Source organism: Falco rusticolus, chromosome Z (genome assembly GCF_015220075.1).
Source record: "Falco rusticolus isolate bFalRus1 chromosome Z, bFalRus1.pri, whole genome shotgun sequence".
In the NCBI taxonomy this organism is placed as follows: Eukaryota; Metazoa; Chordata; class Aves; order Falconiformes; family Falconidae; genus Falco; species Falco rusticolus.
The window spans coordinates 31,313,446-31,383,377 of record NC_051210.1 but is presented as its reverse complement, the minus strand read 5'-3'; the positions used below and the strand labels follow the sequence as shown (position 1 = coordinate 31,383,377).

Sequence of the window (69,932 nt, the reverse complement as noted above, 5' to 3'; positions counted from 1 at the left end):
AGGCACCTCTTTTGGTGTGTGTTTTGTGAAAAAGGAGTCATAGTAAAGGACTTCTAACAAGAAGTCCATTTGGGTAATCTAGACACATATAAGGAAATTCAGAAATTCTTCACAGCACAGTTACCATACTAAATTGTTTAATATCTCCAGGTTGTGGGCTATAGTTTTTGAAAATAAAAGTGGTTTTGTGTGTCTGTGTGGAAGAAGAAACCCAAGGACCACGTTACAGTTATCACCCTGCAGTCTGCTGTTGTCCACAGGATTCACAAAAACAAGGAGAACACCTCAGTATTGCTTGAACTGCACTATGTACAGTTGCATGCAATTTGTACAATTTTATTTTTATATTTGGGAATATGCACACAGTGTCTGATCTAGATAGGGAAAACAGTATCATGCATGCCAGACTGGTTAGTGCTCTAATAGGGGCATGGTTTTTCTTTTCAGGCTTGTTCGTTTGGTAGGTATGTGTGTGTCTTGAAAGCAGAGGTTTTACACTGCTTGGGTCGATGCAATGTGTCTGAACTGAGAGGTTTGCATTCCTTTAGTTGCATTAAAGCATTTAGCCAATGGAGAGAACCCTCAAATCTTGGGTAGTGGTTGAAGGAAAGAACTGAACGTTTACACTACAGAACTTTACCAGAATGTACATCTGCAATACAAATATTAAACAACTTAGATATTGGGGTGTTTAATTTTCAGTTGGGATTTGTTAGTGATGGGTTTTTTTGGTTGATTTGCATGTAGGTAGAGGGAATTCTGAATTATCTTGAAAAAGTTCTGTGATAAGGGACCACAAAAGAATCCTGGAAATGTTTTAAAAAATACCAGGGTATTAATTATCCTTGAAGTTGATATTTTTTTGTGTGTGTGAATGTTAATTTAGGCTATCATAGCTACAGATGTAAGTTGGAAATATCTTCATTTTAAGAAGTGAATGCCACTAGAAACATCAAGGGTATGGTAGATCTATATACTTCTTAGCTACAGGAATGATAATTGCCATTTTATTTTAACTTCCTGAGTACTTGAAGGACAGTGATTAGACAGATGATTCTTTGCGTGTCTGCATGTATGGGATGAGACAAAATAAAAGGGACCTTTTCACAACTGTCTTTTGCCCATGCAAGAGTCTTTCCATGGCTTTTAGCACCTAGGCATGTGCAGGAAGACAATAGAGCTAGCACCTGACATGTCAGTCATTGGGGCTGGAGATTGTCCTTGAGTGTCAGTGCTTTAAGTGACACATAAAAGTACATTCGTTGACTTTTCATTTGAAAATTTGCTTTTGAAAATCCAAAGACATTTTACAAATTAACTGGAAAGCTAAATTTTCCTTGTTGCTGTTTGTTAGAGATGGGCAAAAGGAGAAACAGGAAGTGAAACAAGGGTGGGAGGAGGAAAGCAAGACAGAAACTGGCATTTTTGGAAGAAACTGCTGTTGGTTTTGGCAAACTAGCTGTTCTTGAGCATCTTAGTTGAGCTTTTCCTTTTGTTGACATAGCTAATGTATGGTGATGGTTTAGTGGCTACCTCAGTTAAAAGTCATTAAGGTATTATTGAGTAAGCGTGGGATATTCATAAACTGTTAGGTACGTTTACAAAGCAAGATAGTAGTTTAGGATATTTAGGTAAGACAGGATTTCGCAGGTTTGCTGTAAGCATTGTTTTGGGTTTTTTTCCCCAAGATATCCAGCTGAGTAAATTTAACACCCCCATTCCTCCTGGAGTTTATCTTGTGGGTCTGCTTAGAGAAGAGTGTGAACTGGTGTTGGAGAACTGGAGTGTGTTCATAGAATTTGTTGCTCTAGTACCTCCTTCATATGTTTATTCTATGATTTTGTTTATACTTTTTTTTCCCATGACTCTCTAAATCCAGAGTGGATATAGAGGTACTTCAAGCTGCTTACAGATGTTTTCATTTAGCTCCCCAGTTCTACATGCTACTGTGAAATAATGCAGAAATACCCATTTGAGGGGTCTGCTCCTGAAGAAAAAACCGTGTGTACCTGAAATGATGTACAAACCACATCTGAGTAGCTGTATAAAGTTTACTTCTGTTCTGTTTCTTTCTTTGCTACATTACATGAGAGGCTTCTGCTTACTCTTGAAAATTGAGTAACATTGTATGTTTAAATTCAACACATGAAATGCTTGTGAGAATTAGAACCATCCTTCCTTTTCATCAATGTGCGTGCTTGCTTGTGGAGACTTCTTTTTTTGGTCCTGCAAGCCAGTGATGAACAGTATTATAACTTGCTCAGGCCTTTTTGTGAACAGCTGTAACGTAAAGATGCACCTGTCCTGCAGCGTCTGGCTGCTGCTCCTTTACACAAATCTCAACAAACCGTAAATTAGCTATCTTGGGTACTTAGCTTGAGCTTAACTTAAGTTGTGGAGCTCCCAAGAAGCTGGAGATTAATACATGAGCACATAGTATTTCTGAACTGTGCGCTGCCAAGTTGTTCTGGTAGCAGTGGTAAAGGTAAGTGCTACAGCTGAGCACTGGCTTCTGAATGTGAAGGAAACACATGATGCTGTGTGGAGAGTGAGTGTAAACATCACTGCAGTTTAGTCTTCTGGCATGGGGCAGCTGTGACACTGAGGGGGAAGGAAAAAGGAAAATTTCAGCAGCAAAGAAGAGGTACAGGGGGAAATACTATTCTTGAAAGATTCTTATGGCTTTACCAAAAACTCTGTGAATGATTGTTCCAGCAATATTAACAAAGGGAAAGCTAAAGTTATACTTAATAGCTCTTACAGAATAACTTGTAGCATCTTCATGCCTAATGATCGTCCTTATAACAAGTGCTGTGCAGAACAATCTGTGTTGTTTGTGTCCCACAACACTAATGTCTGTGAGGATGAGGCAGAATGGTGTGATCTGGGGATACAATTTTGCCATAGGTTTCATAGAACTGTAGCAGTGACCTCTGTGTTACAATAGATTTTTAAGACAAAAAAGATTTAAACCTACTTGTTACTTTTAACAATAATAAATTGCTATTAAAGTAAGATTATCTTGATTTATTTTATTGACTTTCTGGGTGTGAAATTACTTTCTCCTCCCTTTTCCCCCTTCCCTGGGCTAAAGTTGGCAGTAACTGTACTACAGTCTTGATCAACTTTTATCTTGGTGTCTGTGAATAGAATGTTCAGAGGTAACTCAGTGGGTTTCATCTTTATATATATCATTGCCGCTATAGGGATTACAACATTTTTTAAGATCTTAGTCCCAAAAATATATTGTGCATTAGCTGTCATTTCCCTCAGCAGTGCCTTCAGATCCACAGATACTGAGCTTTCAGGATGATAAACTGGTACAGATGATTAATCAGCACTTTCACATACCAATCCTCAAGCAAACAAAAGCAAAAAGCAGGTGAATGAGAATCCAGTTAGTGAAGTAAACTGAAAGAAACTGCATATAGTCCCTGTAGGTTTACAGGAATGGTGAAGGTTGGTGTAGGGTAGGGAAGAGCCAGATGTGACTGGCCTGTGCTGCAGACCTGTGCTTTTCCTGATTTGTGCAGTGAAAGGCCCTTGGGCATCGGGAAGATGTGACCCATGCTTGCTAAAAAGTGTCCAACAAGTCTTGGCTGCAAAGTCCAGGGCCAAGTCTTCTGAACTCAGAGGTAAACTTTGTAGCCTGCTTCGATACATGGTTCCCCTGTTTATGGAAAAACATGTAATTATTTGGTAAGACGCTATTAAATCAGGTTGAAAGTTTGATGGGTATGTGCTTGTCCTTTGATCTGATGCCTCTGCTTGCTGTGGGAAGCTCAGCTAAATACTGGAGAGTTCCTCAGCCAAGGCTACCAGAGTAGATGGCTCTCTTAGAGGAGCTGTGGTACAGTTACAGTTGTAGGTAGGTTTTCTGCTTCCAGCTGCCAACCAAACAGTCAACTGCCCATTAGTCACCAATACTGGAACCCTCATTATCCCTGTTCCTTTGAGATGCAACATCCTCCTAGGTTGCCACCTTCCCTCTCGTGAGCACTGGGGTTTTGACCTGGGAAAGAAGCTGCTAAATTTCATCCCATCTATGATTCCCACAGCCCCAGGACCTGCAGAAGTTTAGGGCAGGGATAGGGCTGCAAGTGCTGTTCCCATGTGGGCAGCACACCAATAGACAATGCGGTAATTAAAAGTGCTTTCTGTAAACTGAGGATTTTCTTGATTCAGGGAGTGAGCAGTTGATCCAAGTATTTATATAAATAATACTTTAAAATGAGGCAAGCAGGATGTTAGTTGAGTTTCCTATACTACGACTTGGGCTCAGTCTCTGTATGCCCCTGCTCTGTATCACATTGCCTCATGTAAGGTGTTTGTCACTTCAGCATCCACACACAAGTCTATCACAGATACATTTCACTTGTGCCTCGGTAACCTCAGATCTCAGCACGGGTACTTCTGCTGCAGCTTTCATGACAGGTGTAAGGGCTGCTCGTTGAGTGAATTAAATCAAAGGGAGTGGAGGGGAGCCAACAAAAAAGGTCCTCTTGAAGAAAATTCCTAGTTGTGCAATCTACTCTTACTGGTACTGTATGACCCTGTATAAGAACATTTAAATATCTTTTCCTCTCTTCATGTATGTTAATACTAGGTAAAAGACACAAGAATGATGAAAACTCTAGAACCAGGAGGGAAGGTTGGAAAGACTGTTATTTTGCCTATGAGGTAGACTGAGGAAGACATGAGTCTTTAAATGTATTAAAAGTGGATGCTGTTCTCTGCTCTAGGTATGACTGGAAGAAGTGGCAGTGAGCTTGAATTCCAGCAAATAAGGCTTATATTAGAAGAAACTTGCTGAAGTGAATTGGGAAAGGTTATTATCTGGGGCATTGGTGGAACCTCTGCTGGGAGACTTCTGAAGGCATGCTAATATCCGTTGAGACTGTGCAGGAAGGACAGCTGGTCCTGCTTGGGGAGGGTGCAGATGAATGAAAGGGTAGCTGCTTTCAAGGCAGCTGGAATGGGCCTTGACAGTTGTAGAACCAGAGAAGTCCTGATCTGACCAAGTCTGTCTTGCTGCTGGTGTTCCTGACACATGTCACCTGTGTGCATCATCTGGCAGACCTGACCAGCTTACCTTTCCTTTGCTAAATAGCAGTGCTTAAAATCCCTGGGGTAACGATACAGCTCCACCTTATTTCGGGACACCTTAATGATTATTTACAATAATATTCCATTTTATTACAAAACTCATTCATTGTCCCATATTTCCCAAGAAGAGGATTATTTTTCATGATTAACAGATGCTTAATTGGTGGGAGGGAAGGAGAGGGGAAAAGAGCATAATTGATAATACTGAGTCAGCTGCTCATTGCTGGCAGGTAACTGATGGGGAACCATGGGTTTATCAGGTATTACTAATAGCTTGGCTAGAATATGCACGGAAAACTGTTCAGCTTCACCCTAGCATATGTTGTGCTTCACAGTCGAGAATTGTTTTCTCCCCCCTCACCCTTTCTGCCTTCATTCTGGAAACATATTTCTTCTTTTACCAGGATGGGGAGAAAGCGGAACCTGAAAATAATCCATGCCACACTTTGTACAGGGCACCACCAGCACTACTGAATAAATCACCTTTTTTAGGGAGTGGCTTCCCATCATCCCGTGGGATGCGTCCTTACTCCCCAAAGTGGAAGGCCGTGCTTTGGTCTTTCTTGCTGCCTCCACCACCTGGGTGCCAGGGGCTGGTGTTGCCTGGTGCTGTGGCCTTTGTGGCTGGGCTCTAAGGAGGGTCACAGTATTCAATTTAATTAATTGAAATTAATTGAACTGAAAATAACTTATAATACACCTCATTAGTGAGCTGGTTTATGACAGTTTATGGTTTATGTTTTCATCCTATCTAGCATCTTCAGCATTCGACCAACCAACCCGAAGCTGCTTTAGTCTCCTTTCTCTTTTCCTTGCAGGTTTTTGCAGTTCTGTTCATTCCCCTCCCACTTTCTTGTTGTGGTGCATAGGGACCTTATTAGAGATCACCAAGCAAATTTTGATGAATCACTTGCTCGCATACCGCAACAGTTCACACCTTACCCCTGAATATCCCTTCCAGCCCACCCGTTAACTCCCTTGCATCTCATAGACCATGCATCAGGAAGGGAGGTAGAAATGTGTCTGGTTAAATGGTTGAATTCCTCAGGTCGCAAGCTGAAGAAGACAGTTCAGTATATGTGTGTGGTTCTGTGCACCCTGGGTCTGCTGCCTTTCCCCAAGAAGGATGAGGGACCAGCAACCTTTTGGCTTATGCCTGTAACTTCCCTCAGCAATGCCTCCTGGTTTGGTAACTGCAAGTGGAGAATGAAGACCAGAAGAATCATGGCATCAAAGCAGACCTCCAGTTAGGCAGGGCTGTATTTGTGCCTGGGAGGCTGGAGAAGAGCCCATGTATGGAGGAGCTATTGCATACAGTTTCAGTCGTGTCTGGAGAGACTGGTTTTCTCTGTCACTGAGGTTGTCAGGTGCAAGTCTTTTCTTGATGAAAAACGTGGCACTGCTTTGAAAATCATCTCTGTGGTGTTACCCTTTATTTTCATACAGGTATTTTGAGCCCCTGGGGTTCTTGTTCTCTCTCTTTTTTTTTTTTTTTACAGCTCCCACAAGCAAAGATTGTCTCAATATAAAAAGAAAAAGAGAGAACTCGCTAATCATATTGCAACTGCAAGGGACCTAGAGGGGGAAAAATAACCCCACACCACCATGTAAGACACGTGATTAAAACCACAAGGACTGGCAACGTAGTGTCAGCAAAGCTGCTTCTCTGGAAATCCCTCAACTTCCCGTCCTGGACTGCTAGGCAAACCCTTTCCTGGATTCAGATCTTCGCTGCGGATTCGTTTCACCTTGGTCAGAAGAAACAGGCCATCGATAGCAGTAATCTTAGACATTAGATCAGCAGCAGCAGTCGCCACACTAGCCCACTACACGCTGCTCTGCGGTGGGCTGCTGCCCCCACTGAATGCCTCGCTAACTCAGAATCGCACTGCAGATCCCACAGTAGATCTGGGGCAGAGGGGCACTGGGAACAGCTGAAACATCTCCTCACAAGCGAGGAGACTGGTGGTGTTGCATTGCCAGGAACAGGAACAGAAAGCAGGCAGATCTTCACCCTCTGGAGGAGAGAGGGGAACAGAGGGAGCCAGGGCAGCACCTGCCTGCTGGGAAATGCCTGAAGGAATGGCCCCCAGCGAGGTACACTGCCTTGCAAAGGGCGGTGGGATCAGATCCTGACAGGGGCCTCTGTTGATCCCACGAGGAACGGGAGGCAGCGTCCCAGTGCTGGCTGGCAGCCCGGCGGAGGGGAGCTACAGCAAGGCAAGCCTGCCCCGCCGCACCTCGGTGCTGCAGAGCAGCTTCACCCCACGCCAGAAGGGCAAGGCCATCCCTGGGGCCAGGGCTGAGCTGGAGGTGGCAGCTGGCCCAGCACCCTTGGTAGCCAGTCAGGTTGTTAGGAGGGTGGGTCTTGTCCCACTGGGCCCCTTGTTGTGGCTGCAGGGCCCTCCAGCTTTTTTGAGGGCCACTTGGCTTCTCGGGGTGTCTGTTGCTGCCTTTATTTTGGCAGCTGCAGGCAGAGTGACCTGAGCCCAGCGGGAATTAATTAGTTGCACACTCTTCACAAAGGAGCATAGCAGCAGCTTGCTTCTGTCCTTGCTTTGGCCAGGAGAGTGACTCCTGGGTAGTGTTGTTCCCAGTAAAGATGGTGGCAGGTGAGCAGAGGCTGCATGGCCCAAACTGTCCTGCTGTTATGGGGAGTTTCATGAATAGACCCAGGATGGATGGGCTCCTCAGCATAGTGAGCCTCATCTTGGTGTCTCGTCTGATTCCTCATAGGCATTTGCCATAGTTTCTTTTGCAATCTGCTCTTTCTGTGCATTTTCCTGAAGTATTTATGCTTTCTGGGAGGGACCGTCCCCTATGATCTGCGTTGCCTTTGCTTTTACTATAAACTTGGGATTTGCTCCTATATATAAGCAGTATTGGGGTACTGCCTGAAAGCCAACCACTTGTCCTTATAGCATGTGAAAAATCACAACAGGTAGACTCTAAATGGTTAAATTTTATTAAGTACTGAAATCTAGTGAAAATAACATAATCCGAATGGGAAAGGGGAATCAACTTGGGGATTAGTCATTACTGAGTAGGATTTACAGAGGAGTAAAACTAGCGTAAAAATGTAAACTAGCTTTGCATCCACCCACCATACCATGTTTGCTTGCTAAGAAACACCAAGAACCAGTAGGCACATCATCTGATTTACTGCAGCAAAGGTCTATGGGTCAAAATAACCTAGCAAAAGAACGACATCTCAGACAGCAGATGTACATGCCTGAGCTGGGAAAGACCTGCTTACAAATGCAGCACCCACTGGTCTATCGGGCACTGAGACGTCCTGCAACCTTTGCCCAGAGCTCTCTCTGCAGATCTTGGTATTGCCCATTTCACAGGGACTGTTGCAATCAAAAATATTCTCCACTTTCCACCCAAAGCTGTACTCGGTTCCTTCCTGTTGGCACAAGGCAGATCAGATACTTGCCTATGGACAGTGGCACAGCATTGATGAGGTTTACTTTCTCTCTCATACAGCCCTTTGCAGTAAGGATGCAGATTAAACCCCCTGTGTCACAACAGCATTCTAATGTCCTCTTCTAACAGCTGCCTCCCACCACGCCCCAGCCACCTCCCAACAGATGGCAGCAGCCTTGCACGTTGCCAGTGCACAAGGCTTGACGCTGTGCACAAGTATGACGCTTGCACCTGGCAATTTTGGGGATGTTTTCCATCCCTAGTCATTCAAAGGCCTTTTGTTTCCCAGGCAAATGTAGTCTGATAAAGACATTTCAGTACCTTGGCTGCTCTTGTCCTATCCTGTATCTCTTCCCATGGCCTTAATAACAGCCTCTTCCTTTCTTCTGACAGCATCAGCATTGCTAAGTCAAACCAAGCTGGCAGCTAGCTTACAGCCCCGGCTTTAGGAGCCACACGAGCATGGGAAAGTCCTCATTTACATTAACCCTCCTCCCCACCAAGTCTCATATTTCCTGAGAAAAAATTGATAGCGGAGATCCAGTGCCTACAGCCTTATATACCAAAAGAGGAACAAGAAGAAACCAACTGTTGAACTCATGTTTTGCTAAGTTTTCTATTTCTGAAGCATGCTTATGCTTTTGTAGGACTTGAATCCGATTAGCTTTTGAAGATAGGGTTTGTCAGCACTAACGCTTCTCTTCTTCCTCTCCCCTCCTACTACAGCCCTTAAGTCTGCTTCTTCTCCCTTTTGTCTTCCGTGCTTCAGAGCTGCCTTTTCCTCTCCCCCTTGCATGATTGGGAGAGTTTCTGCTTGTTTACTGCTGTCCTCCCTACCTTCATCTCTAGTGTGACACCTCTTCACAGAAGGCGATGGAAGGGTGAGGGAGGTCATTTTGCCAGAGACCTCAGCATTGGTGCTGTAAAAGTAAAAAACATAGTCTCCAGAATATGTGTGAAGTTTTAGATACATTTTCCCCCTAATTTTAAAAAAAATAATTATGCCAAGCCATCTGTTGCTAATGTAAAAAAAGATGTAAATAGATGATACATAGTGTCACATGAGTGCTCCATCTGCTGTGGGGAAAGTCACCATTCCCCAGCAACAACACTGGTTACTGAAGTGCAAGCCAAGGTTTGGAGCAGCCTTAGGCTTTCCGAAGGCTTAACCAGCTCCAAAGGCCACCCTGAAAGGAAAACAACTCAAACAGGAGTGGATAGGGTAGATCTCTGCATAGCAATCCTTTTTCTCTGTTTTTCTGACAAGTAGTAATAGTGGCTGCGTTGGGACAGGGTAAGTTGTACCTTTATGCTCTTACTTCAGATCCTTTGCAAACTCAGGGAACCTGCTCCCTTACTTATCCTGGCAGCCAGGAGTCTAGCAAGCTGTATCTCTTTACTTAATGGCTGTGCTCAGTAGGGTTAGAAAGGAAATAAAAGGTTGAGAATTATAAGGAAGGGAGTAAAGGTAGTTTATTAATTCTCTGGTGTCTCTATCATGAGCCCTCTGCCCAGTTCTGGTCAACCCATCTTAAGATGGGTGCAGTGACAGGACAGGACAGAGACTCTGAGGAGCTGGAAGTACAGAGCAGCTCTGTGCCAGGACACAGCAAAGTTACTAGGACTCTCAACCTGCAAAACAGAGAAGGTATAGTAGAGGTCTAAGAAACCAGGACTCAGATGGGAAATGTGAATAGGGGAACTACTATTCATTGCTTCTCCTGTCACCAGGTCTAGGTGACACCCCATGGAGTTAGTAGAGAATAACTCCTAAACACAGCAAAAGGACAAACTCCTTCACAAGCTGCACAGTTCTGCTGCCAAGGCTGATGATGCCAGGAATTTTTGCAGTTTCCAAAATCTTCTGAACAAAACTGTGGCACGAGTTCCACGAGAATTGTTAAAGGTAGAGGCCCCAGAGCAACCTCTCCCTCTAAAAGTTCCCAGATGCTCATTGGCAGTAGATGGACAATGATCTTTTATCCCACCTTACTCTTTTCGGAAGTGCCTGCTGCTGTCAGCCAGGGAGCTCACCCTGGTGCCACAGGCTCACCTGCTTTGGACCAGCAGCTTCCCAGAACCCAGTATCATGTTCTCAGCTTGCAACAGATTTGACACAACAAGGGAGTAGAGAGCAACACAGGTAAAAATCCTTTGCATTACTCTGTAGGAAGCAATGCTTGGTTGAGAAAACTGTCTCCTTGCCCACAGCACCAACAGCCCATCCTCCCCCAGGTGCTCGCTGGGAGGTGTGGGGTGGGTGCCTGCAAAGGGCTGGCTTTTCCCCTGGGAGCGGAGCCCCTGGCCTGCATGCAGCCCAGAGGTGGGGAGAAAGGCAACAACAACGCAGGGAGCAGAGCAGGTCACGGTGGCTGGACCTCACATGGGGCTCCGCACGCCATGGTCTCATACACCCAGCAGTTACTGCAGGAAGGAAACATCACCCATTCCAGGGAAGGAGGGTGAGCCATCCCCCAGGAACTCTAGTGAGCTTTCTCTTTCTGTTCAGGTGTTGGCATATGTCATCCAGCCCCTATTTATTTCCAGAAGGGCCAGGAGGCTTCCCAGCAGGGGTACAGCTGTACATCAACAGCTTTTCACCCCTGAGCATGAAGATGGTGTCTAAGTCAATGTGGATTTTCACAGCAAAAGGATGACTGGGAGAAAACTGAGGAGAAACTGAAATCTTTTTGAGAGAGGGGCAGTTTGAAACACAAGGAGCTCCCTGCTTGGCCTGGAGCCAGGGCTCCTTGCTCCAATGGTTCCTAGTGCTGGGGAGGACACAGTCACATCAAGACACCCACTTCTGGGGCCAAGACAGCTGTTACTGCCAATATGAGGCCTGCCCTGTGCTACCAAATCTGTCTGAGGCAGCAGGATACACACGTTTTGTAAAGAGTAAAATCAGGTACAAAAGAAGAAGGTGGTCACCCCCTTCATCCCAACATGAACATTGTTGATCCAGACAGAGCCTGAGTTTTGCTATTGCTCAGAAAAAGGCACCACAAAATACTATTTTCTGCCTTTTTTAATATTATCCCTTGAACATAAAGGGGGTCTGATTCTGCCTATCCCAATGGTTTTTGGGAAGAGGGGGGCAAGCGGGGTTGCAGCAAGGGCTAGTGCAACAAGGGTTTCTGCCCTTGCACCTTATCAGGTAGCAGAAAGGTTCCCAGCTGGGTGGATCATGAAACACACAATGCCACAAACCCAGCAGGACTGAAATGCAGTTGTTTGACCATGCAGTAAGCAAACAGTGAGTCTGGAGGCTCAAGACGGGTTCAGGAGCTGGTGCCAGCTGTGCTGCTCCTGCCCCGTTCTCTCAAGCCAGAGAGAGCAATGGGCAGCTCCTGCTGTAGATGTGAAGAGAGGTGGCACAGGAAAGTCTTTTTGCTCCCTCTCCCTGCCTAGAAAAGCGCTGGTTCTCAGAGGTACAAGCCAGCACATCAGAGGCAGGTGAGCCGCCTCTTGACGTGATGCTCATACTTGCGCTTGGAGGGCATTTAGGCACGTGTAGGCTGGCTGTGACTGGCCCACTCCTGTTTTTCACCTTTTACTGCTGCTTGAGAAGCCTGAATGGCTCTAGGTTTGCATTTATGTCCTTTGCATGGCTGAGCAAACAAGCAGTGCCTTGTCTCCACTGGACTTCTCCACCCTTTGCTGGCTGCCTTTCAGTTATCTGCCAAAGTGCATTGCAGGCAAATATTTGCTCTGTGGTCTCAGACGCTACCTCACTCCTGTTTGCCCAGGTTCTCACTTCAATGGCTTGAACATTGTGCTTACTCCACCCACACCCTGGGGTGTTCAAATAGATACCAAATCACAAAGGCATGGGCTTGGTGCACATTGCTCTTCTGTGTGCTTTCCTTCCCTGGCACTGGCAAACAGGGAGGAAGAAGAAATGACACAGAGACAGAGATGTCCAGGCTGTCAAACTCACCTGGAGTCCTTGCAACAACTGTGTTCTTGCTGGGGAGCATGCCCAGCACAGCAGTAGGAGGGAAAGAGAAAGAGAGCCTGCTTTCCACGGACCTTTCTGTAAATGCTGAGACCCTGATTCTCAGTTTGCTGGGACTCTGGTCTGCTGCAAGCCTAGACGAGTGGAGGCATGGGGTTGCACCTTTTTCACCTACCTGCAGGTCCCTTGTATGCAGAGCTATTGCTTGGGAGAGCTGTATTTAATCATGTGTGTAGTTTTAGTCCATTGGACTGTGCTTCCATGAAGAGATGCAAGCTAGGTGAAATTATTAGCTGTGGACCATGAGGAGTGCTGCACCTGAAACAGTCTGGAAGGTTGTCTGGGTCTCCTCATCTTGGCAAAATTGTCTGATTAATGCAGCTACAGGTCCATCCTTCCCGGGACTGTCTCAGCAAGGTGCACAGTTTGGCTGGGTACCCCGTACTCCTCCTGGAACAGCCCTGGTGTAGTGCTCAAGGAGCAAGAGGAAATTGAAGTTCCCTGTTCTCTCTTTTTTTTTTTTTTTTTTTTTTTTGTTCCCCTCTCCTGACCTCAAAAGGTCAGAAGTGCAGCCAGACCCTTCCCATTACATAACATCAGGACAAAGAACCCCAGACTGCTCTCCTTATGTGCCCTGATGGCAAAGATGGCCCTGATGCACCTGGGGAAGTTTAGGCAGGACTAACACAGATGCTAATGCAGATCCTAAGGACTGTCAGAGTGAAGCAGAAGCTTTGCAGAAGACCCCACATGGTTGTGATTTGGAAGGTACCAGGGAACAACAGCACATCAAAAGGTCAGGCTACAGCTGTTGTAACAGTTTCTGGCCAGATGGACACCGTCTGCTGCTGGATGCCTGCTCTGGGGAGGCAATGTGGCTACTGCAGTGGCATGAAGCAGTAAGAAGCAGTACAAAGGGGTAAATATCATGCACTAGCCCGGCTGCCAGCACGACAGTGCTTAGCTGTAACAGCCATGGATCTGTCCGAGAAGGAGGGACTCACCCTCCCACAGCTTCTTGCAAAGCTGGTGTGTGGTTTTTATAAAGCAACGCCAGCACACAGTTTGACATGTAGCAAATGCTTCTCTTCAAGCAATTTCTTTTTCTAGCCCAGCACATTCTCTTCACCTAAAGGCAACAGAGGACCCTAGAAAGTCTCTCCTGAGTTTGGCTGTCAAAAGGAAGAAGTGATGCTAACTTTGAAAGCAGAAGGGAAAGTAGGCGAGGGCAGGAGGCACCGATCCCAGCTGTGTGGCACAAGGCGGACACTCCCCTGGGCCATGCTTTGCAAATCTGTAATTTCCCAAAAGTGACAATGAGTCACATTTGCCCTGTGTCTCATTTAAAGAAACTGAAAGGATTAACTGGTAAGGCGTTGGGAAAGGCTTGTCATGAGTCATGCTGCCAGAGCCATAGCTACACAGGCACTGGAAAGCCCACACGGCTGTTCCCAAACAGAGGCCCCTGCCTTAAAATCTCCAGAATTGGCATCCGTAGGACTCCGGCACCTCCAGAAAGGCACGGTGTGATCCAAGGGGGATATTGGGGGTTGAAGATGTTCAGAGATTTAATGAGATGGCCAGCCATTTGCACAGCTGAGTTTTGGCTCTGGTCTGTCTTTTACCCACAGTGCGTGCTTTCAGGTGATCTGGTGACAGGCTTCAGAACAGTCCGTACGGAAGCATTTTGTCCACCACTCACTAAAAATAGCCCCACTGTGAAAGAGAAATTATAGGTGAGGACGGAGAGTTGCTAATCTCCTGAAACTGACCCAGCTGGCCAGCACCTGTAGTTAAATCTCCATCTCTCCCCAAAAGATTACAGTGAGGAGAGAAAGCGACTGGGATATATTCCCCCACAGTCAGCTCTACTTAATCTCCATCTGGAGAAGCTGGAGAGCCTTGCCCTGTGGCAAAACAGCAGAGGTAATCTGGCACCTCTGTTGTGCTTTCTTAATTACCTTCAAGCTGCTGATTTTCTAAAGTGTGTTTTGGGGAATAGTTACAAGTCTCCCCATGCTGGTGTTTTTACAAAGTATTTACATTAGTCTCAATTTTGTGTAATTTACCTCTGCCATTTTCCTTCATTTTCTCCTCCATTTAAGCATGCTGAACACAAACGCCAAAGAGAACTGAGATCCAAGAGCTCCTTGGAGCCGAGGGGCAAATCCACAAAGCCCACCCAGTTTTTAGGGCCATGTTCTTGCTGTGGCTTTGCCCGCATCCTGCCCAGCACAGGGCAGCAAGGGCGTGCTGACCCTGTGGGCACACCGCACGTGTCAGGCGCTGCCGGCCGGTTTGCGAGCTCACCGAGCTGAGATTTCCCTCTTCTGTACACCAACAAGTGAAACCGTGGAGGGGCACGCTCCTGCTGGTATGCACCCTCTCTACCCTTCTTTCTTCAGGAGGGTGTACTCAGTGAGCTGCAGAGCAGAGAATTGCCCCCACACACCTGGGCGAGGACGGCAAGGACAGAGGGAGGGGAGCCGGGGAGGCTCCCAGCTGCAGCCGGAGGGAGCAGATGGAGATGCAGCGTTAGGGTTAGGGAAAAGCAGTGAGTGGGAGGCACTGAAGGAGAGCTCAGGCATACAGAAAGGGAGGGAACGGGTTGGAGAGGAAGGCAGAGAGCTTCTCTTTGCACTGTGTATAAGCGTTAGGACTTGCAGAGCATGGGGAGGCCCAGCTGCCTGCTGAGGAAGAGGGTAATGCAGGGGCATGGCTATTCCACCATAAAGCACAGGCCACGGGTTGCTGGAAACCTCCTTCAGGGGCAAGATTTGCTTAAGGCCCCTCCCTGAGGCTGCTAAGCAGATGCAATAGTTGCAGCCAAGGACACATTTCGTATTCTTTTCCTCTGGGCCCACAGCTCAGAGCCATAGACGACGGAATTGTCCTCTGTCCTGCCTGCCAGTCACCAGCAGCAGCAAGCTCCCTAAGGAAACTGCAGAGAGACAGCTCTACCAGGTCCAAAGCAAAAAAAACTTGCTTGATTAAAGGAGAAGAAAAATAACCAACAAGCTGACCAAAGGATGGACATTTAATCCCAGACTTATTTAGCTGAGGTAGTGCAGTGTTCAGAGCTGCTGTGTTGTGGCTTATGAGACTCTGTGGATACAGGTGCACAGGAGCTGCCAGGTCCGAGCAGAACAGGAGTCCATTTAACACAACAGTATGGCTTAGAGGGCATCTGACTTGGGGTGCACCCAAAAATTAGTAAAAGCTGCAAGGGGATGGTCAGAAATTATGTGATCTGGCTGCCCTGCTGGTCTCCTCCTGCACTTCCTGGTCCGGGTTACTTTAGTCCTCAAGAATGAGCTTTGAGATACCCTCCAAAACCTAGTCATTAGGATGCACTACCCAAAGCAGTAAAATCATGGGACATGACACATAGCCAGAGAGCTGTGACTGGCCTTTGCAACTTGGCCTCTCAGAATCAGGCCTCCAGTCCTACCCAACCTGCACACCGAAGGCTGACAGTAGGGAACAGCCTCCATCCATCCAACCACCTCTCTGGACCGATGGGTTCAGTTTCAGAGCTGGCCATCGGTTACAGTCACTGGCTCCCCACCTCCCCTGCAGCAGGGTCTTTCTGGAACTGACATTTGAGAGCTGTAGCAAGAAAGACAAAGGCATGAATTTCAGATTTGACAGGATGGCTCAGATGATGAGACATCTGCCCAAATGTGCTGAAATGTTGTCCTTTACACTTCCTGACCTCATTTACAGTTGGTGGGGGGAAACCCAACGCAACTTGTGTGTCATAATCTTACACGTTGCTATGTCACACCAGAGAAAGGGAAAACTTCTAAAAATTACTTTAGTGCAGCCAGCTGCAGGTGAAACAGAAAGTAACCAGCCCACATCAGAACAAGTGAGAGAGGTTCACAGCTTTTGTATGTGATGTGCTATTTGACTTCTCGCAACTGATGCAATTGCCAGATCCACCTGAAGAGCATATGCCAGAACCTGAGTCACCCAGGCTGAAGGAAAAGAGATGGCAGGCTGCAAAAGCACCGTTGGGCCTTTGTTTCCCTTAGTCTAGAACATGGGCAGTGCCCAGGAATAAGTGATGACCCATTGAATTGTTTACCTTTGGACACCGCTTTTGGAAGCTGTGCAAGGGCCACGCCTGTTCCACTCTTGCAAGGACACCAGAGACGGAGGGGGAGGAGAAAGGGACCATCTCAGAAGCAAAAAAATGAACACAATCCTGCAGGTTATTCAAGAAATGCAAAGCACCCAGCTTTCAATCTACACCCTGTCGATAATAGAGCACAGTCAGTCTAAATTATCTCCTCACTGAGCACTTCTGAAGGCACCAGTATGAGACACTGAAGGCCAGAAGTACTGAATTGTTGAAGAGAGCAAGTACATTGGGGTTCCTACACCATACCTTCAAAGCACTATTCTATAGAACTAGGCTCTGAAGCTCAAATGGACACGCAAAATCACCAACAATACTTTCAAGCATCTGTCAAAGCATCTACCAAGGCTCTCAGCATCTTGTTGTTCTGCCTCCCATCTGTATTTAATTTGGAAAGCATCAAGATTATTGCAAGAGTGCTACAGACTGTCCCAGAAATTAAACTGTATTAGAATGGAGTGGAAATCTCCAAAGAGTGGTCTGGCTAGCATGTGTGAAACAGCCTGCAGCCATGTACAACATGGAAATTAAAAGCATTAAGTAACTCCCAGAGCGCTGAAGGAGGCATGGCTCACATTTAGAAGTCACAGTAATCCCACACCAAACTGATTATGCGGTCATAAACCCCTAAGTGCCAACGTACAACAGCTTGAACTACAGTGTGCTCACAGCTTCCTCGGTTTGCTTCCCCCCCTAGCTTCTGCATGCTTCTGAAATCTTAGTATTCATATATGAAACTAGAAGAAACCAGCCCTTCTACCATTTCTCAGTGTCAGATCTGGAACCCATGCATCTGTAGAGAACAAGCCAGGGTCCAGCCGTGTGCCGGGGTGTGAGCTGGCCCAGCCAATGCCACCGGCGCTGCCGCACTGCTCGGCTCTTTCTTGAACTTGGCATCCTCAGAGCATTCTTGGTGGGGCTTGGCACCCAGTCCTTCCCCTCATCACTTGATTTGGAAGGATGTATCCGGAAGGCAGGGCTGCCTTCCCAGAGCAGGGGAGCTTTCAACTGGGACTTCAGAAGTGTTTTTAGCACATGGCGATGTTTACTGAGTAGCTCTCCTTTGGGAGTATGTCAAGACGTAGCAACAGGCATAAGAACGATCACGGGAAAGAAAAAGAGTTGCCTTATTTAACAGTTTTGCTCCAGATGTGGCTTCAGAACAGTTTAAATGGCAGAAAGTTTTTACCATCCCTTGTTCTGCTGAAACAGAAGAGTCAAGACATGGGCAACTGGAGTCCTGTCCCACAGTGCTGACAACTCCAGCTTTTCTTAGTAATGGCCTGAAATCTGATGTCACCAGAGCTGGACTTGCTCTTCAACTCTTTTCTTTTTAAAAGTTTACTTTTTGAGTTGCATCTGCTTTAGCACATATGGAAATTAATCTGAAGAGCAGCATTTTTACTAGAAGAAATCTTTCCTTCCTTCCACTTCAAAATTTTGATACAACTGAAAGAAGCAGCATATTAAGCGTGATTTTAAAACCTTTTTTTAAGATTCCAGATCAACAAATTTTTCTTGGATTTTCCAACAAAATGACAACTATGCCTTAAGCTGACTTTTAGATTTCTTGCTGAAATAATGAAGAACACACCCAAAAATATGAATATAAAGCAATTTTAATTTTCCTCTAGATATTTATATCAAAGAAATAATACTCATGTCCAAGTACTGTACATACGATATCTTCCTTATAAACTCTTTTGTTTAAAACACATGTACAAAATTGCACATTGCAGTTTGCAAAAAATCATAAATACCTTTTGCATATAAACAATTCCAGCACAAGGATCAATGTTATACATTCCAAAATGTCTGTCTGATCACAAACAAAAACCCCACTGTGATCTCCATAAAGGTCCTAGTGTTACAACTCAATCATTAACAGATTTCTAGCTGATGTACTACACACAGTGATACAAAAATGAGCGCAAGGCAAGTCGCCTTTTAGTTGTAAGTACTTAAGACAGAGGCTTGGAATACAATTCGGCTGCCATTTAAACCCATGGTATCCATCCCACAGTATTTAGTGGTAGCAGCATTGAGCTAATTTTTTCCAAGATTGCCAATCGCAGTATGCCTTACTTCTAACTCTTGAACAAGTTGGCTACCACTGAACAGTAGGAATTGGAAAATTATTGTAAACACAGTTATCACCATTGTATATTCAGTAAGTTACAGTATTCTCCTAAACACATCACTAAATTAAGAAAATGTTTTACAATTAATTTAAGTGCAAGATGCCAACTAGTATCATCCACTTTGTCTCAGAAATAAGTATTTTAAATATAATACTACACAGTTTGTAAAAGTAACGTAAAAAAATTACAATGGACATAATCCTCAGTTGTATATTATTAAGCCCTGTAGCTTCTGTTTACATTTAAAAAAAAATCACCGCATCAGAAAAAAAGCTGTCAGGAGTGTCCTTGATAAACCTCTCCCGACCAAATCCAGCAAATGAGTAGCTACTGAATTTTGTTTCACTATTATTACCTCCATCTGTGTGCAATGTCCTTGCCAGCACACCTGTTGGAAGAGTTCCCCAAAATCATCAGCTTTAAAAAAAAGGGGGAAGTACTTCTGTATCCATACAAATCTGTTTTGTTGTTTCTTTGGGTTTGTTTGTTTGTTTTTTAATCTATTCAAATACTGCAATTTTTTAAAATTCTTCCTGCAGCAGAGATTTTGAAAGGGTTTCTCAGAGGCTTCCTCTGTGCCAGCTAATTTAATAAGGCAGAATAAGAAGGTACACAAAAACCCAACTTACAAGAACCCAGGAAAGGATGTAGGCAGACAACCACCCACCAACTAGTTGCATGTAAACTGCTGGAACAGCAAAGCCAAATCTGAACTGCTCTGTCTCCACCTTTTGTTCTGAACAGCTCTCCTGAATGAGGAAGTTCCAGTGCTATGCCCGAAGGCCTAGGGAGAATCTGTTTGGATTCGAGAGCCGTAGGAAGCAGTAGTTTGCTCACACTTCTGCTTTTGGACAAAAAGAGAGCCTGGGGATGCTGGCAGCTACCCAGCAGGGAGGGGCTGCTTCTCCTTTTCAGGAGATCCCTTTGGTCTGTTGATCAGCACCTGGCACGACTGTAATCCCAATGAGAGCCACAGGACTTTCACGATCCTAGCAGCAACCCCAGCCCATGATAATGCAAGGTATTTCAATGATGGTACTGCAGAGCATGAAGCATTTTCTGCATCATGGAAGTTCAGCAAGAACCAGGCACCAGAAACCACCAAACACTTTCAAAGTCGGGTCCTATTGTCCAAGAGCTCTCTCCTTTTTAGCTGATGGGAGTTAGCTGCTCTACTCAACCGATGAAAAGACGCACTGCTCAAAGAACGATGGATTTAATCTTTCCCAGTCTGCACCTATCCAGAGCTGCTCCCTTCTCGGGAGTCTGTTTTGGGTGATACGACAGTAGCCATCATGAACACCACACAGCAAGGACACATGTGTGGTCTCCTAAACCTCAGAAAGATTTTCAGTCTATGCAAAAACTGCAGGAAGAACAAGCCAGCCTTAGATGAGCCACTCCAAGAAAAAGAAACTACCCTGGAATAATGTCCTACAATTCCACAGGCTGAGAAACATGGAAAGCTGAAAGGCTACTTCACCGACGAGACCTACTCAGGAATACAGTCCCGGCTGCCCTTTCTGTCAGACCCTGCACAGGGAGTTGAGGATTACCTTCGGACATCCTAACTAGAGGCAATCTAGCAGATTGACTTGACTCTTAAGGTTCAGGAGGCTCAGGGCCTTTCACAGCAGAACAGGCCTGATACTGCCCTCTTAAGATCTCTACCCTTCTCTCCTTTTAACCTTAAGAAGCCAGTAGACGCGTTCCTAATTAGGAAGAGTGGGAGTGGTAAAGAACAGTGGCCAAATTTTGGTGGGTGAGAGGCCTATGCAGACTTGCTCATCATTTTCTATTTGCAAGCCAGGAATTGCACAACACTATATTGCAACACTTAACTCCCTTCCCTCCATCCCCTACAAAGCAGCTAAGCACAACCCAAGCAAAATCACCAGTGAAAGTAAATGTTTATATTGATGGTTCACATGTCAGAACTGTGCTAAGTGTCCCTGTAATTAACAAGTGGTGTTTTGCAACAAAGTGAAACAATTCTCCAAGATTTGCTTGTGTTGGGTCCTTTGCTCCAGGTTTGGGGTTGCGTTTGGTTTGGTTTGGGGTTTTTTTTGGGGGGTGGGGGGGGTGGGGAGAGGGAGGAAAAAATTAACAAAGCCTGAGTATCTAATCTGTTACATACGGAGGAATGCTCAAGGGGCTCGCAAGAACTTGTTTTGCTACATGTTGAGCAACACCACCACATGGGAAAGCCTTGAAATCAGAGCAAATGCTTGAAGACAGGGCGTAGCTGCCTCTTGGAGTTCATCCTTCACGGGCTGCATTTTATTAGAGAGCAGACCTTTGCATCATCAGTCAGCAGTCGGACCTGGACTTCACTTAATGACATTTCAGTATGGTGGTTGCCATGGCTTTAAATAAATATGGGTAAGTGTGAAATTACCAGTCATCAGGCCAAACAGGGAGGAGCACAGTTTCCAAAGAAAAGAAGTTTAGTAGACACTTGGGCAATAATAAGAAAACAAAATAAGCTAAAAAGCAATCTGAAGAGCAATCTTAATTCTTTGCCAGTTCATCATACAATAAATACTACCATTAAATACTGTATCTGAGATAAATTTTATTTCTTCCTTGGTTGTTTTTCTTACTGTTGCTGATTCCTCCAACTATAATCTCTAACTATAAGCACAGAGAAAGGAATAAAGAAGTAGGCTTTATTACACACTTTTGGCCTGCTTGGAAAGTGATATCATACCACAAAGATACCACAGACATACCAGTTTGTGCTGTGATTTCAGTTCCAGTATGCCCAGAAACACTTTCAAACATCGCAAGGATGTACACACCATATTAGTAACTTTTACTAATTTAAACACAAAATGGTTTGGACTGATAATGACACTTAGGTAGCATTTTAGGAATCCCTGTTCTGAAGATGTCATCCGTCAGACTGTAAACAGAATAGGTGTCCTAGGTACTTACGGCCATAGCTTATGTGACATATTATATATAAGACTATTTAACTTTGCAGTAGTCAGTATTTTCCCACTATTCCTGTCACTCTTCCACAAAGGATATTAAAAGAGAGAACAGTAAAAGCTGGAAAATACAAGAGCTCAACCTCTAGCTCTATTCTACCAAGAAGCACAAGTTTTATACTGGTATCTTCTACTGGTATCTTTCCCTAGCAGTCACTAGGGAAAAAGGAGGAGGGTATTCTAGATATGCTCTCTGGAGCAGTCCGTTTAGTCTATGCCACCACACTGCTTGTGTCCTGCATTACAAGAAAAAAGTGGAGATGTATGAAACAGAGGTGCAGGGAAGGTTCTCAAGCTCAGCATGTTACCTTTCAAAAGGTTCAGCATGAACCATGAGGCTATCTCCATAAGCCTTTTTTTTTTTTTTTTATAAGACTGTTCATGCTTAAAGGTCAATTTTCCATATCAGGCAGGAAGGCCACACACTCCTCTGGGCAGCGGGAAGCTTTCTGGAAAGGACAAGAAAATGGTCTCAAACACTTCCACAGAGTTCCAGCTACTGGTTATGATTTTTTGAATGTTCAGTCTGTGGTCTAAGAACAGGGATGCAGTGAGAAGCCAGACTTTTAACAGCTTCAGCTTTCTCCATCTATGACAGAAGTAATACCAAAATCTCACCAACTGCGACTAAACAGTTGCAAAAGATGTTTCAAGGTAGTTAGCAGAAAGGTTTTCAGATTTAAATAAATTTCAAGGGTAGGGTAAAATAGGACTTAATCTAGAAAAGTAACAAAACTCACAAGACCAAAACCAAAACCAACAAAGACTGCAACCAAAGATATTTTTTTTTCTGGGATGGGATTCAAGTTCTGTTACTGATCTCCTGTGACACAGCTCTCCAGTCTGTGTGGACCTTATTTAGGTGGCTTACAATTCCACTCACAACTAGTTCTTAACCAATAACTAATAATAGTAGTAAATATTATCAGCAGTGTGCTAAATATCACAATCTAGCATATTAGTGCACAGTGAACTGGTCTTATCTATCATCTCCGTGTGTTAGCAAGGCTTCACAGTCAAGTCAACCATCACTCCAAAGCATTCCTTAAAGAAATCATAACTCTTCCAGAAAAGCCATTTCACCAGCACACATACTCCTTAAAGTATTGCAGTCCTAGAAATTCAGAGCAAAGCTCATTTTACAACTAGCTGCGCTATGGATACAGACCTTTTGATAGCAGAAAAAAAGCAAACAGCAGGTAGATAATTATTTAGGGTGACTCCCTTGCAAACATTACTGATAATAACCTCCCCTTCACAGCAAATCACTACATATGAACTGCATCACTTTAGATTACATTAAGGCTACATGTGATTTTAAAATAAATGGTCTTTTTGCATGAATTTAGCGTTGCAGGATTTAACAGTCCTCCAATTTGACTGGGAATCTAAAAAAAATCACCTTGCAATCACACACAGAACTGCAGCTTAGTTTTCTTCTGTGAGAACTTGACCACAACAAAGAATAAGACGATGCCCCATTGTGTACTGCGGCAGCTAAGAAAATCACAGTTCCTCCATTTGGCCATGCCCTTCTTCATGCATGCTAGTGTCTGTGCACAACACCTTGACATGTCTTTGGGGGTATCTGTGTGCTTCAGAAGGCTAGATTTGCTGGCTTTTCCTGTATCAGTGGCTGGTACGGGTTGAGAGGGTACCACCTCAAGCAGAACTCCAGCCCAAGAAGCAACTGATGTCTCAGAAACATCAGCCCAAGAACTCAGACACTCTGCAGGCACAGGACCAAGACTCGGTGATTTTACATCAGTGACATGCTTTTGTCAAGACAGAAAGTTGCATTTCTTTGCAACATGGCGTTGGTGTGAAGATACAGATCCTAGACTGGTTTCCTTCCTCTCCCCACTACTGTTTCCTCAGCAGGACCCTGTGAAGACAGCTTAAGTGTGGCATTCTGGTTGACCTACACGTACTGGACTGTTTCAACACCCAAGCAGAGATGCGGTTTGTGATTATACTCATGCAGAAAGTAAACCTTCCGGTATGCAACAGCTTAGGAAAACTGCTTCCAGACTAAAGCAAGCAGCAAGGATCAATGCCTGTAGCAAGTCAACAGGATGATGTCTCAGCTGCCCCCTATACATAGATGTACATGTTTCTAAACTTTTAGCAACACATGGACAACAGCAGGTTCTCCACTGTGCAACTCACTGTTGCAATGTCTTTCAGAAACCTACATTTAGTTTGTCACACATGACCACTTTGTGGGGAAGTTGCTTCTGTCCCGACTTTTGAGTTACTACCAGCCATTATGAAGAAAAGTTTCACAACACAAACAGCTAGCTGAAAGCCACTTTACAGGCACATTAAAAAGAGAGAGATCTTTGAAAGACAGGAGAGGAATAAGAGAATTAGCAAGACTTCTTGTCCTCCATAACATACCATAAGGGCCTAAGTCTCCATAAATTCAGATGTAATTCATCACCTTCACAGTGAAGTTTCACCATGTACAAGATTAACAAGTCTGTAAGAATCTTTAGCTTCTGCAATTTGTCACAGCAACATTTATCATAGTGCATCAAGTACAGTAAACCCTGCTGCAGTCCCACAACAAGGGACTGTGGCATTAGAAAAATCAGTCAACATTTGCAGGATTATTATGCACTGTGAAAACTTCCTGTTCAAGGCTTTTTCTGCTGATACAGGTCTTGCCAAATGTTAAAAAATGTGAATCCCTGTCAGATTTTACTGTCCACCTCTGCTGAAAGATGCACGGACACTGCACACAATACTAATCAGATGAAGAGACCAAAGAGTGTCAGAATAGCCTAGGAACTCTTCAAGACTCATTCTTAGTTATGGGAAAATAGCAAACAAAATGCTTGGAAAATGGAAGTGGTTTTGTACAAATCAAGTATGTACACAGATATGTCATACTCCAATTTGCCTACTTACTATACATAGAAACTCAGAGAATCAAGTAAGGGAAGAGCAAAATTATCCAGCAGCAGTTACAGCTGCACATAAGAATAATGAAAATGTAACTCATTGCTTTTCTTTTTTAACTTACACTCCAGAAGAAGAAGGACACATAAAATGCATTGAAGAATGACTTGCGTTACAAGTAGACAGTTGGATGGGGTTTTTTTCTTGCATGTTAATTTCAGCTATAGAGACATTTTCTCTAAGAAGCTACTGGATTCAAATGGCCAAGACTCAAGTAATGGCAGCCAAGTCACTGTTTCCAGCACAACTTGTAATTCAGACATAGCATGCATCTGTACTTCAGACACCACCAAACAACACCATATAGTTGTTCATATAGTTTATATAGATGTTTATATAGATGATGTAAGTATCATCAAGCTATGTAACTGATTAGAAATTAGTTGCCAAATAAAAATTCCACTTTAACAGCTGCAGAATGCCTCAGGACTTAACTTTGGGAGATCACTCCTTTGTCAAAGGTGAACAGACACAGTCAATCAGATACTTACATGAAAAAAAAATGGATGCCTTATGACTCTTCCTTCAGTCATGACATAAACAGGAACCAAGGTAACGAAGAACTGTAGTAGGGCCACCCTTAGATCTCGAACAGTGCGTGATAGTCCACAGTGATTTATGACATGCAGCGAAGAGTCCAAATCCTTTGAGGTATCTACCTCTTGCAAGACCATCAAAGGCTTATAACAAAATGTCACCACCACCATCAGAATCACCCCGCTCAGCAATCAGGACCTATCACCCCCAAACACCTACATTTCTCAAAGTATGCAAAGTAGTTGCATTTTGGGAATTGCTCTCTAAGCCTGCCAAATGGGCTCGACCCGGAGTCACAGTGAAAGTTCTAAGAACCACTCAGCAACCACCTGGTCCTGTCTGGACACCCTGTGATATTGACAAATTTCACTACCCGTTCTGCACTGGGGAGCAAACCAGCCAACTTTTCTAGTAACGACATCATCTGAATCAGTCCTAGCTGAGTACCTTCCCTGACTCACAGCAAGCAGGGGCAGATCTGGTGGGAGCTCCTCCCTCTGCCCAAGGAAGGAGTGAACAAGACCTCCCTCACCACAAACCCTCCTCCTTCTACTCCTTAAGACAGAAAAGATCTGATAAAAATTCAAAGAAATGAAAGTAATTTATGAATCAAACTATTTTGCTGTAGCACCTAAATAGGAAGGCACTTCACATATAGATCAAGACATCAGTTCAAGCACATTCGGAATCCAATGATAAACTGCAAGTGAGATGTGCACAGAAGCAAGCATCCCTCAGCCAAAACAGACAAAGGAAGGGACTGCACAATCTCCAGAACAGAGACTACACCTAGGGCACAGAAACAAAAAGGGATGTTTATTTGTCATGGGTTCACACCTGGAATGCAAAACCAGATCAGAAGGGCATGAGGCTAGCCTGCAAATCAAGTCATGCAGTGAGAATCTTTGTAAGAACTAGCAAACAGTGTGCACAAGTACACCTGGCAAGCATGGCACAGTTTTGAAGGGCAAAGGAAAATTCTATGAAGTGCTGAGTCCACTGAACATAAAATGGTTTTTTATTTCTTTTGAATTTTTTTTTCAATGACACACAGCCAACTTGCCTGCAGTTACTGGAAAGGAGCTACGTTGATGCAAATTACATAAAGAGTCTGGAAAAATTTTACCTAGTGTCTATCTTTTAGCATCTTACAGTAACCAAAGTTCCAATACCTAGAAGAAACAGACATGAAAAATGCTGCAACAAACCGAAGAGGGGGGGTGGGGGTGGGGTGGGGGGAAGGCAGGACAAACCAAAGAAGCCAAGATTTGGGAACACTTCAGGGGTAAAGTCAGAGTACTGATACATGTTAGAAGACAGTAACAATCAAACCTGATGGCTGCTGCAGCAGGCAAGCAGTCCTGAGTCTTGTTATATTAGTTTAAACTATTAGGTGCTTAGGCTATTCACACTTCTTTCCACTGTAGGTGCGGCAACCTCTAGCAGAATCAACAGGTAAAAAAAACCCCAACCATAGACACACACTATTCTCAGATTTGGTCATGTCGGTGTTAGATCCTGTGTCTTAGCCTAAATACCAGATAAAAGAAGGCATTTATGAAGGTAATCTGTCACTCTACAGAAGACATTTCTTTCCGACAACTCTACTACAAGAATAGTAGTGTCTGGCAGAGAGCTGGAGCCGCCAGCCTCACTAGTAACCTCTCATCAGTCATCATGGTAACTGAGCTGGCCTGTCAGCACTTCTACCACGAACAGATGTCCACTAGAACATCAAGCAGAGAGAGGCTGGACACAAGGCTGCTCTTGCAGAAAGTTCAAATGGGAGAGAGGTAACGTGTGGTGGTTTCCAGCTTTAACACCATCATGCTGAAAAGGGCAAGCTTGTTATAACCCTGCTGGGTTATAGCCCATTATAGCCCTGCCCTTAGCTGGGAAGGGGAATTGCAGTGATCTCTTGTGCCTTACAGATCCCCCCCACTTCTCCTTGGACGTTGTTAACTTATTCTAACCAGAAATGGTAAAATAAGTAAAGAACAAGTACTGCATTTATCACTGTCTTGTGTTCTACTGCAAGATCTTTACCTAGCCCTGTACTCATTTGCAAGTACAAGAACTGAAACAGCAGCATTCACGCATACGATTTTTACTAATTTTTCCAAGACACCCCCACCTCACTACACATACAGCAAAGCTAAGCATCTCACATCAACGTATCTACCAGGCAGCATTACCTCTCTCACTAGGGGAAGCAGGGCTGGGGGGGAAGTCTTTAGCAGTTCCTCCAGTCTTGCAGCATCTTTGCAGATAGGTGATGCCTGCCACATAGTAAAAGCCAGCTATTTTTCACCCAGTTATTATGTAACAGGCAGTGCTACAGATTGCATGCAGTCTGGTTCAGAATGCCTTTAAGAAGTCTTTACACCTGTGTTAAGGTCAAAATAATTTTTTATCTGTTCATTAGTATTTCCAACAGCAGAAAGTACTGTTACAGGCAATCATTTTAACCACTGAAAAAGGCTCTGGTGACATGATTAAACAGTTATACAATGATTAATATGGCTTCTACCTAATTTGCATATGCATTAAGAAAAGAAATATCCTCAGACCATCTCAGCTACAATAACATAATTACTACACGTTGTCATGACATTTCACATGTGCCAGGAATGACTATGCACGCTAAAAGAAAAAGCTCACACACTTGACTGCTGCAGCTCAACTTTCTGATTAGATAGCACTCATGTATCCCCAATAAAAGCAAGAAAAACTGTGAGTCTATCCCATTCTCCTTGAATTTCAAAGCATCAAGTGTAGCTTTCAGAAGAAGTACAGGATGTTTAACAGCTCCTGAGCAGCTTTAACAGATCTGAGCAACGGCTTGTACACATAAAGGATGTCTATGCCTCCTTGGCTCCTCGTAGAATCCCCCATTTTCACCAGCTGGCACAGACGCATATCCCCATTTAAGTTTTGCCTCTGAGTTCAAGCAGAGTTTTTAGCACAGTTTCACATAGGGGAGCGGGCCCCCCTCTGCAGCTGGATCTGCTCAGGAGAAGTCCTTCCCTCCCCCAGCGGTGGGCCGCCCGCGGCCTCGCGCCGAGGGGCTTCTGGTGGGGTGAACCTCACACTCTGACAGACCCTTCCCACGGCACCCTGCCACAGGGCTGGACAGCGCTGTGCTAGCGGCTATGCTCAAAACACACAGGTGCAGCAGAAGCAGGTAGGCAGTAGTACCGAGCAAGGGATCTAAAGCTTTCAGAAACTTATTGAGGATTATGTCTATCAGAGGAAATAGTTCCTTTGCTATTCTCTTCTACTAGTAAAAACTTGACAAAGAAATAAACCACACCAATTCTTCCCAACCAGAAAAACATTTCACATTCTAGCGCTGACTCTTTCTGTCTCTAGAGTATTGCAGAAAGCTTCTTCAGAACAAAGTAGACCAAGAAGCAAGATACACAGATTTCTACTGAAAAATAAATCTACTTCTCTGTAATATTTCTGCGATTTATTCAAACAGTATACAATGGAATTACCACTTTGATAGCTAACCCACCCCAAATCTGAGCCCTTTTCTGTATAGCACTGAACTGTTACTATACTACATAAAGAGCAAACACTACTGGAATGTACACAGTGAAGGAAAAAAAAGTAACGCCATTCTTGCCAAAGTAACCATTCCCTACTAACGTGTTATCTAGAAAAATAAGGTCTAAGCAACGTCCAAAAGTGTTCAAGTTTCAATAAATAACTATCAATGCCCCAAGTTTGCACTGGCACAAGAAATATGGAGCATACAGTTTAGAAAAGTATTTTCATATGACTGAGTCAGCAATGCATTTCATCTTGCTTAAGATTTACAACAAAAAACATTTTCCTCCAGGGTTCGATTTTAAAACCGAAACTGTGCAAGTGCAAGAGCACCCCACATAGCAGTCTTAACTCTCAAAGGCAAATTAAAGCTCTAGAGAAAGGACGGTATTTTAAAAAAAGTTCTTTATCAATACCAAGAAAATATACATAGCCATATTATGTTTTAAATATATATATACACGCACATCTTTTCAAAAGGGTACGATTCTGGCTTTTTTTTTCTTTTTTTCTTTTTTTTTTTTTTAAGTGTGAAAAGCTTATCCATTGCTATACAGTTCAGTAAGGTGTATTAGGAAACACACTTTTTATATCCCCCATGAAAATAAAGTTGAATCTTTCTGTAAACAGGAATTTCCTTAATTTCCGAAATCTCTGCAGACCTCAAGTACTTCACTGAAAAAAAAACCAAACCGACCACCTGCCCCGAAACCACCCACAGAGACCCTCACCGTTAACCGCAACGTCGACAGACCTCGGGAAACGCTTAGCAACACCCGGCTCCTGCAACCGCCTTCTCCGGGCGCGAATAAATAATAATAATAATTAATAATAATAACAACAGGCGACCGGCGGCGGGCGAGCACCGCGGCCCGCGGTGGCTCCCGGCGGCGCCGGCGGCGGGCGGGGGGCAGCGGCCGGCTGGCGGCGGGGGTCCCTCCTCAGCAGGCGCTGGTCTCCGGCGCGGCGGCCGCCTCGGGGGGCGCCTCCCGGGGCTGGGCGGCGGCGGCGTTGGGAGGCGGGTGCCCGGCGGCGTTGATGTGGCAGCCGGAGGAGAGGTGGCTGCGGACGCGGCCCTGCAGCTGAGTGACCTGGGCGCGGAGGAGGTTGGCGGTGGCGGCCAGCTCGGCGTTCTGCCCCTTGAGCGCCTTCACCTTCTCCTCCAGCCGGGCGATGCGCTCCAGCTTCCGCCGGCGGCACTTGGAGGCGGCGATGCGGTTCCGCAGCCGCTTGCGCTCCGCCTTCAGCCGCTCCTGGCTCTCTGCGTCCAGAGGCGACAGCGACGGCGGCGTCGGCGCGCTGCTGCCGCCCTCCCCGCCCGCCGACGGCGGCACCTCGGGCACCGTCTGCGGCTCCTCCAGGGACCGCGCCGGCGGCAGCCGACCGCTCCCCAGACCCGCCGCCCCGAAGGCCAGGCCCGGCGGCGGCGGCGGCGGCGGCGGCGGCGGCGGCGGGGCTGAGGCGGCGGGGTAGGCGCTGCCCGAGGGGCTCAGCGGCCCCGCGGGGCTGAAGCCGCTCAAGTTGGTGTAGACGGCCGGCGGCTCGGCGGCGGCGGGGGCTCCCGGCGGCCCCGGGCGGGCGGTGCAGCAGGGTCCCGGCGTGGAGAGCGGCGGCGGCGGCGGCGCCGCCAGGAGCTGGTTTTGCTTGTGCAGGTCGGCCAGGGCCTTAACGAAACCGTCGGCGAAACCCTCCTGCTCCTGCGTCACCGGCTGCCGGTAGAGAAACGGCCCCGCCGCCGCCGCCCCGCCGCTCCCCGCCCCGGGCGCCGCTGGCCCCGGGCTGCCGGCCCCCAGCCCCGCGCCCCCCTGGATCAGCAGCTGCTCCAGATCGGCGGCCGGCGGCAGTTTCAGCAGCGGCAGCTCCGCGGCCGAGCCCAGCGCGGCCTCCGGGCCGCCGCGGGCCGCCGCCGCCGCCCCGCCGCCGCCCGCCGGCTCGGCGGAGCCAGCGGGCGGCGGCGGGGCGGCGGCGGCGGCGGGCGGCGGCGGGGGCAGCAAGCGCAGAGCCGCCGCGCTGCCGCGGGCGCCGGCGGGCGAGCGAAGGGCGAAGGGCCCCGGGAGCGGCGCGGGGGCGGCGGCCGCCAGGTCCCGCTTCTTCCCGGCGCCCAGCAGCAGCTTCTGCCCCGCCGCCGCCGCATCGGCTCCGGGTCCGCCGGCGGTACCGAAACTCGGCAGCGGCACGAAGTCGGGCAGCAGCTCCAGTCCTTCCTCGGGGTAAAACGGCGCCTCCATCTTCACGGCGGATCGCCCGCTACGCCCGCCGCTCATACTGCCGCCCTCGCCGGCCGGCGGCGGCGGCGGCGGCTCCGGCGCGGGGCGGGCCGGGCTGGGCGCCTGCTCCGCGGGGCCGGCCGCCCTCGGCTGGCAGCGGGGACTGAGTCGCCTCCCGGAGCCACCGGCCCCACGCCACGCCCCGGGCCCGCCGACTGCCCGCCCCGCCGCCACCTCCCCGCCGCCGCCGCTGGTCCCCGCGCTCCTTCCCCCGCCCGCCGGGCTTGCGCGAAAGGGCCTCCCGCCGCAGCCCCGGTGCCGCCGCGGTGCAGCGCCCGAGGTGAGCCCCCGCTGCGCTCCCCCGAACGCTCGCCCGGCGGCTGCGGCGCAGGAGAGGCGGCTGCGGCCGGGACGAGGGGTTTCCCGTGGGCATTACCCGGGGATGCTTCGGCCACGGCACGCATCCTGCGAGGGGAGAGGGAGCAGAGCGCACGCGTGGCGGGGGCTCCCGCGTCGGGTCCGTGACGGACGGGTGCAGGGTAGTGGTGCAGGTGTCGAGGGTTAACGCTTCCCGACAGCGAGGGGCTGAGGAGTCTGTCGGGGAGACGCTGGGCCGTCGGGAAGCGTGCCGACTCGTCAAAACAAAAGCCTCTCGCAAGAAGGAGATGGATCTGACGTGGCCTTTCTTCTGGGGGAGAAAAAAAAAAAGTTTAAAGAAGAGTTTGAAACGGCTTAGACGTCTTTTCAACTTTCTTGAAACGTTAAAGTATTCCTTTTCAGTTTGGATGTGTTACTTGTTATCTTTCCCTTGAGGCAATTCCCCCTGGCCCTCTCCAAGTCTCTCAAATTCTTACACAATGAGGAAATTGCTTTCCACCCAGCCTTTTAAAAATCCTTTCTGCTGGGGATACCAACGCGATCTTGACAGAGCTGCTGAAAGCTCTCTTCTAAGTGGACTTGCTGACCCAGGGCCTGGGTGGCTCATCTACAAATACATCTGCTCTCCCCATACGTGGTGGGATCCACCAGCATCCCCTCAGTTAGGTGTCACCCTGCCGCAATCTGCTCATGCTTTCTCCCTGGACATTTCCTCTCTGCACACTGAGACCAAATGCCTCTTCTCCCAAGGTCTGTTGACACTGCTGTGCTCTGCTGTAGTCCCACCATGTACACGACCACGCTGAGCCTCCACTGTGCCTAGGTTTGCTCCAAAACTGGGAGCAGGGGGGGAGGCAGAGAGACCAGTGTCAAGTCAGGAAGGACTTTGCCCCAGACACACCACTTCAGATCCATAGGAGATCCGGAGTCTAAGCACACTAGCTAAGGCCTTGGTGACCTTGACTCACATACCTCGGGGCCCCCAACTACACACCCAGCCCGTGGGACAGGAGCTCTATTTCAACTTGGCCCACAGCCTTCAGTCCCTGCCCAGCTACGTCACAGGTGCTCCTCTCTCCAGCCCCATCTCCTGGGTGGACCTCGGACCTGTGTTTGCAGTTTTGCTCCTGGCACCGTTTCCCACTGCTCCTGCCTGGACTCCCTGGGTGGACTTCGTACCTGGTTCACACCTCGCTTCGTTTGGGTGTGTCAGTGGGTCCAGCCAACACTGCCTGCCCTGCCCACCCGGCTCAGGTGCTGCAGGGCACGCCCAGGCTGGTGAGGGCCACCACCTTGGCTCCAGCTACCCCCAGCTCATCTTCCCCCATGGAAGATGCCCTTCCTGCTGCTCCCGGAGGCTGTGGCAGAATCGGTGCCCAGAAAACTGGTGGCAGCAAGACTCCAGTGAGAAGAAAGCCATCAGGCAAAAGCAGAAACAGAGGCATTTGCATGGATAGGGGAAGACTAAGCACATCTTTCTTGGTGAGGAAGGTGGTGCTAGAAAGAGATTATTTTTATTTCCTTGTCTTTTTGCTGACCTAGCAGCAGAGGGGCAGAGCTAGCAGTGCTCAAGCCAACACAGAGTACTGAAAGCAGCTGATGCGAGTGGCTTTGTGGAAGGGTTGCTGTGGCTGCTGGCTGTGTGGGCTTTTCGTGTCATACTCCTGGGCAAGCAAATGGCAGCGACTGGTACCTTCTCTGCAGCTGGGAAAACAGGGCTGTCAAAGCGGAGGAGCCGTAGCCTCCAAGCTAAAGTTAGTAAAGCTTCTCTTTTTTCTGTTACGAAGCAAGTACAGAGAGGAAAAGTAGACTGCAGAGAAAATGAGGTCCTGGGTGGGGACAGAGAAAAAGCTGAGGAGGTTCACTTGACTTGGGGGTCATTGTCAGTGAAATTCTAGCTATGATGTGATATATGACAGAAACAACACTAAAGCTAGGTCCCTTCATCAGTCTTCTGACAACTTGTCGGTCAGTTATATAGGACCATTTCAGTCGCTGATCTAATGCAGCGCTGGAAGGTGAGCCTACAGAACAGAAAGATGGAGAAGCTGCTTGAAATAAACTTAAATGTAGCAACACATCGATGTACTTAGATTGCTGTCATATACTTGCTGATACACCTGCAAGCCAAGTTTTGGTGGGTGAAATAGAGTTGTTTTACACATCCTTAATGCAACTGTGCGTTACGGCAACGCTGCCTTTCGGCTCTTTTCTGCTTCCCACCCACCCCTCGCTTTTTGTGAAGAGTGTCTGGAAACCCTCCAGGGCTCACAGAACCAGCTTCCTCCCCTGTGACAACGGCGTCGTGCACGCCCGCCCGTCCGCCCGCAGCGCCGCCTGCCGGGTGGGACGAGCATACTCCACCAGAGACCCGGGCACCGCCGGGGCCCAAGAGCCCCCGGACGGGCCTCCCTCCCCGCAGGCAGGGCCGCAGCGCAGGCACGGCTCCCGCCGGCCTCGGTAGGCCTCGGCCCGCGGTGGGCCCCGGCCCCCTCCGCCGCGGCCCGCGGGGGCGCGGGTCTCCGCAGGCCCGTCCGTCCCTCGCCTCAGCCCCGCGGGCGCTCCCCGGCGGACAGCGGAGGCCAGGGCAGGCGGGGGTGGGCGGCGGGGGGGTGCCGCGTCCGCCGCTGCCCAGATGTGCCAGGGACTGGGGGGGCAGGGAGGGGGGGAGAGGGCAGGGCACAGGCGGGGGGCGGAGCGGGTGGAACTTCACCTCGCGCTCGCACGCAGCGGTCTGATTGGAGGGCCTGCTGAGGAAGCTCCGCCCCCTCGCGGAGGCCCGCCAATGGGCGACCGCGGGGTTGCGCTGAAGTTGGCGCCGCCATCTTGGAATTGGGAGAGGCCGCGTAACGTTCCTGTCGCTCTCGGAGGGTCACGGGCGCGGGGGGGGGAGGAGGAGGAGGAGGACGGGCGCCCGGCGGTGAATTAACGGCGGCCGCCAACTCGCCTCCCTGCCGCCGGGCCGCGGCGGGCGCGGGGGAGGAAGGATGGTGCAGTCCTGTTCCGCCTACCGCTGCCGGAACCGATACGACAAAGAGAAGCCCATCTCCTTCCATAAGTGAGTGCGGGCGTGGCCGGGCGGGGCCGGGGCGGGGCCGGGCGGGGGCGTGGCCGGGGCCGCAGCGCGCCCGCCAGGAGCGCAGGGGGCGTGCCGGTGGGGGGCGGGGCGTAGCGGTCGCCTGCGGCCGCCGAGAGGGAGCCCCGCCGGGCCCCCGAGCGCCGCTCCTTCCCAGCCCCGGGGGTCTGCCCGAGGAGAGCCGAGCGGCGGCGCGCTGTGCTGCTCTTCCCAGGGCGATGGGGAGCGCCCCCCGCCCCGTTCTCAGGCAGCGGAGACCCCGTCCCGCCCCGCCTGCGCCGTCCGGGCCGGCAGGAGGGGTTTGGCTCCCGAATGAGCCCGTCGGAGGAAGAAGCGAGCGATCGTGCAGTCAGTTACAGCGGTGCTTGGCAGTAACCCGACCCCGTGTTAAAAAGCTTTCCAGAAAAGCTGAAAGTACTTCTTGCTTACAGGTTTCCTCTTACAAGACCTGATCTTTGCAAGAAATGGGAAGCCGCTGTTAAAAGGAAAAACTTCAAGCCAACCAAGTACAGCAGCATTTGTTCAGAACACTTTACTCCCGATTGCTTTAAAAGGGAATGCAACAACAAGCTTCTGAAAGAAAATGCTGTGCCCACAATATTTTGTTATACTGAACCCAATGAAAAGGTAAAGTCAAAGCACTCGCGGTTTGAGATGGTGGAACGTGTGTGTGTTGCTTGCGTTAGCCTGGCAGGGCTTGGTGTAGCACAGCAGTGGGGAGAAGATGCAGGCTGAAGGATACTGGCTGAGCGTGTACACCTGGAGGCATGTGGAGGGCTGTAGTGGCTGAACTGTGTTGGACAGTTGGTCTCATTTGCTTTGACAAGAGCAGAAATGTAGGCTGTCCGAGGCTCTGGAGCACGTAGAGCGTTGTGCAGATGTGCAGTAGCTCTGATCTGCTCTTGTGTGCATACGCAGAAGCTTTGTGCAGTGAGATGCAGAGGGGCAGAACAGTAGCTGCACCTGCTGCCTGTCTGGGCTGAGAACATCTCTGTCTTGCCTTCACAGTTACCCTCTGCTCGTAAGCCAGACTGGTCCCTAACTGGTCTCTGAACTTATCATGGTAGACCCCTGTGAGGTGCATGGTTCCCTTCACTGTACTGCTAAAAGCAGCTTACCATGAGTTGCAAATCAGTTATGAGTTCTTCCTTCTCAGTGTAGTAACTGCAAGACAAGAATGCGAAGGATTGATTCCTAACTCCTATAAAGAATATAAAATATTAAGTCTCTTGCCACTCTGCTGTAGAGGAAGTGGCAAAGGAGAGAACGGATAGAATAGGTCTGGGGAGTGAAAGGCTCAAATGGGATGAAGTGCACAGAGGAAAACTGGGGCTTTTGTGTTTTGTTTTTTTCTTTATATACAATATTGGTTTTGATGAAGAAATAAAAGGGAAATGTATTTGAAAAATGAAAAGTGGCTAATAACAGAGAAGGGAATATAAGCAGAAGGTTTATAAGACAATTTCCAGGTAAGTACGACTGTGTTTTTTGTTTGACTATGCTTCTCTGCTATCAGTATGACATGTTTTCCTTGTCACGTGTAAAATAGTTGCAAAATTTTTCACAGTCTGATAGTTGAGTGGGTGTATAGGGTAATCTGCAAAAGTGGGATTGGTACAGCAGGATTAGTGGTAAGCCACATTCCCCATTTCATTATCATGCCTAGATCTACAAAACCACAAAATGTGCCTTTTAATTATGGAGAAGGATTTAATGCTATTCTTGTTTATCTCATGGCACATTTAGATGAACTGCCACATATGCTCAAGAAGTAACATAGTAATGAAGAATACTAGTGGTTGTTTTGGAATTGAATCCACACTGATTTTGAAATATAGGTTTTTACCTTTTGTACTATGTAATTTGAAATACTTCCTTTTCTTTACTTATGTCTTAGGAGAACCATTTATTGGCTGTAAGAACTAATTAGAATTCTCTTACGGTGTGTCAGTGATACCAATGATCTGTTCTCCATGATACGTTGTGGCGATGGAAACATATTTATAGAGGTAGCATGTATTGGATAAGCTGCAAATGAAGTCTGCATGAATTCAGCTGTCCAGCAATGATATGGGTTTTGTGTGCTTCCAACAAGGGTGAATTTCTCTGCCAATTACATCTTTGCCTTGTAGATTTTTTTAGTAGAAAGATTGAAAGTGGTAGCTGATAGGGTCAGACTGTTAGCAGCAATTTCTTATAACTGAGAAATAAGACTGGTAGTTGGCTGGTTTTGTACAAGTGGTCAGTAATATTTGGCTGCGCATGGAACTTCCCTTCAACACCAATCACAAAACTGCCTTCTTAGTTACTGTCTGTCAAGTGTTGTAGTTTTTACAAGAGGCATATCTAGACACACCCCCCCCCCCCCCCAGTATTGAGTATTAGGCTGTTTGCATGTTAAGTCAAGGAAGTTAATGATGTGACCTTCAGATCTGATGAGCTTGATGTTCAGATGATGAGTATTGCCAGTTGCTTTTATACTGAGCATTGTCCCTGTCCTTATGCTTTTATGTGTAGTAATAATGGCAACAGGTGGATAGTTAAAAAATTGGTTCAGTACCTCTTTCACTGACAATGTCTTAAGCTTTCTTTTTCACAGGCAATAAGCAAGCTCTTTTGTTTAAACAGTCCTGGTTTTTTTTTATCATCATGTGTAGGGAAGCATTTCTGAGTTACACTGCATTCCTGTGGGACAGAAAGAATCTGATTCTCTGCTCTGGCCTGTACTCAGGTGGTGTGGGATCTGTGTTGTCCTGAACGGTACAAGTGAACCTATTGAGAGCAGTACAGTGAGGACTGCAGTTCCATGTGGAGTTGAGCCAGTTGATGTTCTGCTGCTGCCAAAAGGGAGGATCATGCTTCTCCCTTCTCCGTCCCATCTGCCAGCTGTGCAGTCTTGTTTCTTGCTCCTTCCACACACCAGTGCAGGTGTAGTTCATACCTCCTGCTTCATTGCTTTGACTTTTAATAAAGGACAGGAGTTCTCATCAGTGATGGTTGGAGAGCAAATAGCCTTCTGTCATCTTAGCAACTTGCTATGTTTGAGCAAAGAGTAAATATGAGGGCTGGGAGGGCTGCTCTGCTCTTGAGAAGCTGTTTATTTTGGCTCATCATGTCTCTTGAAACCAAGCCCTTACACTACAGCCCAAAACCAGTGACACGGTCCCTTCCAGTTGTTGAGAGGCAGGTCTTGGTGTGTCTGACTCCTCTGCCAGCTTTATCAGCCCTCTCAGTAGGTGACCCTTACTCTATCTGAGCAGGTGGTTATCTGCTTCTGCTGTGTTTTTGATTTAAGTTAGCTGGTAGGTTCAAAGCAGATAATGGTAAGACGCAGCAGAAAGGAGGAGGGATAAAGAGGAATGGGGTGGCAGTGATGAGTTATCAGGTCAGCTGAACTCAGTTTTGCGGAACTGTAGCCTGTGTTCTTCCTTCTTAGCTAATTGTGGGTATGTATTTGACTTGTCTTCAGGTGAGAGTAATTACTATGTTATTAAGTTTTTTATTTATTTGAGACATCAAGAACTTGAGTTTCAAAGAGCTCTGAAAATGAAGCTGCTTAAAAATGGCTCCATTTTGAGAAGCCAGACAAAACAGACCCGGAACTGTTTGTCAGTTTTGAAAATGAAGGCTTTGAAACTTGTTTTATTAATTTCAGTCATGGTTGTTTATGTTATTCTGGGACTGTAGTAAGGAAGTTGTGTGGTAAACAATGTTAAATGTGAAAATGTACTTTTTTTTTTCTTGCTGTTTCTAGGCTGATGAATTTGCAGAACAGACAGAAGATCCACTACCACCTCCTCCACTGCCATCGCCGCCACCACCACCAGCAGCAACTCCAGTACTGCTGCAGTCTCCATCAACTCCTTTTCATTTGTCTCAAATAGATGCCAGATTTGTAGATCCAAGTATTGGATTATTGATGCCTCCCCTCCAGACCCCTAGCAATCTTGCTGTTTTTTGTGATCACAACTATACTGTGGAGGATACAGTTCATCAGCGGAAAAGAATTCAGCAGCTGGAGGAACAAGTTGAAAAACTGCGGAAGAAGCTCAAGACAGCACAACAGCGATGCCGGCGTCAGGAAAGACAGATTGAAAAACTGAGAGAGATCGTTCAGTTTCAGAAAGAAAAAGACATATTGACAGGAAAAGGCTATGTGATTCTGCCCAATGACTATTTTGAAGTTGTAGAAGTACCTGCCTAGAAGTCATGAACATCAGTTTTCACTTTGCTAGGCCAAAAAATTTAGTTTAAAAATGAAATGCTCCTTACTTCTGTGTATAAGACTCTTCAGAATTCTAAAATAATAAATAAGTCATACAAATGAGATCACGTTTTCTTCGTTGTTGTTTGTTTCATACACTTTTAATATATTGAAAATGCCAGCATCTGAGAATTAGACTATGTGTTTAGTTTACAAAATCTGCTTTGCAGAAGAAAAGGATACAAGGTTGAATACTTTTAAAATCTATTAATTTTTTTTCTTTTTCAATGCAAAGCTTTGTCAAGACATTTAATGTCAGCTTTGGTGATCTGCAGGAAGTGTAGTTTTCACTGATTTCAGATGGAGCAGAATTAGGCCAGCTAAGAACACATGCAAGTGCTGCAGAAACATAAAGATAAGATACATGTTTCCACCTGGGAAAACTTCCAACCTCACTTTGCTATGCCTTCAAAGCCCTGCAAAATGTCTAAATTCCTGGATCTCTTTGGTGAATTATGTAAATTAACTTCTTTCAGATTAACCTTTCACCACATCTGTGTTGTGAGTGAGATGAGGAGAATTCATTAGCATAGCTGATGAGAGCTCTAGAAGAGGCATTTGTTTTGAAGGCACTTAAATGTACTGAAGAGCAGTGCTGCACTGAACAGGTATGTTATTGGACTGTTGGCAGGATCAAGAAGGCAGTGTACTGTTTAGGGTGACTATTTTTCAAAAGTACCCTAATAATATACAGTCCCCAGTATCTTGGAGTGTGACATTTGCATAACACTAACGGGTAGAAGGTTTTCCTCTTCTTTGTTGGTCTTAACTCATATCTCAACCATGTGTAGCTTCAGGAAATGAAGGTGGGTTTTTTTGGTGTTTTTTTTTTTTTTTTTACTTACCCAGAACATCAGCATTTTGACTTTCATTGCAGTATACTGTGATTTTTTTCTTTCTGCCTCTCCCCAGCTCCCCAAAAAAGCATCCACCAAAGGGCAGGTATGGAATTAGACTTTCGAAGTTGCTGGGTGCTAGACTGATATCTCAAATGCTGCTGCCTCTCCTTCAGCCTTACTAAGACTCTTCCTAAAAATTAATTTAGCGTGACAAAGTAGTGCAGCAGTTTGCACTTGCTGTCTGATAATTTGTTTAGTCAATGAGCTAATTTAAAAATCAGAGAAAATAGCATCATGCTAATGCTGTTGTAACTTTCACAGCAGAAATTCCTGGATGTATTAGACAGGAGAAAAATTACTTTTCTTAGTCCGTGTCAAACTTGTGTGTGGTATGAATTCTAGCTCTGATATTAATCGAGCCCTGTTTGTGATGGCTTTAAAAGCTTCCCTTAATATCCTGTTAGCATGACAATTTGAAATGTTTTGAACCTGTCTTGATAGTTCTGCATTTACTTCCTCTACGGTGCATTAGATTTTTACCTACTCTTTCTCCTCTTTTCCCAGGGCTTTGCCAAAACTAGCCTGACATTTTGTATCTTTTGTTCTAAAGTAGTTCCCTGGTTTAGATACTGTGTTTTTCTCACAGTGTTTTTTAGTCTTGTTGCTGTTAATGTTTCATGCTTAAACTTGAAAATGCTCAAATTCAAAAAAATGACAGGGAAAAGACGTTTAAACAACTGTTGCTATGCTGTTGGCATGTGTGACCACTTAGCAGATTGTTTTAGTTTTCTCTGCAAAATACCTTCTCTCCTTACTCTCTGGGAATTTAAAGCGTGGCTTCCCAATGCATGTTGGGTTGCTGCATTACCACGCCCCTGTGGTTGGGGTGCTCCTGCCAATCATCCTCTTTCCCCCGCCACTTGGCTGTGTACTCCCATTACCATCCTCCTTATTTCATGGGTGTTGTCTGGCTTGCAGTGGAGAGGCAGAGGAAGACCAACAATATCAGGTCTGATACCAGGGAAAGGCAAGGCCAGAAGCTGGGAATAGGGAGAAGTAGGTCCTTTCCTCTGGCTGCAATGAGCTGGTGCGTTACATGAGATGCTTCTGAAAATGTAAGGATAACTTAGTGCCCTTAATGTTCAGCACTGTTTCCTTCCACCCTGGCCGAAGATCCCTGTCTCCCCTGACCTTAAACTCTGGCTGCTGTGCTTGTTGGGCCCTTCCTGCTGGTATTTTAGCTTCATAACCCTCCAGAAAACTGCCCAACAAAAGTAAGTCAGCAAGGTAAATTTAAGGCATGCTGATAGATGGCTGTGTGTGGTGTTCTTACGTGTTCAAGATTTTCATGTTGGTGAAGTTGGTGTAATGGCTGATACAAGTAAATGTTCCTTCCATTGAGGGGGGTGGCTTGTCTTAAGGGTTTCAGTAGTACTGGGTTGAAGAGGGGACTGCTGCCCAATTGCTGACACTTCCTTTCCTATTATCAAAGGATTTTTTTTTTAAGAGATGCAGTCCGTTCTGACAACAGGCTTGAATTTCTCCTGCAGCAACTTCCCCTGGCCCCCACCCCCTCTTAAAAAAAAAAAAAGCTTGCTAACCCCTGATGCAGTGATGTTAGGGCTAGGTGTGGACTCTGCTAGGTCCAGGAGGACTGTTAGTATTGTAGAGCTCTGAAGTGGCGAAAAAAGGCTGGCATGGAAACAACAGATAGTTTTTCAGCAGTTGACTTTTCCTGCACTGTGTCATACCCTGCACTGCAGTCTCTCTGATAGCCTTCATCTTCTCTTTCTATATTGTTATCTGCTACTGGTGAGTCTAGGAAAGGAATTCTAGCTTTTCATTTTAAATTAAGCACAATACATTCCCCAAGCCTTTTTTAAAATTTTTGTCTTTTCTTAAAGTGGGATCTGTTACATGCACACAATCAGTTATTAAAAAAAGGCTGCATCACTTACTGTTTGTATTGGCCGCAACTGGTACCAGCACATAGCAGCGATTTTGTAAACATCTATGAAAAGAGTGATTGGGAGTTAAAAAGCGGAGGTAGGACTGCAGAGTGGCATGTGGTTATCCAGTTGTGCATAAAGTAGCTGACATTTGTTTAAATGCATGTAACTGCACTTCACTGAAGCCTATTTTATAAAGCAAACAATTAAAGGAAGTTACAAAGCAGCAAAATTGGCAGAAATGTTCCATCCTTAAAATCTGGACAGAGAGATCTGTTTTGAAATGGGCTGATCCTTCAACAGGCAGAAATTAGAGCTGCTTCTTTAAAGAGAAGTATTCACTTACTTGTCCCTGTTGTCCCAATTTCCCTTTTGCTGTGGTAGGGTATCAGATCCGTGTTTACTTTTTTCTCCTTGCATCTCTGCAGAGTATTTGATTTGCCTTTCTGACTAGGACAGTTGAAACCCAGAGGTATGTTTCCCAGAGGGGAAAAATGAATAGCTAAATAGCTAGATTACTGATTGTCACACTAAGGGAGTCCATCACTGCCCTTCTTTCTCCTCTGCTTCCAGTTGCCATCTTGTCTATATTGTTACTAGTGTGGTCTTAATAACGCAACAAATTAGTGCAACAAATTTCCAAGAGATCTCCTGTCTTGCTGAGATTTCATTTTCCTTCAGCTCTACATAGGGTTTAGGGTGTGGGTCCTCTGTGTGAATTTTGAAGGAGTTCTTGCAGCTGAAGAAAGTGCAAAGCAAATCCCAATTTGAATGTAGGAAGGAGGCAAGAAGAAATTTGCTTGGGTAAACTGGAACCACAACAGTTTCTAAGTCTGTTTCAAAAGACTTCTATTACATGCTTCTCTGGCACCAGGCAGTTATACCTAGTTGCCCTTTTGCTTTTTTTCTCTCTTGAGAACTACTTTAGGTTTTAGTCTATAGGCTTATCTGTTTCCTGTCAGCTTACACCTTCATCAGGTGGCTTTGGCAGGGTGGAAGGTGGTATTTTGAGCTATTGTGTAATTGTAACAACCAAAACACAATCTGCCAAAGTGCATTGATGCTTGTGGTCTGTCATGACTGCAAGTTGAGGTCTGTAACTCCTGCTGTTTTAGACACAGCAGGTTATCTGCCATACTTTAGCCATGATAATGATTTATTAATAAATGAGAGCAAAACAGGATACCTGATCCAAAAATATGATAATGACAGTAATTGTGATTACAGGTTTCTCTTTGTGCCTGTTCAATGATTTAAATGGAACACTTATCTTCTTACAGAGATCTTTTGATGGAACTGCAGCATTTAATTGTGCAAATGGGGCAGAAGGCCTTACAGTGTTTTACAGACTGAAGGAGTTTAAAAGTATGCAAAAAAATGTGTTGCAAAGTTGTTGTGTAATCCACTATGAATAACTTGAAACAGTTCCCAAAGGAAGGTAATCTTAAATAAGTCAAAGAAAACATTTAAATCAGTTACTTGGAAGGAAATTCTTAAGAACCTCTCTTGAGAACAGATACATTACATTGTCATAATTAAATCACTGCAATAATTAAATATCTTCACCGTCCTGCCACTGTTAGTTCATGTAGCATTGAGTGTCAAGCCTTTGATTGCCTGTTGTGCAAAATGGTACAGGGATACACCTGTAGCTGCTTTCTCCCATTGTACAGGGAAAATAGATTGTAAGGCCTGAGCACACACATTCCTGGAACCCCTGAAAAAGTGATTCTCCTTCGCATCTTAATTGGGTTCTAATGGGCTATTAAAAGGTCTTTTAGTTAGGGAGGAGTATGGAGAATACTGTGAGGCTAGTAATTTGGTTTGGTTTCATTTGGTTTTAAACACAGGGAAGACATGAACAAATTAGGCAGGCTTCTCATCTCCTTTCAGGTATTGCTGGGTGTGACTATTAAAGGTTCGGGGTCTGTGGCTATACTAGTCATCTGTTGATGAACCAACTCTTTAGTATTTGAGTCTCTGAAAGAAGTGTGATTTCTCACTGGGAGATCTTCAATTCAGTGACCTGGGACAGGTAATCCAGAAAAAGGAGGAGGTCTTGCCTTCATAATGATTTCGTCTGTTGTCTTGGGCTCATTAATCAGCCCCCAGCCAGAGATCAATACACTTTGATCAGGTTCTCGTGGATGTACCCAGGACTTTGATTTAGCAGAGCAATACAGCAATATACCGAAATTGCAGCACAAGCATGGTAGAGCGATTGCAATATACAGCAGAATCACAATACATATGTACTGTACAAATTCCCATTACTGGTCTCTAAATGTTCACTGTCATGACACTGTGTGTCCCCAGTTGCCAGGAAGAAATACATGGTGTAAACCCACCTAGCTCACACCAGTTGCTCTCTTTCAAGCTCATTTTGTGAGTTGTTCAGTTTTTATACTTTATATTGGGCTGAGTCACATACAGACACCTCTCCCACGCTGGCCTGGCTAGCTCAGGAAAACATTACTCTCAACTAATTATTTCAGGGAAGGCTGTTTATGCAGTCCGATGACTGATACAGCTGTGAACGTAAAACAAAGGTTAGCACTCAGTCCCCCTTGTGCTAAGACAATTTCAGCTTTCTTTATGACAATTTGTCATTATTCCTTCCATTCTTCCGCCAGCTCTTCATTCTTGCCCATCTCCTCTGGGTCTTCTTCCATTGCAGGGCTTAGTCACACATCCCCATCTCTTTTTCAGGTTTGTCCTCACAACTCTCTTGCAGGAGGAAGTGAACTTTTCTGGCTTCAGGTACTTTGTAGTCTGGACCCATGGCTGAGAAAGGAAGAAATTTTCAGGAGTAGTACTTTTTTTTATGTTAAGAGGAAAAGATCTTGTTCTGGGCTTAAGAAATCCCAAGACTTCCACTTGCACTTTTAGGTTTAGGATAATAACCACATTAGCTGGCATGTAGAGAAGGAAGATTCAGGGTACCTGCTTTCACAGCTCAGTCCAAAGTTCTTGCTCTTTTTTTATGCTGCTGTTTTGTGGGGGTTTTTGCTTTTCTTCTTCTTTTCTGGTATTGCTATGATCAAACCTTTATTCATCAGTTCACTGATGTCAACATCAGTTGGTGCTGTCGGGTCCAAAGAAGTAGTACCTGCATGCAAAGAAAATCTCAATGAAGAGAGACTTGTTCCCAAGCTGGCTGTGAGACACAAAGGTGGAGTCCTCAGCTCTTGCTAGAGCACATGCCATGTGAGCTCAGGCCACAGGGGCTGGCCTTACTGATAAGTGTTTCCATTTCTAGTATGTTAAGCTTGATCTACACTTGCAGGCTTGTCTCGTAGGTGTCCTGAGCTGATATGTTTTTTTTATCAAGTGATTTTGTGGTAGCAGTTCATGTGAGGGACTGCAGGAGTCACTGCCAGATAAATGAATATTTGTGGTGTTATGTCCAAGGACTGAAAAAATGTATTTATCAATAACCTCATATTCTATAGCCTGTATGTACGTTCATTTCTTATCTTCAGATCTCTCTGAGTCCAGGCATGAAAATATTTTTATTAGTTTTCTTTCACTGTCAAGGGACTGAAATTGCTCAGAGTTTATGTGTCCAGTGCCGTGAGGAAGGTTTGCACTAAGGTACTACACCATGGAAATCTGGTCATGGATAATAGAAAGCACATCTGTCCCCCTAAGTGAATGTGCATGTGGCTATTTCAGCTTGAAGAACTCTAGTTATTTGGAAGTAATCTCTTTAAAATATACACACACACAAACCACAGTTATAGTATCAGTGGAGTTTTCTTTGATACTGCTATCAGCTGACGAAATCAGATTTCCTTTCGTAACTTTCCATAAAACTAATATATATATATATAAAAAATAACTTTTACACTTAAATATTCAAGCAAGCTTATGATGACATTATAATTAACAGTATCACTCTGTTGATAACTGTTCTTCCATCAATATTGACATTTACTTCTTGGCCTGTCTACTAAGGTTGTTATGACTTACCTTTTTTGCTTCATGGTATATCAGCTTAGTAGCTGCCAGGTAATTGACATGTCTATAACTTCAGTGATAAGATGTAATTAAATTAAACTAATATCTGCAAGTGGTGCTTTTTAGCGTTGTTCCCAATGCTGCCTGACAGACTTGATTCCTATACCAAATCAAAAATCAGCCTCCTTCAACACCTCTTACTCCTTCAGTCACAGAAGTAGTCATAAACTTACACATGCCCTTACATGTAAGTTGTCCCTGCTCATGGCAGGAGGGTTGGAAGTAAAGGGATCTTCAACATCCCTTCCAACACAAACCATTCTATGCGATACATGACATTGGCTTGCTTGTTTTTCACAGTATGATCATCACAAAGTCTTGTGAGTATGGTGTCTACTGAACCTCTCATCTCTGTGATGAGATTTGACTGTAGAAGACTTCTGTCTACTAGAATTTTTTTCTGATCTTGAACGTTATCTCATGTTCTCCAACTTTTTCTTGTGTGCTTTGCCTTGCTTCTCTACAGCATCGCTCTTCCCTCTTACCAAAGATTAATTTGAGCTTTTCTATTAATACTTGCAGAATTTGAACATCTATGTTTCTTACCACTTTTGCCTTTTCTAATCTTCTATATGCAGGAATGAGACACTGACCTGCTCAGTTGTCAGCATTGAGCACTGCGGTATTTGGAACGTGGGGCAGCAAGCTTTTATTATGGACTGGTAGCATTTTACCGTTTCATACCATAAAATGTGCCACAGAGATGAAAATGCGGAACACTGCTGGAAATAGCATTGGAATGAAAAGCATGTCTCAGCTGAAGACTGCTTCTGGTTAATGGATGAGTTCAGCCTGAGGAAAGGGGAGGCTTGCTTATTGTTTCAATGGGTTTCACTCTGTGCTTTCAAGATGAGTTTTTCCTTTTATTCTACTTGCCTCTTGATTCCTATATATAAGACAATCTATTTAAGAGGTATAAAAATGAGCTCAGCAGTTCTCAGGGGAGATGAGAGCTTTCTGAGCAGTGTCTTCACCACTGGTGTAACTTTCCTCCCACAGAAATCAGCAGTAAAAGTCCTGCCTGTGCTGAAATGCTGAAAGCCTAACTGAACATTTTGGGCAAAGCCTTGCTGAGTCCCAAGGGGCTTTATATTGCTGGAAATGTTATTGTTGTATCCTTGGGAAGTCCATCATGTTTTTTTATCATCAGCCTTGTGGAAAAGAGGGGACACTGGGGCAGTGTCCTTCTCTCAGACAAGACTAAGCAGCATTTTTCTTTGGCAACATGATGTCACAATGGGAGATGGGCTCCGCAGCAGTCTGCTGTGCTGCTGTGAGATTGTGGTAAGGTAAAATCCAGCTGCAATGATAAATGGTTATTTACCTGACTGAATAAAGGTGTCTGGTAGTATTCCTAGCCAAATGGTCATTCCCCCTTACCCATAGAGGAATTAAACTCTGAAGTGTTCCTGTGGTCTTTTATTTTCTTTTCCTTTTTTTTTTTTCTCTCTCTCCTTCTGATTATGCTTGATTATCTGATGCATCTGGAGTTAATGCGTCATGCTCTCTGGGCTTGCTGAGAGCCTCAAAACATTGCAAACCTTATGAAACCAGTCTGTTGGCTGACTGAAACATTGTTTGAGGCAGGCACATTGCACTGGAAGTGAATGTGAAGAGTTGCCCCAGTGCGAACAAATAAATCCGAAGAAGGGTGACAGTAGCCCAGTTTGTTTTACTAGGGCCTGAGGCTGCTAAAAGGTATTTTTGGGCCTTTGTGGCATTTAGCGAGGATGGCATTTGTTCTGCAAGCTCTGCAGGAGCCATGGCAAGTTGTCTCCTGGCACTCTTCCCCATCATCTGTTGACCTGCTAGGGCCTGGCCCTGTGCCTATCAGCCTTCCTACGGAGAGATGGACTTCTTCCCAGCCCCAGGTTCCCTGTGCCACAGGAGAAATTTGCAGAGTATTTTTGCTGTGCCTTTGGCTGTAACGGCCTCCTCATACCAATACAAACTGTTGGACTGTGCTCCCAGTTCAGGGAGTTACTTCAACCCAGCCTTTTTTTGCTATTGGATGAAGTTACCTAAATAACTTTAATTAGGTTGATTCTTCTGATTAGACAGAGACAGACCATTAAAACTAGTCATAGGAAATAGGATATTCTGGCATGGCGCAAAAGGGAAATCTAGTTTTTACGTATTTTTGTAAGTAACATAAATTATGCTTTTTAGTGAGATGAAGCTGCAAACATCTGGGTTTTGTACTCAACTTCTCTGGCTTGTCAGAAGTGAGACAAATGACAGATATCAAAGATGTCATCCAGTAGAGGTAGCTTTTTGGGTGTCAAAACCTCTCAGTTTGCTGTTTTAAAACTAAATTATTCAATGAACTTACAGTTTTAAGACATATCCATTGATTACATATGCCGCCAAATAATTACAGGATGTACTAAGCTAACATTACCTTCACATTCCTTCTGTTATGATCATACGTTTCCCAAAATTTGATTTTTGTTCGTTACATATAAAATATACTTCACTCAGAAACCATGAAGGCATCCAATATGTGGCGCTTTGTTTACACTCATGTTTACCATCAAGTGTTCCCATAGTCCCAGGCTAATTGGTATTACTTGGCACCATTCATGTCCAAGGCCTTTATTTCTTCTGTACTCAGTCCTCTTAGACATCTGGTGTGAAAACTGAAGAACCACAAAAACATCACCTAATATCCATAGTTTCATTTGTGCTACTTAGAAGTCCAAGTGGGTTTTGTTTGTACATATTCATGAGCACAACTGTGAAAAACTTTAATGTAACAAGCAAATACCTGGAGGTGGGTATTCAGGAGACTGAATTTTAAGCACACAGGTAGACATTTAAGGGACTGTAATGGCTTCATAAAATAAGTTATGGTTAGGAAATTCCAGAAGTTATTGCATATGAAAGCTGGTTTCTGGGTCTACATTTAAGTGTACTCTCTGTTCATAAGCCAGTGAAAATGGAAGTCCAAATTATGCCACAGACTTTCAAAAGGATGGTCCTACATATGTGCTTTAGTTCCTACCTTTGTACATTTCTATCTAATCTTAACAAACCTCCAGAAGGAATAAATCTTATTCTTTATAAATTATTTTTCATTAACCCGAACAACACAGACTCAGCATGGTGAGTGGGCATCTCTGGCTAGAAGGCTCATATCCCAGCTCAAACCATCAGTAGGTAGTGTTCAGAACACCAGCGGGGCTGGCCTGAGCCCTGTGTGGTATGACTAGAGGAGGGCAGAAGCGAGTTAGTGGGAAGTATTACATGAAGAACCTCCTGCAAACCCCCCCCACATTGTTTTCCCATGGAGAAGTTGGCTTTGTGATGCTGGTTAGGGTGACCACTGTGACAGAGGTGGGCTATAATCTGCTGACTGGCTGCTGCCAGAGCAGTTTCTGCTTTTTAACCAGGGATGATCCAAAGTAAAATGCATGAACTTCATGGGAGCTGCCCTCTTCAGCTGAGTGTCCTGACTGCTGTGTTGAAATTCCCACATTGTACAATTCTTGGCTGTAATGTAGCTGAGTCAGTGGACTTTGCTTTTCACATGCCACAGGCTCTAAAATAGGAGTCTAGGCTGGGTCCAGCCCAGGGCCCAAACCTTCTTCTTCCTGGTCAAGACTTGCAGTCCTTTGTCATCATGAAAAAAGATGGATGCATGTCAAACATCAGCGGTCTTGTTCACAGGAGGACTAAACAGCCTGGATCCTGGGTTGCTGAAGATGCTTGGCATTGCCAGTGGTTCCTAACTTAAGTGAACCCAGCAACCATTTGGAGAGGGACCATTTCTAAGCAGAGCAGGCTCAGTTTCCCTTTGCAGCACTTCAGCATCTTCTCATGTAAGACCTCAGCAAAGCAGTGCCTGAATGGGGTGGCCATAATCTGTCAGCCAGACAGGGAGCCTTTTAACATTTCTGGCTCTGATTTTTAGAGGGAGGGCATGTAAGGGGTGACAAGACGTGATGCTGATGAACAGTTGGCAGGGGAGTTTCTGAAGAGCTCTCAAGATGAAGAGAAATGGTCAGAACAAGTTTGAATCAGCTGGAGAGTGGCCCCCTTGGCGCCCAAACAAGGATTTAACACTTGTTTGGGGTTTTTTTCCCCCTCCTGTCCTCTTCCAATCTATATCTGAAAGCTAAAGATGAGGACACAGGCTTCTGTCCTGTAGCCCATGGTGAGGAGCTGTTTCTCAGCCCCTGAGTTTTGTGAGGCTGAATGTGGCTGAGGCAATTGGTGCTGCTGCTGCATTTTCTGTAAAAATAGTAGCTTAAAAAAAAGTATGTAGAACAACTCACAAGGTACAAAAATTTGAGTACGAGGGTTATGTTCATGAAACACAACCTGGTAAGGCTATTGTGTACTTACAGATTTGTGTGTGTAATATATAGACATAATACATAACATATACAATAATATATAACATTTTCCCACAGAAACGCAACTCCTAATACACAGGCTGAATGTGCACATGATGTGGAACTTATTAACTGTGGAAATAATTGCTTTTCTATAATCCAAGCAGGTAGCAAGAGACATAGAGCAGCAGAAGAAAATGCACAAGAGCAATTGCTTTTCTTTTTATTGAAATATCGTGAAAAAAGCCACAAGCACCACATCCAGTAGCATGATGATGAAGGATACAACAGAATATGGGCCTCCAAGCATTCCCAGAAAATATATTTTCATCTTTTGGGCAGTAGAGAATAATCTGTGCCATATTTCTAAAGCTGCAAAGAAATCTCCTTGTGAATTGTGTGTGGATGATGTGGACCTACAAAACAACCACCTCTGCTAACTCAGGCAAAGATTATAAAGAGAAAATGCCCTCAGACACAGGCAGGAACAGAGCTTGTAGACCTCATCCAATTTCTGAGAAAGCATTTCATTTTGCTGCGGTATCTCCAAGGCAGTCCCCCACCCTCCCATGCTAGGTACAGTGGCTCCTAAAAGGAAGTCTGTCAGCTACCACCATTCAGGCTATATGGCGGAGCTATTGCATCTGAGGAGAAGTGGATGAAATGAACAAAGCTGCCACCAGGATTCAGGCAGCTTATCGAGGCCATAGGATGGGGCAGGAATTGTCCTTTGAGTTATACGATTACCTTGAGGATAAAAAGCCTGTGTTAATGCAGAAAGAGAAAGCAGAAAATAGGACAATGGCACTCCCTCTTGTCATGGGGTGCTGTGTGTTGGGATAAAGGCTCCCAGGCACCTGGTGTTACCACTGAAATGAGAGGCTGAGAAGTTGATGCAGAGATAGAGGTGAACCAGGCATTTCTGTCACTGCCAGAGCACCTGTCTTCAAAACAGTGTTTTCTCTCACACCCTGCAAAGTCTTGACCCTCGCTAACAGTTTGCCTGCCCCTGCAGCCTGCCAAGCCTTGACATCTGAACAGCAAGTCCATGATGCTGCAGATAAAATCTGGTCTGCCAGGAGCATTTACCAAAGCAGAGATGAGCTTGACAAAATGGAAGGACAAGCTGAGAAAACAGCAGAGCCAAGCCATGTCTTTGTTTACAGTTACCAATTCAGACAAGCAGTTGTGAAAATTACCATATTTCAGAGCTAGCTAGTGTCCCCAAAATGCAGGAACTGACCACAGAGCCCCAGGACCTGGTGCCACACCCTGAACAAGACCACACTATAAAGTTAGAACTGAAGAAGGAAAACAAAAAGTCTAAAGGCAGAGGGCAATGCACTATCTGTCAGAAATGCTAATGTGCATACAGTGGTTAAGAGCCTGTGTGCCTCCAAAAGGCCCATCTCCCCATGTGCCTCCAGTCCCAATGGAGCAGTGGAAGGTTCTTACAGGGAAATGGGCAGTGGGCAACTGCATGGACTGTACGCTGCCAGAAGGCACAGGGACTCAAAGCCGTCTCAAGTCTGCATTCATGTAAATGTGGTGGAAATGGGAAGAAGGGCTGGAGTTTGTCGTGGTAGGAAGGCGCCAAGGAAACCCAGAGCTGGAACAGCTCTTGTTCTGCAAAACCTTGTCGCTGTAGTTGCACAGCCTGGTCACCACTGAAACAACTGTCCGAAAGCAGCTTGAAAGTGTGTGCAGTTCTGGCAGCCTCTTTCAAGGGTTCCTGTCAGCCCTTTCCCAGCTTGCTGTGCTAAGTGGCTGTTCATTCCCTAGCTGACGCAAAGACCTTTTTTTTCCTTGCCTACTGTGTGAAAGAGGTTAAAACTCTTGAGCCAAGCTGTAACTGCTGCCACGAACAGGTCCATGCACAAGGGCAAAATTCTTACGTATTTTTAGAGCTTGCCATCTAGCTCGAATTAACATTATGCAGAGCTCCAGCTACAAATGCATCATTCAAACCGTGAGTGTCCAAACCTGCGCACGTTACGGTGGGCTCCCAAATAAAGCTCACACAGCGTGTAATCGGCGCTGTAGCCCAAACAAGTCCGACGGACTGAAGACATCCACAGAACTTCAGCGAGCAGGGCCCTGGCTGCTCCCGCGAAAGCGCTGCCTGCCCTGCGCGGGCGCTGCCTGCCCTGCGCGGGCGCTGCCTGCACTGCGCGGGCGCTGCCTGCCCTGCGCGGGCGCTGCCTGCACTGCGCGGGCGCTGCCAGGGAGCGGTGCTGGAACAGCGCGGGAGAGGCGGCGGGGGCGCCGGCAGCAGCTGCTGGGAAGGGAAAAGGCCAGGAAAAGGGGAAAGTACCTTCCCTCGGCGGGAGGGAAGGAGATCAAGGAGGAGGAGGAAAGTGGCGGCAGTCCAGCTTTCTCCTGCTCTGGTCCCCAACCAGCTCTGCCACCTCTCACTGGAAAATGCGTTTTCCACACTCTAGCTGTGGGATGCCTTTGGGTAGCATGGCCTGGCACCCTCCAGCATAACCTCAGGTTTTCAGTTGCTCCTGGTAATAACCATGTGGGCTCATACTAATGGATATTTCCCCCTAGATGGATTTATCTTTTTTTTTTCCCCGGGAGTCTGAGCTGCCTAGAGAGGGAGGCCCAGTTTCAGCATTGCTTGTGCTCAGGCAGCTTGTACTTGGCCCTTTACAGCCTGAAATTGCAGCCTCACGTCAGTTACAAATCCCATGAAACCAGTGGAAAAGCAAAGGCAGGTTTCAAGATTCAAGTTTTACCCAGGAATTCATTTGCTATCTCAGCATGGATGATCCCCATGCTTCATGGCTCAGCTGGTAAAATGGAGTATTCATGCATACCTCTTTTCCCAAAATGCTGGAGAGCATGGCTGAATAAAGACTTGTAAACAGAAGGCATCATCATCAAGCAAGCAGAATTTACCTTTCCAGTACCCTCCTCTTGTTGCCTGATAACTCTGGAAGCCAAAGACCAGGCAAGCTAGGTCCTTACCTCTTGTCACAACCTAGGCAGTGAGCGGAGGCAACGGTAAAATGAGCATACATCGTATCTCCCTTCAAGCAAGTACCACGTAGCAAAAAACCTGCTGTTATAGGCAGCTAATAGATTAACCTCATTACCTCAAGGCAGCAGGTTAAAGCCTTATGAAAACAAGTTTCTCTCCAGTCTGTGATACAGCATTGTCTAACAGGCAATGCCTGGATGCAGCCTCAGGCAGCGGTTACAATCAGGTGTCAATGGGCAGGGGCTGGGGCTTGCAGTCATGAAGGTCTGGTTCAGCAAAAGTGATGGATGATGGCTGAAGGTGCTGAGCCCTGTCCAGGGCCAGAAACATGCTGGAAAGTGTGGGGTAGTCTGCACGGAGCATTTTTAAGGGGTAGCTTTGTTGCAGAAAAATGTGCATCAGGCAGGATAATTGTGTTTAATCCATGCTCAACTTTATGGCACGTTGTGGCGGTGCCTGTCTGTACCACTCCAGCCAAACAACCATTCTTCTCTTGATACCAACACGAAAAAAGGACCCTTACTGTGTACCTCGATGGGTCGTGTGCTTGTGCCTGGTCTGGGTCTAACAGATAAACTGAGCAGTCTGGTAGTGACAGAGCAGCTGCTCATAACAAGGCACTTCATTCAAGGCAGTCTCTTGGTAACACTGTTGGTTTTGAGTTCCTTTCTGCAGCTGGGATGAGGAAAGGTGCAGAGGAAACCAGTTACTCCTCCAGTCCCACCAGGCAAGCACTGGCAGAGCCGAGGAGCCAGCGAGGGCCCTATCCAGTTTCCCATGTGTAGCACAGTAGTGGGAAAGGCAAACCACTGAGTCAGCGGCCTGCCCGAGAGCTGTGGATGAGGCAAGCTGCAAGCCCACAGTGGCATGAGTAAGGTGGTAGAATGCTACAAGGAGGCTACTTGTAGCAGCAACGTGACTTCAAACCATGCTGAAATTAGATCTTTTTCATTACAGGAAGCTGAATAATCTGACAAGGTTACAGCTGCCAGTTGTCAGTCCTCTGTGAGGACCTGAGATAAGGCAAATCTCAATCACATTGCTTATGACTGTACCAAAATCTGGGTCACTGCAAGAAATGCTGTTGATTAAAAAAACAGGCTTCCTATATAAAAGTCAGCATGCAATTAATTAGCCAGAAAGAATAAATTAATGCAAGAAGACTTTTAGGTCTGGGTTCAAAACTAAAAGAATTTTGCAACACTTTTCCTTGAACTTGAAAAGTTCAGGGTGAAAGCTCCTCTTTGGAGAGAGGTGGCAAAGTGACTTTCATTTGGGAAGAAAACGGAGAAGATCCTGAGATCCCTTGGCAGAGGAGTCACAGGAAGACAGGAAAAGAGGAACCTGTGTCCCTTTTGATATCAGCAATTTCTAGCAGCTTCTGAAAGGAGCCCTGTCCAAGTGTCCGAGTGACACCTACAGAGGAACTGGCTAAATAATCAAGGGCCCCATCATTCTCTTTCCTTGACACAAGGCCCCTGGAGCAACATACTCTGTTAAACAGTGTCAATAGATAGTACTGTACAAGTATTTCTGTGCTGTCGTCTGTGATGTTTTGTGTGAAACAGAGTCTTAAAAAGATTAGTCAGGATGAGTTTGGTGCAAATCTCTGGGTGATGGTCTGTGTTGAGAAAGGAATGTACTCTGAATAATAAGAAAAGGTTCCACTGAGGACATTAAAGTAAAGGAATGTACCACTGATGATGTTAAAAGAATGTACTCTGAATAATTAGAAAAGATAAAGTGGGCATCTGAAGCAGATAAGGAGACCATGAGTCAGGAAATCGTTGAACAAAGAAAGTTGAAAGTTTACTCCACCTAGATCCCACCTATTATGAATAGAATGATTAGGTGTCAAAATCAAATGAATATGTATGGAAAGATGTTGTAACCTCTTATGAAAACTGTATGAATTATCTGACTTTTCACTGAAAACTTGGGAGCTAGTTTGTCTGGTGGGAATCAGCTAGCTCCCCAGTGTTGCATGAAATAAATACCTTTGCTGCTTAAAGACAAAATTCATCTCTGAGCAGTTACTCTATGCCATTTTGGCATCATATGCATGAGTGATGAGATATAAATTTAGAAATGAGCCCTGTTTTCCCAACTATATTTTACTGGTTTTTTTCCTCCCCAAATCCATTTTATAGCTATAAAACAGCAAGTGTCGTATGAAAAATGAATAAGCTAAGTTAGGTCTGTAGGGAGGCTGCCTCTTTCATTAGACCAACTGATACAGCTGGAGCAAACAGACAACCTTTCAGGTATGTGATCTATCTTTGGGTCTGATCTGCAGCTTGTTTTTTTCCCTAGCTGTTAACTGGCAGCATAATAAAATACCTTTCTCCTCATTAAAAACCTTGCTTAGCTTCTACTCCTAGACCACAGTGGATATAGCCACGCAAATACCACCGCAAACAAATCAGTCAGAGTTTAGGACCCAGAGCCCTGTTTTAGGCTTACGGGATGTGACAGCTGACTGAAAATCAATGAACTGTGATTTACAGAGTGGAGCATCATAATGAGGCAAGATAAGGCTCAAAGGTGCTGTCTTGCCTTGCAGACTCAATCGTCTGCCTTGATTTTTAAATAGATCGGTTTAGTACCCTTCTAAGATGAGACAAAAGATCAGATTTAAAGAAAAAGCAACCGTGGTGCCCATGCTTTGCCTAGTGCTTTTTGTGCTGTGTCTGAGCCACTCAGGTAAGTGCAATTTCTTTTTCTTCCATGCCAAGCTGCAGATGTTCAAGATTTCTTTTCTGCTGGCCAGTTAGCTGCTGCTTGCAGAGACAGGGGAGATACCAGCCTCCCTCAGTCCTCTTAACACCGTCTGACTAGGAAAAGAGGGTTGTATCAGCTGCTGCCTTTGTATTGCAACAACGAGCAGTTTGGCAACAAGGTTTTATTAACTGGGGTGGTGGGGTGGTCACCGGGTAGAAGTTAATGAAAACCCCTAAACTCAATCTTCACTGCTAAAGGAAGTTGTGGGAGAATCTCCATCACCAGGAGGAAAACTGAAATGCCTCAGGTGAGCTGATGAAAGGCTGAATGTCCGGTTTATTTCTCGGGGTGTTTTACACATTTGTTTAGCAGACTCCTTGCCCTGCACTCCTGCCCCTGTGCCGGGGGAGGAACTGCTGGCGGCATGGACTGCAGCGAGAAGCAGGAACCCGGAGGAGAGGGGAGATGGCAAGTAGTGCTCAGTTACTGGCAGACACAGTAACCTGCGAGGGAGCTGGAGCTCTCCAACTTTTGTCTTCTCTGTGCACCATATGGTAAATTCAGGGTTGCATCTGTCCTACAGCTGCTTCTCTATTTTGCTCAGTATTTTCTTCATGACTTTATCTAACTTAGTCATCAGATGGGGCTTGATCAAAGGAGCTGTTTAGGCTATTTTCTCCTCTTGATATGTCTTCCTTCTCACTAAAAAACTTCTGCTTTTAAACTGTCCTAAGGCTGTCTTACAAGGGCACTGATCTTGTTCCTTCTGGCTTTCTTCTTTGTGAGACTTCTCAAGTCTTTCCCACTCTTTTCTGTGGCTTCCCTGGCAGCTGAGAATCAACACATCCAGCCCCCAAACCAGCTTTACCACCTCTCTGCTATATCCTCTTGGAGTATTAGGGCCCTGGAGTTCATGTGAAGTATGGGCTGTGAAAAGGCGCCGTTTTCCTAGCAGGAGCTCCATACACAGCCACGGACACCGTGCCCATGGGGTGTGTGGCTGAGTGTGTGTGTGATGCTATACTCAAATAAACCCAGTGCAATGTATTCCAGCATTAAGACAAAGATGGGTTTGATCCTGCAAGTTTTCGGGCTGTGGATTTTTCCTATTCAATGGCTTTCCCATTAAATTTCCTGTGTTTAACAACACCACACCCCTGTGAACCTCCTAAAGGGAAATCAAAAGGGCTGGGAGCCAGGGTCTCTGCAGAGAGTCATGGGACTGGACTGCTGAGGTTGTGGGTAGTGAGTGGGGAAAATATGCTCTTTTTCTTCCTTTTGTTGCAGATGCAATGCTGGTCCAGCATGTTTGGGCAGGCAATCCATTTTCCTAGGACAGACCCCAGACTCTGTCCTCCATTTGCTGTGGTAGAGCTAGGCTATCTTTGGCATGAGAAATAAACCCTGAAGCAAGCAGAAGGGGCATTTATGGTTTCCTGGTTGGTAACAGCAGACTTCAAAGGCTTATGACAAAGCAGCAAGACAAAGGGTGGCCACAGAAGCTGCACAGCAGGTGGAAAGGAGTGCTGAAAGCTCCCTCTGACCAGCGGGCTTCCACCTCCCCAGGGTTTGGTAATGCCACCACCAGTGCACATCCACAACAGAGGATGAGCACAGCCTGTGCTATAACACCTGACAGTAAAATCATTGTTACCCTGTGAGTAGGAATTGCTAGGCTTCAGAGTTTACAGATTCTCCAAGAAAAGCGGGCATTTGCTATGGCTGGAAGTGGGGGGTGACAGTGCTGCTTGAAGCCTGTGCTTTCCTGAGAAAATCTAGACTAAGTCAGGGCAGGATTTTGTCCAACAGAAAGCTCTGGTGTGGGAGCAGGTTTTTGCTTCAGGCAGTCCTTCAGCTGTGCCGCTTCCTGCTGGGTCACTCCCTGCCCACAGCCTCACACAGACTGACGGGGGAGAGGAGGCTGCACCGGGGAGAGGAGGCTGCGCGGGGGAGAGGAGGCTGCACCGGGGAGAGGAGGCTGCACCGGGGAGAGGAGGCTGCACGGGGGAGAGGAGGCTGCACCGGGGAGAGGAGGCTGCGCGGGGGAGAGGAGGCTGCGCGGGGGAGAGGAGGCTGCACCGGGGAGAGGAGGCTGCACGGGGGAGAGGAGGCTGCACCGGGGAGAGGAGGCTGCACGGGGGAGAGGAGGCTGGACCGGGGAGAGGAGGCTGCACGGGGGAGAGGAGGCTGCACGGGGGAGGGGAGGCTGCACCGCGGAGAGGAGGCTGCACCGGGGAGAGGAGGCTGCACGGGGGAGAGGAGGCTGCACGGGGGAGAGGAGGCTGCACGGGGGAGGGGAGGCTGCGCGGGGGAGGGGAGGCTGCGCGGCCTCTCTCTCCCAGGAGAAGGGCAGCAGCTGCCGGGGGAAGAAGGCATGGACAGGGACGGTGGTCTGTGGTCATGCCCTCTCCTCCGTGCATGTGGCAGAGCGTTACCCTCTGCCTCTGGTTTTCTCTCTGGAGGGGCTGCTGGGCTCAGATGCCCTTTTGTCTCTCTCCGTGGCAGAGGGACCCTGCTGGGGGCCCCCTTGCCTCTGATGTGTGCTGCCCCTGAGCTGTGCCCCCCTGCCCAGGCTTTCCCATCACCCACCTCACACCGTCGTGTCTCTCAGCCATGACCCTCTGCCTGCAGGCACCTCCTGCACCTCATGGCTGGCAGTTTAGGCACAGGTGTCCTGCTCACACTGGGGCTGGCAGGGCACGGGGGGTGAGGGGACAAGGTGGGCCCCGGGCATCACCCTGTGGGGTCCCCTTTGACTGCTGGCACGGCAATATTGACTGTTACCCCCATGGCGCAGGGCTGATCAGCACAAGCTCCTTTTCCCTGCATGGTGCCTTTGGCGAGAGGTGAGATCCTTCTCAAGGTGGAGTCCTTCTCATCCTTGGGTGCTCTGTGTGTGTGCACAAGGGAAGAGGTGGATGTCACGTCAGGACCTCAGCATTACAGAGAGTGGGGCTGGCACTTGGGAAAGGATGGAGGGTCTGAACTGCCCTTCCCCTTTCGTGGTAGCAGGGGCAAGGGGGAATGTGGTGGCAGGGACTGGGGGAGTCCCAAGTCTTGCAGGTGTAGACCTGCATCGTCCTGTACTGAGGACCTACCAGCTGCATTATCCAGCTCCTCCTGCTGATGGATGACCTCCTTTTGCTTTTCGCTCTGCTAGTGCAACAGCCCACCAAACACAGTCTCCCCACCTGAAAGAATTCAGCTTTCTCAATGATTTCCTGCTACCCCCTGCTTAGCCCCAGAAGGAGGATTAATTTCCTCTGTTATGAGGCTCCCTCAGATCTGACTTATAGGCCCTGCAGCTTCCACCACCCTGAATCCTTGTGCAGGGCAGCCTCCTGTCTCAGAGAGGCCATAGAACCCAACCAAGTGCAAGTGAAATCCCGGGGCCCTGAAATGCCCACCGTGTGTTGCTGCTGTTCCTAGCTGCAAGCCAGCTAGCCAGGGTTTACCCCACAGGTTTGCCCCTCAGTGACCAGATCTACCCTGTGGCCCCAGCTCTCTGTGGTACACCACAGGTTTCTGAGAAAACAGAACTCTTCCTCAGGGTGGCATTTACCAGGCTGGATATGAGCACCTGGTACTCAAAGCCTGCAGATCTCCCAAAGAATAATAAACAAGAAAGACTGAAGACCAAGAGGCCACAGAAAACAGAAACCTAGTACAAAGTCAGCACTGCTGTGGTCTGACGGTCGTTTTGTGTGTGTCAGTTGGTCTTGGGGTGCCTTGCCTTCCCCTCCCCTTGCCCTGGCTCTGCTGAAAGTCTGTGCATCTGAATTCCTGCAGATTTTATTGTACCAGACAAGAGCTGCCTAGAGGTAAATTAGTCTCACATCATTGCTCTGCCTCACTTCTTCAGCTTGTGCTGCTCTCCACGTCTGCTTTCCAGCATGCCCCCACTCTCTTTCAGATGTGGCTGCCTTCAGTTCAATTGCTGAAAATGAGGACGCACTCCTCAAGCACTTATTTCAAGGCTATCAGAAATGGGTCCGCCCTGTGGAAAACTCCAATGACACCATTAAAGTCCTTTTTGGATTAAAGATATCACAACTTGTGGATGTGGTAAGTGTCGTGCTGGGCTTGGTAAAACATCCCTTCTTTTGTAGACAGTTGTGCATCCACCTGGAAGGGTTGGTGATGCTGTTGGCTTTTGTCTCCTGACATGTGAAATGCAAAGTGATGATCAGGCAACAAAACGCCGAGTGTGATGTGGTGCTGGCGATACGACCTCCTGCCTGACATGCTGTACAGGCTGTAAGACTTGTTTGTTTTGCAGCAAACCTGAAGGTCCTTTTTTCCCTGCTCTTCTCAGGGAATAAGGCCTCATTGCATCAGGTGTTAATCAAATAGTCCATACCACTGTCCCTGATGACTAAATTTGCAATTTAATGACAAGGCAGCTACAGGACAGGGGTGAAGAAGGCTAGAGATGGTTGGACATTGTTCATTCTAAGCAAGCTTGTATCCAGGCCAAAGGCAGCTTGTATCTTGATCCAGCTGGCCACTCAGAAAAGACACTAGAGGCATAACAGACAATTCCATGTTCTTGCCCACTTGGAATGTTTCTTTTCCCTTTCCTCTCCATCACTGCAACACACAGTGAAATTTGCACAGGGACCAGAGGTACCCACACAACAGTGTTCTTCCATTCCCTGGCCCCTGGCAGCATCCCTTGTGCCATGGAAGGCAGACTAATTTTGTGCTTTACATATTCAGGACAATATTTCAGATTGTATCTTCCCAAAGTGACTCCAGGCTGAGCAGTGTGGGGAGACCAGCTATTCTGGGACCCCACAGACATGTCTGTCCTGACCCCACCTGCTGGCTAAGCCCTGCTGCCTCCCTGCTCTTTGGCATCTGGCTCCTTTGGGCTGCTGTGAAATGCCTGGCCTCGGTTTTCCAGCCTCAGGAGCTCCCAGCGAGAGCAGGGACTGGATTTAGAAAGTCAGTTCACTTCTCCCAATAGTGAAAGAGCCCAGGCCTGTGGGTAAACAGGATGATAGTGATCTCCTCTGCTCAGTGCAGGCTTAGACTTAGCAGGCACAGGGTCCATTTCTGCTGGCTGTTTTGAAATTGCAATCCTCTCTACCTTGTGTCACCCTAGGATGAGAAGAATCAGCTGATGACAACCAATGTGTGGCTGAAGCAGGTAAGTTAGACCAAATCAGACCTCCCCTTCCAGTGTGGGGTTGCTGAGCTGAGTGGCCTGCCCAGCCTGCTGCCCACTACGTCATCCATCCCCTTTCGTGATCTCGAGTGGCCAGACAAAAGCAGCACCAGGTCACCTCACCTGAAGTTTTTACTTTACTCCTCTCACTTTTGCAAATGCATAAAGGGGCAGAAAGGCAGGCAGAAAGGCCTCTTCTCCTGGCTTGCACTCCAGCAGTGTACTCAAGCCAGCTACTTCAGAGAAGAAACATCTCCTGATACTGCAAGGGCTGTCCCTGGGATGCTGTGTGTGCCCTGAGGGACTGTCCTGTCCCAGACCTGGAGTTCAAGCAAATACTGTCTCTCTTGCCCGAGCTAAGGGTGGTGTTTCAGATGGATTTCTTCTTCAGCATAACTAAAGAGAAGGATAAGACCAGCATGTTACAACCCCCGCACCCTCCCACCCACCCTCAATTAAAATCTGTGGCAATTAAAATCTGAGACCTCTCTAACATAACTGCTTCTGGAAGTGATGATAATTTATACAAATGGGGGAAAGGTGCAAGTCAGACTGTTAAGTCTCCTTTCTTGTTCACTCCTGAAGAACACTGCATTTGGTATAGATTACATTGCACCAGTTTAGTGACCTTGTGGCAATTATTTTAAGTCTCTCAGCCACGTGAGTATAAACATGTCAGCTGATCTTACGCAGAGGACATAAAACCCAAACTGTACTTGAAATGATGCTATGGGAAATGGTTCCCAGGGGTCACTGGGCTGGTGGAGGAGAAATGCAGCTCAGTTTTTGTTCTCAGTGTGGTACCTGTAGCGCTGCAGTGAGTGTGAGCTTCTGGGTGGAGCAGGACCGTATGGACATTATATGTAAAGACAGTCTCTCCCTTGAAGAAGAAGCTCAGACTTCCCTTGGCTGCAGGGAGGACAGGAATTTCCCCTTTTGCTGGAGAAATTTGCTGCTGATCCAAATCCAGCTGCTAAGACCCTACCCTGAAAATCTGCAGCATTACATTTTTCTCACCTTCAGCTGCAATTGCAGAGCCCCTCAGGTGCACGGGGCCAGATCTTGACTTCCTTACTTTGAGTAGCCACTTGGCCAGACAGAGGTTACAAAGGTAACCCCTCACATCCCATCTGTCCTCTCCCAATTCCCACCCTCTCTCCTTGCAGGCTGCTGCACCCACCTGCCCCTGCACACCCAAGCCCTGCCATCTGCAGGTATGAAATCCACCCACTCACCCTCCTCATCTCCCTTTTCCTGCAAGTATCCCCAGAAAGATTTTATAGCCTTTTGCAGCCTTTGACAGAATATTTCAGCCTGATCATTTCCTTCTTAGGGAAGGGTTGGCTGCTTGCTTCATCCAGGACAGCAAAGTTTCCTATGTCCTGGGGCTGCCTTCATCCCTCTGGCTGGGTGACATCTTCACTCAGGTTACAGTGACTGCAGAAGAGAAGGACCTGAAGTATTGACTCACATTAACAGACCAAATCCAAGTCCAGGCTGCCCAAGGGCATCAGGGCTGAGACACTAATGCAGACAGACACCTACCCATCCTCTCCATTGCTGCATGAACCTGTGTGGGGACGTTTCAGGTTAGCCCATCCAGGATGACCACCCTGTTTGTACTGCAGCACTGACCTCCCCAGAGGTATAGCCTGGAGCCTGTTTCACCACTCTTGCTGTGGGAAATCAGGTTCTGCTGCAGGGTACTCCAAACATGCTGCAGGAGGTAGGGATACGCCACCATCTGCTCATTGCCTCTTGGGTGTCAGGGAGGATGAAGATAAGGTGGAAACCACTTTATCTGATCCTCATGCTGTGACTACCCAGGAGTTTGCACTGTAGACATGCTGAGTTCTCTGGAGGCCTTCGGAGACTGTGCCCTACCCAGGGCAGTTCCCCAGGATAACTCAGCACTGTGATTTTCAGAATTGCTGAGCAGGGCTGTGGCTAGTTGCTGCCATTTCTAATACTCCTTCTCCGTCCGAGGGACTGGGAACATCAAGGCCCAAATGAAATGCAAAGGGAGCAGAATATAAGTGAGAGACAGGTTCTGATTGTCACACATGCAGATTCTCCTAGGAAGTCAGGATGAGCACTACATATCTGTGGCCTCACCTAGGTGTCCTGCTTTGGGAATCATGCATTCACTTGGGCTTGGTGTGAACTGGTCTCATGTGCAATCCAGTCCTTGGGGGATTATTAGAGTGTATAAGCGCAACAGCTAGGAAAAGGTCCATAAAACTAAGTACAACTAAAATATTTTTTTTTCTTTTGGGTAGGGAAAAGTAAAAAACACTAAAGCAAACCACAACTCTCTAATGACACAGACCCTGACCTTCTGCAGGACCTGGGAAGGTCAGGGAAGTCTGATTTTCACACTGAGTGCGTGAGGTTGAGAAGGAATCACAGTCATCATCTCTCTACATGACTCTGGCTTTTCTTAGGTGAGCATAGCTTAAATCCAAGGGGTTTCTTTTTTACCTTAGACATCCAGGTGCTCAAGATGGTGGGACTTGATGATGTGCATGCAGGCAGACACACAAGTTGCAAAGGAGCTTTTAGTGGTTGCTAAGAAAGTATCTGGGTTCAGGAAAGCTATGGAGTATACTAGCAAGGGTTGAGAATCTGGGTCCAGTGTTTCTTGGTCCACTTGGTGTGGGTTAAGCACTGATGTGACATCCCAGAGATGGGAATTTGGCAGACCTGGAGGAAGGGGAGAGCAATGGGAGGGTCTGGAGCAGCTTGGAAGAAAGGGATAAGAGAGGAAAGGGCCCTTTGAATCCACTGCTATGGTTTGTGCCAGCATAGCCCATAGGGAGATTCCCATTTTAAACTGCTCTTCAAATTCCGCATACAATCTATTTTCTGCTCTAGTAAGATGGCACGCAACAATTTGCCTTGCAGACATGAAAGAGCACTTTAGCTGGGAGAGAAATCAATGCAGGGCAGGGGGGGTGGAGGAGTATTGCAGATGCCAAGGGGCTGCTCCAATTCAGGTCCAGAGGGATGACTGTATCTCTAGGTGGCTGACTGGGTATTTGCTTCTGTTGTGTTAGTGCAGGCTGTGAGGTGACTCTATTGGCTGCTGCTGTCAGCTCTGACTATCCCCTTGCATAACAGGTCTGTTTCCAGCCTAAGCCCCCTTGGACCTCTTGCAGGAGATGTCCAGGATACATACTTGGGAGTCTGTGCCCACCTAACAGCCCAGGCTGCTGGAAACATCTGGTAGATGCCCATTCACAGAGAACAGTTCACACTAGAAGTTGTGTGCTCTGTCGCTGAGGCTAAATCAGCAATGACCCCTCTTCTCTTTCCACATGTGAACAGCTGCCACCTCTCCTTCAGCAGCAGCAGGAGTCAGGGGTGGAGGGCTGTGCCTGGCAGCTGATGCCAGCCCTATGAACAGTTTGGAGAGTGGGTCCATGTCTCTTCTGGCACAGGTAGTGGGGCCATTAATCCTGCCATGGTGCCATCCTGGGCAGCTGCCTCCTTTGCTTGTGCTTTCGGCAAGGTTTTAGGACAGGTCTACCAGCCACCTGCCCAGGACCTTGGCCCCATCCCTTCCCTGCACCTGGGAGGAGGAAGACTCTTGTTCTCACTGTCTGTGTTTAGGTCTCTATGGAGGGTCTGGGTTGCTGTCACACTGTAAAGGACTGCAATAACAAGTTTCTGTAGGTATAGCTGTGAAACACATGTGGAATTGAAGAAGAGGGGAACAATATAGTTGGAGAAGAAGCAGAGAATTTCACTTTTGGCTCATCCTTAAATCATGGAGGAAATTGCCCAGAGAAGGCTGAGGCCCCCACATCCCTGGGGACCTCTCAGTGTTGGAGCTTAATGGAAAGTCGTTCATCTTGTGCTTCTTGATATTGACCACAGTCTACAGCTCTTGCCTCCTCTCACTGCTGCTCTTGTGGGCAAGTGAAAACCCCCATCAACAATGAACGGGGATCAAAAAGCTGCTTTTCCACTGCACCTCTGTGGAAATCTCCAGGTTGTGAGAGCCACTTTGCTAGGATCTCCCCATCTGAAAAACAAAAGAGGAGAGAAAAACTATTCTGGAGTTCAGCATGATGAAAATGGCCAGGAATCCCTCTGCTTTTGCCTTGTTAGTGTTATCTCTTCAGGAATGTGTACCAAATGCTTTATCATAATGTCATATTATTTTTCCCACAATATTGTGCAGGTCTTTCTGATGAGAGAACAATGATTTGGTTTGCAAGGACAGTGTACAGGTATCAGGTGTTGTATTCCACTCACTGAAAACAGCCAGGTCTCCACTGAAAAGTAATTAAAGGCCACCTCTCTGTCACTTGGGTAGTAGGTGCCATGCCAGCTGGCTTTTCTATGGGGTCATCAAGAGCCAAAACCACCATGGGCTGGCTGTCAGAGGGAAGAAGATGTACCACACCCAAGGGAAGTGTCTCCTCCTTCTGGACTACCCTCAGGTGGGCTGGGCAGGGTGGTGAATGTCAAGTGTTCCCCAGAAGTGCCTGCCTTGAGGTTGCCTGCAAAAGGGTGAGTTACTAAGACCCACCTGTGGCTGGAGGGGCAATGCTTATAGGGATTAACATCTCCCAGCCATGCCTGCCTAGCATCCTCCCTGCAGCTGAGCAGTCTTTCACCAAGCTCTGCCCATTGTGCTGTGCGACGCAGTCCCTCTGAGGTGAGTGGTGGGAGAAGGAATGAGGTTGTTGTGTATGACTGGGCAGAGGACTCTGCTGGCTTGTTACAGGAATGGATCGACCACAAGCTTTCCTGGAATCCCGAGGAATATGGTGGGATCACCGCCATCCGTGTTCCTTCTGAGTCCCTGTGGCTTCCCGACATTGTTTTATTTGAAAAGTGAGTAGCATGGGTCCTTGCTCCCGACTTAGACCAGAGCTTGGACAAGGCATGTCAGCCACTGCGAAGCTTGCATGTGCTGTCAGAAGGCTGCTTCTTTAGGTAGTATGAATGTTGGCTTCCCTTGTCCTCCAGGTGATGGGTAGGAAGCAGAGCTGTGAGGGGGTAGGACTGGGGCAAACATAATCCTGAACTTGGTACTGTTTCTTCCTGTCCAACTCCCAGTGCTGATGGACGTTTTGAAGGATCCCTGATGACCAAAGTCATAGTGAAGTACAATGGAGTGGTAACCTGGACACCACCAGCCAGTTATAAGAGCTCCTGCACAATGGATGTGACCTTCTTCCCCTTCGACAGGCAGAACTGCTCCATGAAGTTTGGGTCATGGACATATGATGGCAGTATGGTGGACTTAATTTTAGTGGATGAAAATGTAGACAGGAAAGATTTCTTTGATAATGGAGAGTGGGAGATCTTAAATGCCAAGGGTATGAAAGGCAACAGGAAGGATGGGCTGTACTCTTACCCATTTGTCACTTACTCCTTTGTGTTGAGACGCCTTCCACTGTTTTACACTCTTTTCTTAATAATCCCTTGCCTGGGACTGTCTTTTCTAACTGTCCTGGTGTTTTACCTACCATCAGATGAAGGAGAAAAGCTTTCACTGTCTACATCAGTTCTAGTCTCCCTCACTGTTTTCCTTTTAGTGATTGAGGAAATAATCCCTTCTTCTTCCAAAGTCATCCCTCTGATTGGTGAGTACCTGCTGTTCATCATGATTTTTGTGACCCTCTCTATCATCGTGACTGTGTTTGTTATCAACGTCCACCACCGCTCCTCAGCAACCTACCATCCCATGGCTCCCTGGGTCAAAAGACTCTTCCTCCAGAAGTTGCCTCGGCTGCTGTGCATGAAGGGCCATGTGGATCGTTACTCCTTCTCAGACACTGAAGAAAAGGAAACCACCTTGAAATCAAAGTTTCTGGGGAAGCAGAAACACAAGCAAGCAAAAGATGGAGAGAAAATTGTTATTGCCTTTCTGGAAAAGGCCGCTGACTCCATTCGATACATTTCCAGGCATGTTAAAAAGGAACATTTCATCAGACAGGTAAGGAGGGCAAGGGCGGATCACAGTTTCCTTGGCTGCGATGACTTCCAAGCTCTTACCCTTTCTGCATGCCTTTCCCTCTGCCTCTTCCTCCTGCTCTCATCTCAAACATGTCCTGGGAGCTTCCCCTGCTTGATAAATAATATGATTTTGGGGGAAACACATTGCTTCAAGGAGAACTGTATTGTGCTGTGAGAGTCCCTGTTCTTCACACATGCAAGAGGCCACAACAGCCTCTCCTGGAGGAATTCCTGCTTTTGGATTATTTGAATAACCTTGTCCTGCTTAAGCTGGGGATAGAATGAATCTGGAAAACCTCTGAACCGTCACACACTCTGAAAGTGTATCTTTCACGAAACTTACAGGCACGGTCCATGGCAGTTGCTAGGTCTCATTCCCTGCCTCCCAGTGACTATACACAGTGTGGCTGCCCTGTTTTGAGTGGAGGTCTTCTAGATTTTCACCAACACCAGTTCAGATTAGCCCCTAACCACCATTTTTCTCCCCTTTCTGAAAATCCATCTATTAAAATGGCAAATTACTGTGTGCATAAACTATGCATCTCATGAGAGGGTAGGACAGCAGAGCAATGCACCTAGCAGCATACGGAAAGAGAAAAACTTCTGTTAGCACCCTCCTAGTAGCAAAACCAGGGCTTAGTTCATAATGTGTTGAGAGGACTTCAGCAGAAAGATGAACAGTAAATTTATGTTTAAAAGTAAACCCTGTAGTATGTCAACATAGAATCTCCATGAATGAAGCCCTCTGAAGCTGAAACAATTTTTAATTAAAAAAGTCCTTCGAATCACTTTTATAAGTAGCTTTTTTGTGTGTGCTGGGTTGTGCCAGTACTCACAATGCAAAATCGCCGCCCTGAAGGTGCACAATCCGAGCCAACAGAACACTTAATCAAACACGAGCCCATGGGACCACCTACACTGGAATCAATGCCTGTGTCAAAGTGCTGCGCTAGGGCCAAGTCCTGGCACTTTAAGGGAAATGCAGTTCTGTGAAAAGAAACCCAGTTCATCATAAAGCCATCTTCAAGCTTGAGACTGTAAATTTTCACATACGCACTCATCTAAAAACTTTTGCACATGCTGAAAAAGGTCTGATTGCCATGTGCTTAAAATGAAGGAATTGTTTGGGGGTTTTGAGCAGCTCATGGTTATGAGTGCTAAAAAGTTGATCTATGTCCGTTCTAGGATAAAGCATACCACAAACTTCTAATTTTAAAAACAGATTTTTGGAGCTGAAATATATGTAGCAATATCAACAAAGTACCAGGCTCATTACAGTTTCTGTTTGCTCTCCTTTTCTCCTTCCTAGGTTGTCCAAGACTGGAAATTTGTAGCTCAAGTCCTGGATCGGATCTTCCTGTGGTTATTTCTGGTGGTGTCAGTGATGGGTTCAGTTCTTATCTTTACCCCTGCATTACAGATGTGGCTGAACAGCACTTTGTAGAAAATGCTCCCACAGTAGCATACAAGTACAATGCCAAGGGATGGTGGTGCCTTCGAGCTTGGTCTCTGGTATAAAGGATGGGAAGCAACAGCAAGTATGAGGGAAGGTGCTGGTAACGGCAGGCTTTGAATAGTGCTTTCTGTCTTCATACAACTCTACCAGTTACAGATTTGGCTGAGATCAGGGAAGGGCTTGGTGTGCAGCTGAGTCCTGAAGTGAATTGGGGCTGCACAATTAGGTTATACGTATTGTACTAGTAGCTTGGTTTCATTACAATAAAAGCCAAGATTATTAGTTGAAATTGGAAATAGTACTTCCAGCACAATGATTATACTTAAAAGGCAGATCTGTCAGTTGAAATGCTACTTTATAAAACAAGTTATAATAGGAACACAAATCAGTACTTAATTTATTTGCATTTCCAAGTAAAAACCACAAAGTCTATACAGATCGCTTTGTGCATGTGTCAGAACTGGCAGTTGCACAGCATGTGCATCAAGAAAAGCACAAATACCTTTTAGATGGGTTGATTGAAATTTTGACTCTGTGGCCTCACCTTGCTGCAGGATTAGCTCAACAGTGGCTGAACTTACCACTCTGCCCACCTGCTGCCACCCTTTACGGCATGCACACCTCATCTTTCTTCTTGCCCATCAGGAAGCGACAAGGTGTTACCCACTTTTCAGTATTATTTGCAATTCTGCCTGCTACTCTGTAATGTACCAAAAAGGCTGAACAAGTAGGGATTTTCCCTGTGCTCTTCATTTAGAAACTATGATTCCTGCACCTGCTAGCTGACAAGTGGAAGTGGAAGATCACCTGAAGTGTATTGCATTGAAAAGGGTGGCTATGCTACTCCATAAGGCAACAGTGATCTTCCTAAACAGTTCAGTTGGAGGGAAGCTGCAGACATTGTTTTCAGCAAGTTCTGGTTGGTGCCGAAGTGGAGTTTCTCCTGGGAGCTGTGGGGTGGGCTGGCTGCTGGGAAGGTATAACTTTGGGTGTTGGCTTGTTCATGTTTCCTAGGTAATTCATAATTTCATTCCTTTTATTCATTTAAATGGAATCCTTCTGCATGATTAGAAACACAACTTAAAAGTGTAAATGAGATCTGACAGAAAATGCACAGGTGAAGCTCTCATCACTTTTGCTGGGACAGTGTTTCATTGCACGGAGTGCTAGAAAATCCCATTCAGAACTTGCAGATGTTTTCAAGGCTAGCAAGGGGCTTGGAGATCCAATTTTTAACAATCTAAATGTGAATCTGGTGTTAAAGCTTTAGCTAGCCTTGAAATTTCTCTGTAGGTATAGAAGTTAGAAGGTGGTAAAAATAGATAGAGGTATTCTTGCACTTGGATTATGAGTGCGCACCAGACCTCTGTGAGTTAATACCATCCCATCTTGTTGCGTCACTGCAGAAAGTCCTGCTCACTTGTGCAATCATTATTAATAAAGACATATTTAGTAAATGATTCCTGGGGTGCAAGTGCTCATATTCTGGTCTTTGCTGTTGTTTTGTTGTCAATAAAGTTTAGATTGTAGCCCATTTTAAAAGCCTTGTCTCAAATCTATTCACAGGGGCTGTCTCGTTCTTGGAAAGTCCTTGAAACTTTTTAGCTCTGTGTGTGCGTTTGAGGAGGGAGCGTTCAGATATTGGAGGAACTTAGAACAGACCTGTTTAGTTTAGCATATACTGATACATGTCTTAACATAAGACACTGGTACAAAACTTACACATTGA

General features: G+C 46.5%; 4 protein-coding genes across 12 annotated transcripts in view; 3 read left to right on the top strand and 1 right to left on the bottom strand.

The window, feature by feature from the left end:
- RNF170 (ring finger protein 170) overlaps nucleotides 1–3,015 on the top strand; it is a 24,223-nt gene extending 21,208 nt beyond the window's left edge. For all 8 annotated transcript variants that reach the window (XM_037373060.1, XM_037373056.1, XM_037373055.1 and 5 more), the window contains one exon: nucleotides 1–3,015. This exon is cut by the window's left edge and continues 550 nt beyond it. The gene's annotated coding sequence lies outside the window, so the exon portion shown is untranslated.
- A 19,109-nt stretch (nucleotides 3,016–22,124) lies between these two features.
- On the bottom strand, nucleotides 22,125–34,237 carry LOC119141491 (transcription factor jun-D-like). The gene is made up of 3 exons (XM_037373869.1): nucleotides 34,126–34,237; nucleotides 31,229–31,722; nucleotides 22,125–30,758 (listed from the first exon to the last, which is right to left on the bottom strand). The coding sequence occupies exons 1-3, from the start codon at nucleotides 34,235–34,237 to the stop codon at nucleotides 29,769–29,771; spliced, it is 1,596 nt and encodes a 531-aa protein (XP_037229766.1). The 3' UTR covers nucleotides 22,125–29,768.
- THAP1 (THAP domain containing 1) lies at nucleotides 34,233–38,817 on the top strand. Its single transcript, XM_037374348.1, has 3 exons — nucleotides 34,233–34,470; nucleotides 34,920–35,115; nucleotides 38,243–38,817. The coding sequence occupies exons 1-3, from the start codon at nucleotides 34,400–34,402 to the stop codon at nucleotides 38,690–38,692; spliced, it is 717 nt and encodes a 238-aa protein (XP_037230245.1). The 5' UTR covers nucleotides 34,233–34,399; the 3' UTR covers nucleotides 38,693–38,817.
- Nucleotides 38,818–55,199: 16,382 nt separating this feature from the next.
- CHRNB3 (cholinergic receptor nicotinic beta 3 subunit) lies at nucleotides 55,200–69,663 on the top strand. Of its 2 annotated transcripts, XM_037374281.1 has the most exons (6): nucleotides 55,200–55,586; nucleotides 59,518–59,669; nucleotides 60,712–60,756; nucleotides 65,510–65,619; nucleotides 65,845–66,727; nucleotides 68,057–69,663. In XM_037374281.1, exons 1-6 carry the CDS (start codon nucleotides 55,499–55,501, stop codon nucleotides 68,189–68,191), a joined length of 1,413 nt encoding a protein of 470 aa, XP_037230178.1. In that variant the 5' UTR covers nucleotides 55,200–55,498; the 3' UTR covers nucleotides 68,192–69,663. The 2 variants fall into 2 exon arrangements, with proteins under 2 accessions (XP_037230178.1, XP_037230179.1); XM_037374282.1 differs by lacking the exons at nucleotides 55,200–55,586; nucleotides 59,518–59,669; nucleotides 60,712–60,756 and adding an exon at nucleotides 60,777–65,292.
- Nucleotides 69,664–69,932: the final 269 nt, after the last annotated feature.

Coding starts and splice junctions, on each gene's coding strand:
- CHRNB3 (XM_037374281.1), top strand. CDS start 55,499: ATGAGACAAAAGATCAGATTTAAAGAAAAAGCAACCGTGGTGCCCATG. Junction 60,757..65,509: donor CCAATGTGTGGCTGAAGCAG/GTAAGTTAGACC, acceptor GGCTTGTTACAG/GAATGGATCGACCACAAGCT. Junction 66,728..68,056: donor AGGAACATTTCATCAGACAG/GTAAGGAGGGCA, acceptor TCTCCTTCCTAG/GTTGTCCAAGACTGGAAATT.
- LOC119141491 (XM_037373869.1), bottom strand. CDS start 34,237: ATGGCGGCGCCAACTTCAGCGCAACCCCGCGGTCGCCCATTGGCGGGC. Junction 31,723..34,125: donor CCGCTGCGTGCGAGCGCGAG/GTGAAGTTCCAC, acceptor TTTCTCCCCCAG/AAGAAAGGCCACGTCAGATC. Junction 30,759..31,228: donor CGGCGGGCCCGGGGCGTGGC/GTGGGGCCGGTG, acceptor GGCTCCGCCGAG/CCGGCGGGCGGCGGCGGGGC.
- THAP1 (XM_037374348.1), top strand. CDS start 34,400: ATGGTGCAGTCCTGTTCCGCCTACCGCTGCCGGAACCGATACGACAAA. Junction 34,471..34,919: donor AAGCCCATCTCCTTCCATAA/GTGAGTGCGGGC, acceptor TCTTGCTTACAG/GTTTCCTCTTACAAGACCTG. Junction 35,116..38,242: donor ATACTGAACCCAATGAAAAG/GTAAAGTCAAAG, acceptor TGCTGTTTCTAG/GCTGATGAATTTGCAGAACA.